This window comes from Lampris incognitus, chromosome 3, assembly GCF_029633865.1.
Source record: "Lampris incognitus isolate fLamInc1 chromosome 3, fLamInc1.hap2, whole genome shotgun sequence".
In the NCBI taxonomy this organism is placed as follows: Eukaryota; Metazoa; Chordata; class Actinopteri; order Lampriformes; family Lampridae; genus Lampris; species Lampris incognitus.
Window position 1 is genome coordinate 55,340,421 of NC_079213.1, and position 72,089 is coordinate 55,412,509.

The window sequence follows — 72,089 nt, forward strand, 5'->3', positions numbered from 1 at the left end:
GGGATAGGCAGTTATTGAGCGGCACTGTAAAAGCTTATATTCATGGAATACACCACCTCTGTGTAAAGTGTGTTTGACTTGTCTGCCCATACACTGTGTTGTCTGTCAAAGTAAAACCACAAGATAATTATTTTTGAGAACTAGGCACAGTGGGGTGGCACACCCAAACCTTGCTTAAGAGTGCTTAATTTAACAGGTTGACTTGGCAAGAAATCATAAATAAGCAGTTTCATTTGGAAGGTGTGTATAAGTTCCTGTGTCAAGTCGACACACCCATAATTAAGTAATTTTTGATGGGGGGGTCAACAAATTATTACATTTCTATTCAGGGACTATTACGCACCAATACGCCCATCACCGTCGAACAGGAAAAGGAGCTTTAAACTGCTCCTGTATAGGATAAGGAAAATTAATCAGCCATGGAAACAACTGTCTTTGACTATTCATTCTGTTAGTTCAGGGTTTCATTTAGAACTGAAAGTGTTTTGTGAGCTTCCTTCATATAGATTGTTAGTGTGCAATATGAGTTTTGTATTGATGAGGCTTGCACACCGGAGTCTTGATTCAGAGTGTTTTTTATTCGTCGCTCTTTCCACATATAAAACTAGGATGGCACGACAACCTTACGCTACTGCCACCTACTGGTGCAGTGGTATAACATCATGAACTGATGCTGCATGTACTTGTCATATCAATACAAGTTTAATTATCTTTTTTTATCACAGCGTAAGGTAGGATGATATATGGCATACCACACTGTTAATATACTACTTATAAACAAGGCATTGTAAGTCAAAATATTGTTAGAAGCAAAGCCCCTCATAAACCTGGCTTGTAACAACTCACCCACAAACTAGCATTTATTAATCTCATGTTTAGCTGTACCATGTGTGTAGATTTGGGAAGGGGAAGGGGTTACTGTTGTGGTTCAACCCCCCGCTCGGCTCTCTGGCTCCACTGTGAGGTCACGAAGCACATCTCCATCAGCTGTCTCTGAAACACCAGGCATGTCTGCGCGTGCTCATAGAGCGTCGCGTAGACACAATGTACAACAGCGCACCTGTCGACAATGTACAACAACGCACCTGTCGACAATGTACAACCACCACACCTGTGACTGATCAGCTCATCAACAGTCTGCACGACCCCAGCCGACCCAGTGTGTCGTCGCATTAACGTGCCTAAGCGACAGTCGAACCCCTCAAGCTCTGCTCTCTCCTACGGACCCTAGCCTCCCACTTGGAACTCCCGGCTTTTGGTTTTTGGACCTCTAAAGCAGTGTTTCTCAACCCAGTCCTCAAGGACCCCCTAACCTGCAGATTGTGGAGTTAGAAAACAACGAGACAGGAGACGTAAGAGTAGACGTAGTCGAGGTAGTTTACTAGCTCCAACTTTGCATGTCATACATTCGACAACGACACTGAACTGTGTACCGGAAGCGGAAGTGCATTATCTGACCACTCGCCTCTTCCCTTAAAGGTACACCGTCCTCTTAGGTGAATGTCTCTAGTTATATAGATGTGGGTCACCACACAGGCCCCCCCAGAATTCACCTACACAAAACAATGCAAAACAGCAAAAGCGCAAGTCATGAACATAAAAATAGACTCTACAACAGAACAGTCAATGACATAGTGCAAAGTCACGGGGAAAACAGGTGACGAGTCGGGGGGCGGACCCTGCGGCCATAATGGCTGCGCTTCACAGGAGGGGAAACAGATGGGGCCGAAACCCGGGCCATAGGCGGGGCCGAAGCAGGAACAGAGGCAGGTGCCGGGGCCGACCTAGGAGGGCGTCCCCGCCGCGGGGGTAGGGCCGATTGCATTGGCTCCCCAATGTCCAAGTGAGCGGGCTTGAGACGGTCTATAGCGACCCGCTCTGGCCTGCCCACCATGTCCACCACAAAGTTCTTATCCCCGCCTCCAGGACGCGGAAGGGCCCGTCGTATGGGGGCTGCAGCGGGGACCGATGGCTGCCGTGCCTAATGAAGACGTACCTCGCCGATGGCAGATCCTTGGGGACGTAGGACCGGGGGAGGCAGTGTTGAGACATCGGAACGGGAGCGAAGGCACCGGCAGCGCTCCGGGATGCACTGAGGTGAGAGGCGGCCAACCAGGGAGCCGTAGCATCCGGAAGAAACTCCCCCGGAACCCGCAGGGGCTGGCCATACACCAGCTCAGCGGAGGAGGTCTGGAGGTCTTCCTTCGGGGCCGAACGCAGGCCGAGCATGACCCACGGGAGCCGGTCCATCCAGTCGCAGCCAGTGAGGCTTGCCCGCAGAGCGGCTTTCATGTCCCGATGGAACCGCTCACAAAGTCCGTTGCTCTGCGGGTTGCACGCCGTAGTGCGGTGGATCTTCACCCCCAGGTGCTCAGCGACCGCCGTCCAGAGCTCCGAGGTAAACTGGGAGCCCCGGTCGCTCGTGATGTCACCCGGCGTGCCGAAACGGGCCACCCAGCAGCCGATGAACGCCCGTGCTACCTCTGCTGCCGTCGTGGAGGACAAGGGAATAGCCTCTGGCCACCTGGTGGCCCTGTCCACAATAGTGAGGAGGAACGTATAACCACGGGAGGGGGGCAGGGGACCCACCAGGTCAACATTGACGTGGTCAAACCGCCTCTCTGGAACCACAAACGGCGCCAAAGGGGCCTTGGTATGGCGGTGCACCTTGGCGCGTTGGCACGCCACACACGAGCCGGCTGAGGCTCTAACATCCTTACGGAGCCCAGGCCAAACGAACTTGACGCTCACCAGCTTGGTCGAGGCCTTCACTCCCGGGTGGGAAAGGCCGTGGACGGTGTCGAAAACTCGGCGCCGCCAGGAAGTAGGCACCAGGGGGCGCGGTTGACCGGCGGAGATGTCACAGAGGAGGGTGGTGTTGGCCGCGTCGAACGTCACGTCCTCCAGCCGTAGCGCCGTAGGGGTCGACCAGTAGTCTTGAACGGTCGCGTCCTTGGCTTGGTCCGCTGCCATAGCGGCGTAGTCGAGTCCCAAGTGAACGGCGTTAACAACCGCCCGTGAAAGGCAGTCGGCGACGAAGTTATCCTTGCCCGACACGTGTTGTATGTCCGTGGTAAACTCGGAATCCGCCGCGAGATGGCGCTGGTGACGCCCAGACCACGGTTCTGAGGTTTTGGCCATACAGAACCTCAGCGGTTTGTTGTCCACGAAAGCGGTGAACTGTCGGCCCTCCAATAGGAACCTAAAGTGTCTGGTTGCGAGGAAGAGACCCAGTAGTTCCCTATCAAAGGTGCTGTATTTGCGCTCGCTCTCACGGAGTTGTTTACTGAAGAATGCCAACGGCTGCCAGCCCCCCCCCCCACCCACTGCTCACACACGGCCCCCACGGCGTAGTCGGAGGCATCCGTTGTAAGGGCTATGGGGGCGGCAGGCGACGGGTGAGCTAGCAGCGCAGCGTTGGCCAGCGCGGTCTTGGCGGCCACAAAAGCCTCGTCCATCCCCGAAGACCAGTCCAGCTCGTCCTTAGACTTCTTACCCTGCAGGGCCTCATACAGGGGACGCATGATGTGGGCGGCACGGGGCAGGAAACGGTTATAAAAGTTCACCATGCCCAGGAATTCCTGCAGCGACTGTACAGTGCGGGGGCGGGGGAACATGGTGACAGCCTCAACCCTGGCAGGGAGGGGAACGGCCCCCTGTGGAGTGATGTGGTGCCCAAGGAAGGTGATGGACGACTCCCCGAACTGCACTTAGCTGGGTTGATGATGAGGCCGTGTTCGCTGAGCCTGACGAACAGCTGTCTGAGGTGCGTCATGTGTTCCTCCGCCGACACGCTGGCCACGAGGATGTCGTCTAAGTACACAAACAAAAATGGCATGTCGCAGAGCACAGAATCCATAAGGCGCTGAAACGTCTGCGCCGCCCCTTTAAGGCCGAAAGGCATACGTAAAAACTCAAAGAGCCCAAGGGGTGTGATGACAGCCGTTTTTGGGACATCCAGTGGGTGGACCGGCACTTGGTGATACCCCCGCACTAAGTCGATTTTGGAATAGATGGCAGCGCCCGCCAGGTGGGTAGAGAAATCTTGTATTTGCGGTATGGGGTACCGGTCGGGGGTCGTGGCATTGTTTAGGCGACGGTAGTCCCCGCACGGGCGCCAACCCCCGTCGGCCTTAGTAACCATGTGAAGAGGGGAAGCCCACGGGCTGTCAGAACGGCGGACAATGCCGAGGCGCTCCATAGTCGAAAACTCCTCCCTGGCTATTGCGAGCTTGGCCGAGTCGAGGCGTCGGGCCCGGGCGTAAACTGGGGGGCCCACTGTGGTGATATGATGTTCCACGCCGTGCTTGGCCACCGCCGAGGAGAAGGTGGGTGTGGTGAGCTCGGGGAAATTGGCGAGCAGGCATTGGTATGGATCCCCGGTGGAGAGTGTGTTAGCGAGGCACAGCGCTCCAGCCCCCCCAAGCGTGCAGGGGTATGACGCAAAAGAGAGGGCATCAATCACGCGACAGTTTTTAACATCCACCAGCAGGTTGAAAGCACAGAGGAAATCCGCACCTAGGAGCGGGATGGATACAGCAGCCATCACAAAGTCCCAGCCGAAACGTCGGCCGCCAAAACACGTCCACATGTCTGATACCGTACGTCCGAATGGACGGCGTCCATCTGGGGGCCGTGACTGTCGGTCATCGTGTCCACAGCTTGTGCTGGTAGTATGCTGCGTTGAGCGCCAGAGTCAACCAGCAGCCGCCGGCCCGACAAGGAGTCTCTGATGAACAACAGCTTGCAGTCACGGCCGGCGCCCATAGCCGTTAACGAGTGCCGGCCTTGGCGTTTCCCTGAACCCTGTAACTGCAGGGTTTGCAACACTGTTTTGCTTTTGCCCCAAACCTGGCATGGTAATAACAGAGCCCGTCGTCAGGTTGGCGGCGGGCTGTCACCGCAGCCGCGGTGTCCATATAGTCGTACACAGGTGGTGGTGGGGCGGTCTGGTGGGGTAACAGGGCATGCACAAACTGTTGCCGGTTGGCCAGGAAAACTCGTGTCTGCTTCAGCAGCCAGAGAACGGTAGTCCTTGGAGGCGGCGAGAGGAGAACTGGCCAGTGCTGTGCGTACAGGTGCGGGGAGCTGCCTCAGAAAAATGTGTGTGAAAAGAAAGGCCGGGTCAGCCGATCCCAGCACAGACAGCATTTTTTCCATTAACTCAGACGGTTTGCCGTCGCCGAGGCCATTCGGGGACAGTAAACGGTCTGCCTTCTCCAGCTCCGACAGTTCAAATAGTTTCAGGAGGAATGTCTTTATAGCATCGTACTTGCCAGCAGCTGGCGGAGCTTCCAACAGTGTCATTGCTCGCGCCGTTGTCGATGCGTCTAACGCCGCCACTACGTGGAAGTACTGCGTTGCATCCTGCGTTATCCCTCTCAGCTGGAACTGGGCTTCCACATGTTGAAACCACGGCCGTGGATTATGCTGCCAAAAGTCGGGTAGCTTCACAGTAGCGGTGTAAATGCTAGCGTTAGCAATAGCCATGTTGTTAGCACCGGCGTCGTCGTTGTCAGACATACTCATATTAGTAGTTCGATCACGTCAGGGTCACCAATGTGGAGTTAGAAAACAACGAGACAGGAGACGTGAGAGTAGACGTAGTCGAGGTAGTTTACTAGCTCCAACTTAGCATGTCATACATTCGACAACGACACTGAACTGTGTACCGGAAGCGGAAGTGCATTATCTGACCCCTCGCCTTTTCCCTTAAAGGTACACCGTCCTCTTAGGTGAATGTCTCTAGTTATATAGATGTGGGTCACCACAAGATTTTCATTGTAACCCTGCATAGGTAGCTCTGCTTGTACTTACTCAACCAATCATCTCACAGCACTTTATTATGCAAGGTGTGCACTCTTGACATTCACTGCTGAATTACTACAAACAGGTACCTATTCAGGGTTGCAAAGAAAATCTGCAGGATAGGGGGTCCTTGAGGACGGGGTTGAGAAACACTGCTCTAAAGGACTCGCTCTTCTCTCTTGGATTACGGACACCTTTGCCTGCACGTACATTTCATACGTTGGACACGCCATTTACATACCGCACCACACGTAGAGTAAATACTTACACATAACCTAGACACACAACCCCCTGGTCACCACACACACACATCCCACAAACAAGACGAACAACGCACCATACACTATACACTTTATTCTCGTGTTTTTCCTTGTTTAATTTTGTTAATTAATCCGCCCTCCCGGCGGCCAAAGATTCCACTGCCTCTGAACTGCCTCTTTTGGTTCCGCTCCGGCCGTTGCATAACAGTTACAACCCCTCCAAAAAAAATTTTGTGGGTGAATCAGAAATATATGCTGTTGGAAACTGTGAGAGATTAAAAACCATTTTTTTACATTGTAATCCTCATTGGTAAGAAAATTAGAAAAATCTATTTTTGTCTGCCCCCCCCCCACCGATATTGTCTCTTCGTTCCCCCTCTTGTTTTATCACTTGGTATTGTCCATGTGGTTTAATGGAGGCAGGATTTCACAGAAACACCATCGACAGAGATGCAAGTAAGACAGCCCATCATCTTTAAAATATTCAAACGAATCAGTCTTTTAATCAAAGTGTTGAAGTGTTTCTGATGTGTAACCTTGCTTTTCTGAGTTGCTGGTTAGCTAAAACATGATTCGGGCGGACTAACTTTGGCTCCGTTGAACAGCTTTAAAAGCACCTATTTCAAAATGTCAATTTTAAGCCTCCATTCATATGATGTAAGTAACATGTAACATAACTAACCATCCATCCATTATCCAAACTGCTTATCCTGCTCTCAGGTTCGCGGGGATGCTGGAGCCTGTCCCAGCAGTCATTGGGCGGCAGGTGGGGAGACACCCTGGACAGGCCGCCGGATGGGCAGTCCATACTTGGCTTACTGCTAGTTAAACATTTAAGACAATAATCCCATACCATTGTGTTCATAACAAAGTCACACAACAGTTGTGCTTTGCATCTATGACGCTATTACTGTCCCAATCGACTCTGTGCATGACTGTAGTCCACTGACTTCCGGTTTCCACTGCAGCGGTCATACCAGTTTCCTGTTTGTTGGCGTGTGCTATTGACAATGGCATGTTTTTCGCGATGCCTGCAAGATTTACCATGGATAAATGTCAACGACATGCACACAACTGTCCACAAACTTTCACTTGCACCTACCAGCACACGGGTGAAAAGTTCCCAGTTGTACATATCAAGTTACGTCCACAATTATGAGGATGAGCGGACGGACGGAATTGTGGACGTAACTTGATCTGTACAGCTTGAGACTTTTCACCCGTTTGCTGGTAGTTGCAGGTGAAAGTTTGTCGACAAGTCTGTGCATGCCGTTGACATCATTGTTGCCGGCATCGCGAAAAATATGCCATTGTCAGTAGCACGCGCCAACAAACAGGAAATGACTGCTGCAGTAGAAACCGGAAGTCAGTGGACTACAGTTATGCACAGAGCCGATTCAGCGGCCGCATCCTTCGAAGGCTTGCGTTTGAAGACCGATTACGTCACAGCAGCGCGCCTGGCTGTGTCATTCCGAAGGGTTGGGACGGGAGCCAAGATGGCGGCGTAGTGTTCGGTCTATTGTAGAACCCGCTCTGTCTTGAAAACTTTTTAAAAGCAACAAAACGAACTTTCAGGATAAAAAATTGAAGCCACATATGATGGCAAAAAATCTGGGCTCAGATAAGAGAAAAATTACGACTCCCAGTTCTTCTCCATCCAAACGTTTTGGCAAGACACAAAACATGGAAACCGACGCCGCAGAAAACATCATTGCTACGCTCAGATGGCTATCAAAGAGCAAGGAGCTAGTAGCATTGGGAAAAGTATCAGGTTACTGTTAACTTTATTTCTGAAAGTTGACGCACACCGAAGCGAGAGTGAGTAAAGCAGAGGAAAAAATCCAAAATGTGGAAAGCAAGGTGCTGGAGCTGTCACGATACAAACGAAGATGGAATCTGCGACTTCACGGGCTAACTGAGGAAGACGGAGAAGACGTTCGCAGAAAGGTAATTGAAATCTGCCAAAACATGGCTCCTGACCACCGAGAGACATTCCCGGAGGTACTCGACTCAGTGCACAGGCTTGGGCAAAGACGTGAGTCTTCAGCGGCACCACTGCCCCGTGTAGTAATCATTCAATTCACTATGAGGCATTTTCGAGACATTATCTGGAAGACGGCGAAACGATCCGATTATTTGACGACCAGGAAGCTGCGCTTTAAGGAAGACCTTTCTCCCGAGGACCTAGAGAAGCGCAACCTATTGTGGCCGCAGGTTGAGAAAGCACGAAAGGAGGGGAAGATTGCATACTTCGTGGGAGCCCGTGCGTTTGTGAACAGAAAGGAGATTCACTGAAGTGCCTTTCATCATGTAAGCTAATATGACTCAGGAGTTATTTTTCCTTATTCGTTTTCTAAATATACAATATGCTGTTGTTGCTAAAAACACTTATTATGTAATGACAGAGTAGTTCTGTTCTCTCTGTAATTTACACACTTTTTCTCAGGGTGAAAAGTTAGTTACACTCAAAATTTCGTCTTTATCTTTTGTTTCTTTTAATGCTCGAGGATTAAGGGACAATACCAAAAGGAAAGCACTGCTATTATATGCTAAAAGCCTGAATACTGATTTTTGTTTGATACAAGAATCTCATTCTGAACATAATGACATTAGATTCTGGAAATCCCAATGGGGAGAGGACTTGTGGATGTCTCATGGCACAAACCACTCAGCAGGAACTCTGACTTTGAAACACAAGTTTAAAGGGAAAGTTATCTCTTCACAGACAGATCCAAACGGTCACTTTATTTTGTTGGTTATTTCATTTAATGACCAGGTATTTTTATTGGGAAACGTTTATGGTTATAACAACAAACAGGAGAATATTACCTTAATGCATTCAGTAAATGCAAAAATTGATTCTATAATAAGTAAATTTGCAGATCTAAAGATCATATTCGGAGGAGACTGGAATCATTCAATTAATGATATGTTAGACAGATGGCCAAATAAAAGTAATACAAATAATAGTTATTTGTTAGATTTTATAAATGAAAGAGATCTGATTGATATTTGGAGGTATAAGAATCCTACCGTTAAAGAATTTACGTGGAAGAACAGGTCAGGGTCATTACAGTCTCGTATTGACTATTGGTTGATTTCTGATCCATTATCTGAACATGTCTCTTCAGTTAAAATGTTACCAACACCCTTGACGGATCATAAAACTATCTTTTTGGAGCTGTATATGTCTACTAGTCATCAAACTAAAAGAGTCAACTCATATTGGAAATTAAATAATTCTCTTTTATTGAATGAATCTTTGGTAAAGGAGATTAAAATAAAAATAGATGAATGCTGGGATAAGGCATGTGCTGAAAATATGTATGGCAAAAATTGGGAGTTCATGAAATTTGAATTAAGGTCCCTTATAATGAAAAGAGGAGCTGAAATAGTTAAAAACAGAAAAAAGAAGAATCAGAAATGATCTCTGAAATTATTGCTTTATCATCACAGCCACTTGAAAATTTATCAGAGGATAACAAGAACAGACTTCAAATTCTACAATTAAAATTAGATAATCTATATATTCACAAGGCAAAAGGAGCCTTTGTGCGCTCAAGGAGGAGATGGCTTGAGGAGGGAGAGCAAAACTCCAGCTATTTCTTCAAATTAGAGAAACAACATAATACACTTTGCAGCATGACCAAACTCTGTTCAGATGGTGTCATCACACAAGACCCTAAAAAGATTTCTGAGACATGTGAACTATTTTATAAAGACTTATATAAGTCTAAACTGTCAACAAATGACATGGAAAGTTTCTTCAACTCTTAAGGTAATATTGAGAGCATCAGCAATGCTAATAAAAATTTGTGTGATGCCCCCATCACAACATTGGATGTTGAGGATGCTATTAAAAAAATGAAACTCAATAAGAGTCCTGGGAATGACGGATTAACCTCAGAGTTATATAAATGTTTCTCCAAGGACTTATCACGCTTTTTACATAGAGTATATATAGAAAGCATTGCTAATGAAAAGCTCCCTCCTTCATTGTCTCAGGGGTTGATCACTTTGATTCCCAAACCGCAAAAAGACTATTTGTTGTTAGATAATTGGAGACCTATTTCACTCTTGAACAATGACTACAAGATAATTGCTATGTGTTTGGCTAAAAAATTGAAAAGTACACTTAATGACATTATTGATGAAACACAGTCTGGTTTCATGACTGGTAGACATATAACAAACAACATAAGACTGGTGATTGATATCTTGGATCATTCAGAATTAATTACAGATAACAGCTTCATTCTTTTTTTAGATTTTTATAAAGCTTTTGATTCCATTGAACACAAATTCATATTTAAAGCACTTGACATTTTGGTTTTGGGAATATGTTTAAAAAATCTGTCAAAACGTTATATGCAGGTGCAAATAGTTCAATCAAACTCCCATATGGCACTACTAAAAGATTTAACTTAAATCGTGGAATCCGTCAAGGTTGTCCGATCTCGGCATATCTCTTCCTTGTTCCTATGCAATTACTCTCCATTCATTTCAAAAACAGTGATGTATTGGGTCTCTCTATTGTTGGCAGAACACTGTCTCAACTTGCAGATGATACAACACTTTTTTTAAAGGATAAATTTCAAGTTAATAAAGCAATCAAAGTCATTAACTCTTTCTCAATGGCCTCCGGCCTTAAACTGAACATTTCAAAATGTGAGCTTCTTCCTGTTAATAGTTGCACAGATACTATTATTTCTGGGATCCCTGTGAAGCATAAGGTTAAATATCTTGGTATTATAATTGAAAAAGACCAAAGCTCCAGACTATCTGAAAATTTTAATCCACTTATAGCTTCAGTCCAACAGAGGTTTAACCTTTGGCTTCAAAGAGATTTGTCTATTACTGGAAGATCCTTGGTAGCTAAAGTTGAAGGCCTCTCCAGACTTATATATGCAGCTATGGCACTAAAATTGACAGAATATTATTTGAATTTATCTGGAAAAAAAGAATACATTATATTAAGAAGAATGTCATGATAAATAAGTTATGTTCTGGTGGGATTAATTCTTTAGACTTCACCTCCTTAAACTCTTCTTTTAAAGTCAAATGGATCAAACTTTTCTTAAAAAATCCCAACTCAATCTGGAATTTTATTACTGCCCATATATTTAATTCACTTGGAGGAATGCATTTTCTCTTAAGGTGCAATTACAATATTTATAAATTACCGATAAAACTGTCCAACTTTCATAGTCAACTTTTGTTATCCTTGTCAATGATGTACTCACACAATTTTTCTCCCCATAAATATTTCATTTGGAACAATCAAGATATTAGGTTTAAGAACAAATCTTTATATATTAAGAGATGGGTTGATAATAAAATTTTACTTGTTAGTCAATTACTGAATGACAATGGTCAGCTTTTCACTTATGAAGAATTTCTTTCTGTATATGGTTTCCCTGTTACACCAAGAGAATATTCTATTGTATTTGATGCAATACCAGATGGAGTTAGAAGGTTATTGTTGTCTGCTCCTAAAAGTAAAAGTTGTACTATTCCAGGTTTAACTCCTGAAGACATATATATATTGGTAACTTGTGTCCTTTATTAAGTGATAAAGCCACTAATCAATGCGTTAGAAATATTATTCAGAGAGACATTGTTTCTAAACCTGCAGCCATTTTCTACTGGAATAATTTTTATAATGACATAGATTGGAGGAACACTTGGATTTTATCACGAAAATATTGTATTACAAATAAGGTACGAGAAGTTACATTTAAACTGCTTCACAGATGTTATCCAGTCAAGTCCCTTCTTGTAAAATACAAGATTAATATTGACACACTCTGTTCCTTTTGTGGCAATGTGGATGAAACCATATGTCATTTATTTTGGGATTGTACCTACTCTCATGTTTTTTGGATTGATCTAAATAATCTCATAAATAACAAAATTGACTCTTCTTGTAAACTGGACATCCAACATGTTTTATTTGGTCTGTCACAAAATGAGGAAATAAGTTCAGAAAAAATTTATATTATCAACCTTCTATTAATATTTGCTAAATTTCATATTCATTGTACCAAATTTGCACACCAGCGTCCAAACATTAGTGTATTCAAAGCACTTGTTTTATCCTATTTAGAATCTTTAAAAGAATGTATGAATCCTAAAGCCAGCATAACCAGAAGACTATGTGAAGAATATAATTTAACTTAAATCCTGTATCTCGAGCTTTTTTATTTTGTCTTTTCTTTTCTTTTTTTATGGATATGTAAATTTTAATTTTGAAATAATTGATATTTTTGTAACTACTTTTTGTCCTATTGTGATGTAATATTTTCTTGTTTATATGTTTTGTTCAATAAAAAAAAATTCCGAAGGGTTGGTGCTAGATCCAACGGAGTGTAGGCACGGAAGTAGCCGTGATTGGCTGTTGCGTCGGCCAATAGACAGCGCGGAACCTCGAAGCGCACGGACTTGAAACAAACAATGCGCACTGAAACATTTAGCTAGCTATCTTACAGCTGACCTTAACATTGCCAGATCGTACTGTGACGATAGCTAACGTTAACGCTTGCTAACAATGGAAATTCAAAAAGAGTTTAAACCCCTAACCCTAACCAACAACCAATCACGGCTGCTTCCGTGCCTACACCCCGTTGGCTCTAGCATCAACCATTTCGAAGGCTCCTTCAAATGCGGCCTTCGTTCGTCAGAATTTTAAGGACACAACGGATTAATCCTTCGTGGCCCAACCTATCCCAAGATTCATTGGGCGCTGGTGATTATTGGATCCCCCCCCCCCACAAGAAAATGGCGTCGCCAACACCAACAGCGGCAGACGATTACACTTTTAAATGTAAGTATTGCTTAAAATAAATAAATGAATAATTATTGAGCACGCTTAAAGACAAAAATAACTAAATAAACTGGCTCCATTTCCACCGCCATTTGTCAACCGTGCTGTCAAAGTCGCTAGGTGACAGGAGCGGCGTTTCGTGACGCAAGGGTAATGCGGTGACGCACAAAGGAAATCCTCCGTAGACCGCAACGCTCGGTTCGGCCTTCGCGGTCGAAGGATGCGGCCGCTGAATAGGGACACGCAACAGTGTGTCCCAGTTAAAACAGAAATATGTCCGTTTTTAAGTTAAACTGACCTTCAGGCAGTTTTGTGTGTATATGGAATATGGCGCTGAGACTTGGTTAAAGGTGAGCCGCTTGCAGAATTGTGGCGAGTGGATTTATGGACTACACAGTATTTGACTTATTAAAACCCAACGACCAAACAAAATAAATATTACTGAAAACTCGGTAGGACACTGCCGGTCTATGTGGGTATACATTTGGTCTGTGCTGTTTAATTGATGCTTCTTTTAACACTGCGTTAGTGTCGGTAGTTGAGAGTCGCCGTTGGGACAGAGAGAGAAAGAGACGGAGAGAGAGAGAGTGTGAGAGAGAGACGCGTAAAGCCCGCAGCCACGCGTCTCCGTCCAGAGCCGAGCGTCTCCGACAGCTGCCGAGCGGAGGGAGACGCGGGTGAACAGAGCGCCGTGCTGCCGGAGAGCCGCCTGGCACTGCGCGCTGGGGACGCGCGCACTCACCGAACAGGCGCTGAACAGGATACTGCGGCTCGAGTTTGCACACTTATCGATGCTGGGTCGGGAAAAACCAGAGCCACCGGCTGCCCATACAGGATTACACCTCCCATCCTCCAAGCAGTGACCGGCGCCTGCAGTTCAACTGCGCGGGAGTCAGAAGGCATCGTGGTGGGGGGGGGGCACTCTTTTCTGTTGAGTATCTGGACAACGCGGCGCTCCTGTCAATGAACCGCCAGGATGAAAACCTTCAAGAAACACTGAAAGATGGTGAGTGTGTTTTCTTCTTCTTCTGTGTTTTGGTCTTTTGTCGTTTCACCACAGCACCTTGCAGACTGGCTCGGCGGTGGCTGGTGTGCACCTATGTGGTGCATGTCTGGTGGAAGATGAAGGGCAGAAGCGGTGCAGTTGCGTAGCTTGGAACAATTCGTTGTTCCGTCCAGCGGGAACTGGTGTTCGTCCGGCCCGTCCCGCTCGTCCTGTGTCGTGGGAGCGCGTAAACCTGACGGCCGAAATGAAGCGGGGCGCACCTGTCCGGCCGCTGCAGCGCGCGCCCGGTAACCCCGTTAGGTGAGCGAACAGGTTATAGAGGGACCCCCCCAGTCACGGAGACGGCTTTGCTGTAGGTCCGAGGAGCGTTTTAGTCAGTTGTATGAGTCTTTATTTCCCCAGACATTTTAAAGGTTTGGCCGGTACGCTGAGAGGGTGTCATCACATTAAAGAAAGTGTCGTTATTTTCTGTCCAAGGGTCACCCTGGCCAAAACACAAAAAGAAAAGAAAAACGAGACTCACAAATGTAGCTCGTTTGCGTCATAAGTACATATTTATTTGTTTATTAATTTATTTATTCACGGCTATTTTCCTTGATTATTAGGCTACTGTGGCGTGTGGTGATGATGATGGTGATGGGGATGATGATGGGGATGGTGATGATGCTCTATATCAGCGGTCGGGAACCTATGGCTCGCGAGCCATATATGGCTCTTCCGGTGACGGCATATGGCTCCCAGACAATTTTGAGTTGAAAATTATTATTTTTTTCAAAAAAATCAGTTTGGAACTGATTTTAAAATACTTGTGATATTTCTTAATAATACTGTGTCATTTTAAAGTAAACAGAAATTAGTTTTGAAGATAAATTTCACGGGTCACGGGTCACCCGTGGGTCGGGTCGGGAACCAATGGCTCGCGAGCATGTCCGGGTCATTGTAAAGGTGAAGAAATCAATTTTATCAGATAGCCAACTAGTTTATCCGCTTCAACCCTTGTAACGGAAAAGATGGCGAAAAGAAAAAAAAGACGATGATTACCGTGCATTCCAGGCTGCGTGGACAGAGGAATTTGCATTTGTGGAGAGAGCAGGATCTGCGGTATGTCTAATATGCAATGATAAAATTGCATCGATGAAACGGTCAAATATAAAGCGGCACTTCGATACGCACCATGCTTCATTTGCATCGAAATATCCAGCGGGAGACAGCAGGAAAAGGGCACGCGAGGAGCTACAGCGGAGAGTGCAGACGAGTCAGCAGCAACTACGTGTGTGGACCAAGCAAGGTGACGGGAATTCCGCTAGCTTTGCGGGGGCTTTGGCAATAGTAAGGAATGGAAAGTCATTCACAGATGGCGAGTATGCCAAAACATTCATGCTTGATGTGGCCAATGAACTGCTTGATGACTTCCCAAATAAAGACAAGATAATCAAACGAATAAAAGACATGCCCCTGTCAGCAAGAACTGTGCACGATCGTAGCATCATGATGGCAAATCAAGTCGAGGAAACACAAATTAAGGACATAAACGCCGGGACATACTTTTCTCTCGCGTTAGATGAGTCAACAGACGTTAGCCATCTATCTCAGTGCAGTATCATTGCCAGGTATGCTGCAGGTGACACACTGCGTGAGGAAAGCTTGGCTGTTTTGCCAATGAAAGGGACAACAAGAGGAGAGGATTTATTCACGTCTTTCATGGAGTTTGCTAAAGAAAAAAAACTACCGATGGATAAACTTATTTCTGTCTGTACTGATGGTGCACCCTGTATGTTGGGGAAGAACAAAGGATTTGTAGCGCTTCTCCGTGAACATGAAAAGAGAGCCATCCTAAGTTTTCATTGCATCCTGCACCAGGAGGCGCTTTGCGCTCAGACGTGTGGCCAGGAGCTTGGTGAGGTGATGTCTCTGGTCATTCGAGTGGTCAACTTTATTGTTGCCCGAGCTTTAAATGATCGCCAGTTTAAAGCTCTGTTAGAAGAAGTTGGGAATCATTATCCCGGTCTGCTTTTACACAGCAACGTGCGTTGGTTGTCAAGGGGGAAGGTGCTCAGCCGTTTTGCAGCTTGCCTGAGTGAAATCCGGACTTTTCTTGAAATGAAAGGCGTCAAGCATCCTGAGCTAGACAACACTGACTGGCTCCTGCAGTTTCACTATCTCGTGGACATAACTGGCCATCTGAACCAGCTCAATGTGAAAATGCAAGGTATTGGAAATACAATCTCATCCCTTCAACAAGCAGTGTTTGCATTTGAAAGCAAGCTGGAAGTCTTTCTCAGGGACATTGAAACAGGTCGTCTTCTGCACTTTGAAAGACTGCAACAATTTAGAGATGCATGCTTAGCAAGTGACTCCACTCAACATCTGGATCTCCAGCAGCTAGCTGGCTTTACGTTCAATCTCCTGCAGTCATTCAAAGCACGTTTTGGAGAATTTCGTGCGCGCACTGGTCTTTTCAAGTTCATCACTCATCCACATGAGTGTGCAGTGGACAAAATCGACCTGACATGCATCCCCGGGGTCTCTATCGGAGACTTTGAGCTGGACGTTGCTGACCTGAAGGCATCAGACATGTGGATGAGTAAGTTCAAGTCACTTAATGGAGAGTTGGAAAGTCTTGCGCGACAGCGAGCAGAGCTGGCGAGGGAACACAAGTGGACAGAAATTAAAAATCTTCAACCTGAAGACCAGCTGATTCTTAAAACTTGGAACGAGCTTCCTGTGACATACCACACAATGCAGCGTGTGAGTATTGCCGTATTGACCATGTTTGGCTCTACATATGCATGTGAACAGTCTTTCTCGCATATGAGGAACATTAAGACCAACCTACGCTCACGTTTAACTGATGGAAGCCTCAACGCCTGCATGAAGCTCAACCTCACCACGTATGAACCAGACTACAAGGCCATCAGCAAAACCATGCAGCACCAGAAGTCGCATTAAAAGTAAGACATATTTAATTTATTATACGTTAAAAATACTATATGGCTCTCAATGAAATATATTTAGAAATATTTGGCTTTTATGGCTCTCCCAGTCAAAAAGGTTCCCGACCCCTGCTCTATATCCATGAGTAGGCGATGGTTCTGATCGTGTGGCGATATACAGGTTACAGGGCTGGAAATAGGAGAGTTGGCTCCCAGTGTTTCCCCCCTGTGTTTCCCCAGAGAGAGGGCAGTGTCGTCAGTATGGGCAGTGGTTCGACGCATTTCTCACCTTCATTAATCCCAGTGTGTGCCCACCGTGTGACCCGGATACATCAGTTAGCCATCAACATGTTAATACCTTGTATGACCGTGCACATGTTGTTGTCATTCGTGTATTGTGTGTAAATGCATGGGCAATGCTGACGATTAGAAACCAAGACAGGTGTGTGGAGGGATATTTAAGAACGTTGGTAGGTCCATTTCCTTTTCACTCACTTGATGTTTTTTCAGTCAAATTAATGCACATGCCAGCTCATATGAGCCAGATGCATCTTTGTTATTATTATTGTATTGCATTTATTTATTTGCTCCGAAGTTTCTCCATGCAGGTTTGGTTGACTCTGAGGTTTCTCCATGCAGCTTTGGTTGGCTCTGAGGTTTCTCCATGCAGGTTTGGCTGGCTCTGAGGTTTCTCCATGCAGCTTTGGTTGGCTCTGAGGTTTCTCCATGCAGGTTTCGTTGGCTCTGAGGTTTCTCCATGCAGGTTTGGTTGGCTTTGAGGTTTCTCCATGCAGCTTTGGTTGGCTCTGAGGTTTCTCCATGCAGCTTCGGTTGGCTCTGAGGTTTCTTCATGCAGCTTCGGTTGGCTCTGAGGTTTCTCCATACAGGTTTGGTTGGCTCTGAGGTTTCTCCATACAGCTTTGGTTGGCTCTGAGGTTTCTCCATACAGGTTTGGTTGGCTCTGAGGTTTCTCCATGCAGGCTTCGTTGGCTCTGAGGTTTCTCCATGCAGCTTCGGTTGGCTCTGAGGTTTCTCCATGCAGCTTTGGTTGGCTCTGAGGTTTCTCCATGCAGGTTTGGTTTGCTCTGAGGTTTCTCCATGCAGGTTTGGTTGGCTCTGAGGTTTCTCCATGCAGGTTTGGTTTAACTTGTTTGGAATCATTAGCAAGTAAATGGGCTGGATCAATTCTTCGATTCTTCTTTACCAAAATCCCAAAATAGGATTTAACTGTCACATCCCTCCTTTTTTTTTGTTCTCTTTCGAAAGCAAAAGATAGAGACCGTAGCAAAAGGAAATGTGTTTTATCTGTATACAAATAGTTTTTTTTTCCAATTTTGCATTAAAGAGAGTTGGAGAGATGCATGGATTCTCTATTAACAGCGATCGCCTCATACCCGAATCCAACAAGTCCAGCTCAGAGAGAGAGCGAGGCGGGGGGGACAGTTAGATAGATATACAGACAGACAGACAGACAGAGAGGGAGTGGAACAGATGGGGGAAGAACAGAGAGAGGGGGAGGAACAGAGAGGGGGGAATGGAACAGATAGAGAGAGAGAGGAGGGGGGACAGAGAGAGAGAACGTGAGAGAGAGGGGGAATGGAAGAGATAGAGAAAGAGAGGGAGAGAGAGAGTGAGGGGGGATGGAAGAGATAGAGAAAGAGAGGGAGAGAGAGAGAGTGAGGGGGGATGGAAGAGATATATAGCGAGGGAGACAGAGACAGAGAGAGCGGGAGGGAGACAGAGAGGGGGAGAGAGGTTGCTGTGCAGGTTGATGGGATGGAGAAACAGAAAAGAGGAGGGAGAAAGGAGGAGTGCAGATGTGGAGTAACGCATGAGGAGGAGCGGTGAGAGAGTCAGAACTCCATTGCTGGAGGAAGTTCTGTGTTTCGGCTTCAGCTAAGTGGTGAAACTGGACGTGGAACAGAAAACACTGGCGTGGGTTTGAAAGCAGGGTAGGCTGTGTCTCCATCTCGCCCTGACGAGGCCCCTCCAGGCTGGATGCCGAGACCCTCTGGTAAATGCTAACAGCTCTGCATGGTTAATAAGACTCGACGGGGCGTCTCAGTACTGGCAGACCATGTTTACCTCCACCGTCAGCTCTTAAGTGTGTACTGGTACTGGCGAAGCTTCCAGAAGAGCAATGCTCTGCTGAGCAGCACGCGTCGGTACTTATGAACGGCTTCATTTGACACATCACCTGTCGCGCGGCCGGTGGTGACGTGTACATACATGATGTTTGTGACGCAGTGTGTCGGGCCCTTCAACTTTCATTTATAGCTACCAAGTCCTGTCTCTGCTCATGCTATATGGTAGCTCGCCACACAGGCTGGTCCCAGGACGCTGGCTACTGTTCTCAGTGTGCGGCTTCTCTCTGGCTGCCTTCCTACCTTGCTGCATTATATGTAGATGCAGGGAGGACCGTGTACCCCCCACAGGGGTGTGAAGCCCGGCGTGTCTTGTCCAACCGACACGTCATCTAATCATGTGCAGCTCGCTGGAGCTTGGAGGTTTGGGAAGATGGCTTAACTAAAGTTTGTTTACACCACCAAAAAGACGGGGAGGGGTCCAGGTAGCATAGTGCTCTATTCTGTTGCCTACCAACACGGGGATCGCCGGTTCGAATCCCCGTGTTACCTACGGCTTGGTCGGGCGTCCCTACAGACACAATCGGCCATGTCTGCGGGTGGGAAGCCGGATGTGGGTATGTGTCCTGGTCACTGCACTAGCGCCTCCTCTGGTCGGTCGGGGCGCCTGTTCGGGGGGGGGGGCGGAGGGGACTGGGGGGAATAACGTAATCCTCCCACGTGTTACGTCCCCCTGGTGCAACTCCTCACTGTCAGGTGAAAAGAAGCGGCTGGTGACTCCACATGTATGGGAGGAGGCATGTGGTAGTCTGCAGCCCTCCCCGGATCAGCAAGAGGGGGTGGAGCAGAGACCGGGACGGCTCGGAGGAGTGGGGTAATTGACCGGATACAATTGGGGAGAAAAAAAAGGGGGTGGGGAAGAAAAATTTGTGCAAGGACAATAAATAATGAGTAATATAAAGGCCCTCTCTTGACAGCAATTGTCAAGGTGCCCATGAGCAAAGCTCTAAATCCAGGACTGTTCTTTCTCTTAATCCAAGACTCCGCTGAGGCCCGTGAAGGACCACCAGGTGTAGAAGCACATCAGTGGTTGTTTGAAAAAGCCGACTGACCACTGTGACATAAACCCAAACACCCTACGGTCATTACCAGATAAATCAATACCCACTCTCCATCTTCAGATGCTTCTTGGTGTCCCACTGGAGCAAGTGTTGTGCTTTCAGGCATACAGTCTGATCCTGAGAGGGGGAAAAGATGCCTGCAGAGCAGGAACAGGGTTTGATAGCAACGGCCCTTTATTGTTTCCCACACATCTCGAGTGTATTACTGGAAGATAATGGTGTTGTTCATCCCGTGCACACACAGCAGGCCAGCTTTTCTCTCCACTGTGCAGCAGAACCACAACGGCCAAGCTGTGCAGTTAGAAACCAGAAGCCCTGCTGTTTTCTGATCAGCTGAACCGCTGTCGGTAAGGTTTTAGTTCTCCGAGCAAGGGCTTGATGTGGTCCAGCTACCGACAATCCCAGGGACCCGTCTGAAATGAAAGGGTCACCAGTGCCGGTATGTCAGGATCTTCCCATAGATGGACAAAAAACATGGCTGAAGCTAAGTTTTATTTAAAGAAGCTGAAGTGTACTTTGATAAAGGTAATCCATCCATCCATTATCCAAGCTGCTTATCCGAATTAGGGTCACGGGGATGCTGGAGCCTAAACCAGCAGTCATTGGACGGCAGGTGAGGAGACACCCTGGACAGGCCGCCAGGCCATCACAGGGCCATTATCATTACTACATTATTGTATTTATGATGTTTTAGGTAAAATATATACTATATTCTAAGACAAACATTTGACTAATTGACACTAGATGTGAACTGTACGTAACTGTTCCGACTTACGTACAAATTCGACTTACGGACAGACTCAAAAACGGAACTCAAAATCAGAAATCAGAAACACTTTGTCATTTAATTTCATGTGCGCAAGTGCATGAAATGAAATGAAACATTGTTGCCCACAGCAGTGCAACACAAAGACAACAACACTTCCAAGAACTACAAGAACGCACATATCCAAACTAACACATGTATCCAAACTAACACAGATATCCAAACTAACACACATATCCAAACTAACACACGTATCTAAACTAAAAAAGAAAAAAAAATCATTCTCCAGGAGAAGGAACGCCAGTCAGGATGACTGTCGGAACTGCCGGTCTGCATGGGCTAGCAGTTAGCTTAGCCTGCCCCACTTCCACATCCTGTCAGACCGCCCTCAGTGTTACCTCTTCGGGTACAGCGCTAGGCAATGTTGTGGTCCCTGGGCCCACAGGATGCAGCAGAACAAGCTCTCCCAGCTGATCCAGTGCCAGCTCTCCCATCCATCAAACAAAGACAAACTTAGACGTGGACAAAGACACTGCATGGACAGTAGTGAGTGAGGCCACCGCAAACATGAATTCTTCGTGCCGCCATCTTCCCACATCTATTGGGTGAGGCCGGTGCAAATGTGAATTTGCACCTCCATCTACTGCCAACTCGTTCATAATCTGGGGACTTCCTGTACAGCACGTGTAGTATGGGATATCACGCCCTCATTTGGTCTGACTGAAGACACTGTTATAAACGCCTGCAAGGCAATTACCTGTTGTGACGTGTATCCAGGTTCAGACGGGTACACGCAACACGTCACCACCAACATCCCTGTCAGAAGTCTTGCACGAGTTTATTCTGCACTACCTGCTTGTTATTCATAACAACTTTGCTTCATCTTCAAACTCACTATTTGCTTTCTCTTGTATGTGGCTGCTATGATAAATATGCAGAACTATTCACAGCATTAAAATGTGGTTTCGAAGGTGCTACACAACCGTAATCATTAAATGTGCAAGTGAAAAATTATTAATGATTTGAATAATCCAGCATTAACTATGTTCTTAAACACACAAGTAGAAGAAAATACCATAAAAGATGAAGAGGGGTCTGGTTAGCATGGCGGTCTATTCCGTTGCCTACCAACACGGGGATCGCCGGTTCGAATCCCCATGTTACTTCCGGCTTGGTCAGGCGTCCGTACAGACACAATTGGCCGTGTCTACGGGTGGGAAGCCGGATGTGGATATGTGTTCTGGTCACTGCACTAGCGCCTCCTCTGGTCGGTCGGGGCGCCTGTTCGGGGGGGAGGGGCAACTGGGGGGGGTAGCGTGATCCTTCCACGCGCTACGTCCCCCTGGTGAAACTCCTCACTGTCAGGTGAAAAGAAGCGGATGGCGACTCCACATGTATCGGAGGAGGCATGTGGTAGTCTGCAGCCCTCGCCGGATCGGCAGACGGGGTGGAGTAGAGACCGGGACGGCTCGGAAGAGTGGGGTAATTGGCCAAGTACACTTGGGGAGAAAAGGGGGGGGGACACTATTTGCATGTGATTCACCTTAGCTGTATGTCTGTCGTGCACATCTGCAGGCCATCCATGGATGTGACGTAAAAGAGATTTCAGCCAGAGCCAGTCACAAAGCAGCCATTTCTGCTTCCATTGAATTGTGGTAAAAAGCTCTTTTATGGATGCGAACTGTTTGCTGAGAATTTGGCAGCATGAAAGCCCAACTCGAGGTTTCTGCTTCATCCCGCTGATTGGGGTTGAGTAATGGCTAATCCCGGCTCAGCTTTTCATATTTAATGAGTTTGCATCTTTCCTGTGATGGATGGCAGGCTCGCTAATATGTATTTCCTGGAAGAGTACATGCAAGTGACAAGAACTCGCGCTGCTACATCTTCCTGCTGTTTTCTACGCGAGCGCACGTAATATCCTCTGAAGAGTCGTCGCTCGGATTTCCATGGCTTCAGCATACTGGGGATGTCTTTTCTTCTCGAGACTCTAGAGAAACCTCTAGAGAAACCTCTAGAGTCTAGAGGTTTCCATTTTGAGAGCAAATTGTAGACAAGCAGAGTAGCTGTTGGGGTGAGGCTGAATTGCTTCGACGCGTCACAGAAGACATGTAGCTGGTCCATTTTCTCCCATCCAGTGAACTTGTCTCACCCCATGTGGCTTCTGCACAAAACTGCCCTTGCATCGGTCTTTAAAGCACTCACACTGTTGGGATGGCCGCTCTTTTCTAGCCACGCTGGATGGAAAGCACCGACATCATCTGGTGGACCTTTATTTTGTCAGTACGGAGATTTAACAGATTAAAAAGAAAAGGAAATGCTGGGGGTTTTTTCCCATGAGCATCCTTTGCGTTTACTTGCCAGTGTTTTCCACTTGGCCATGTGGCAGCACCTCATGTCGTTCCAAACAGGGACGCGGTCCAGAAACAACTGAGCCCAGCAAACAAACAGACCTGCCACTGTACGTGTGTGTGTGTGTGGTGTGGCCCAGGAGGAGCTGGTGAAAAACAAATGTTTCTGACAACCAAACATGGCCCCTGGCAGCTACTAATGACCCCCCCCCAAGAAAAAACAACCTTCCTTCACAAAAACACATGAAGACAGCCACCGCTTAGCATGAATCCTTTACATACAAGTCATCTTCTTCTCCTCACTGTGTATCCATGCCCTTGACATTTAAGTAAAAACAGAAAAGAAAAATAAAACATTATTTTGTATTTTCACATGTTGCATTTGGCACGTGTTCTGTGTACTTTAAGTGTTTGCTTCTAAATATAGGTTAGGTAAATGCTCACTGTGGAAGGAAACACAGTAATCACATTATGACTTTGTTAATAGAATATTACCAGGGATCAGGGACAATTTATCGGTCATTTCATCGCATCTACTTTGTACACAAAGGAAAGGACATCCCGTTTCCCCCAGCCCACAGCACTGCAACACAACCGACAAGAACACATCCAAAAACCTCCAAAACCAACACCACCAAAAACACACAAACAGAGAGAGCAAAACAAACACAAACAACACGGTCCACTCAGCGCAACACAGTCCAAAAACTCCACCGGCCAGAGAACCAAGGCCAGCCAGGATGGCTGTCGGAACCGCCGGAACTAACAGATAGCATGGGCTAGCTGTTAGCTTAGCCTGCCCCGCCTCCACATCCCGCCAGACCGCCCTCGGTGTTTACCCCTTAGGCGCAGCTGCAGGCAGGGCCGTGGTCCCTGGGCCCACAGGACGCACAGACCAGGCTCCCCCAGCCAATCCAGCGCCAGCTCCCGCAGCCAATCCAGCGCCAGGTCCCCCAGCCAATCCAGCGCCAGGTCCCCCAGCCAATCCAGCGCCAGGTCCCCCAGCCAATCCAGCACCAGCTCCCCCAGCCAATCCAGCGCCAGCTCCCCCAGCCAATCCAGCACCAGCTCCCCCAGCCAATCCAGCACCAGCTCCCCAAGCTAATCTAGCGCCAGGTCCCCCAGCCAAGCGGAATCGACGATGTTGGTGTTTACCCCTTAGGCGCAGCTGCAGACAGGGCCGTGGTCCCTGGGCCCACAGGACACACAGACCAGGCTCCCGCAGCCAATCTAACGCCAGGTCCCCCAGCCATTCCAGCGCCAGGTCCATCAGCCAATCCAGCACCAGCTCCCCCAGCCAATCCAGCGCCAGCTCCCCCAGCCAATCCAGCACCAGGTCCCCCAGCCAATCCAGTGCCAGCTCTCCAAACCAATCCAGCGCCAGCTCCCCCAGCCAATCCAGCGCCAGCTCCCCCAGCCAATCCAGCGCTATGTCCCCCAGTCAATCCAGCACCAGCTCCCCCAGCCAATCCAGCGCCAGCTCCCCAAGCCAATCTAGCGCCAGGTCCCCCAGCCAATTTAGCGCCAGGTCCCCCAGCCAAGCGGAATCGACGATCAAAACAAAAACTTCACATTGTGACACAAACTAGAAACAGACGTACGTAGAAAAAGACACTACACAATCGGTACTGGCGAGGCCACTGCAAACCCGAGTCCACGCCGCCATCTTCCCACACCGCCTATGGTGCGGGAAGATGTATGTATTATCAATTATAAAGGTATTATAATTATAATTCTCATAATTATGTTATTGATAGTTATATTATTATTAAGTATATAGTCATAATAGGAATAATAATAATGGTATTATTATTACTTCTATTACTTATTATAGGTGTGTATCATGACTTACACAGTATCTCAAGACACTATTTGGTGTCTAAAATTTCAGCATACTCAGAATCAGAAATACTTTAATCATCGCCGAAGGGAAATTGGATTAAGTGCAATAAATGGCATGTCCTTAAGGTAAAAAACAAAATACACACATGCTTTACAATAACAACAACAACCATAATAATTAATCATTTGCTTTATAATTTCTGATCAGCAATATTTCCAGTAAAGCATTCCCCACAGGGACAGAATTCCTCTGCGAGTTGTCGATCAAGCGGGTGGGTATTTATGACTGTGTTGTTCAGACCCACTGTTAACAAGATGGAGCTGTGAAGGGAAGCAGGTGGAGTGGCCTTTAAAGGGTTTTTTATTGCGCCTCTGTTCGACAGGATGAAGATGGGTGCTGGAGTGTTACCCATAACTGAAGGACAGACAGGACAGAGAGCACTTCATCACAAACATGACTTGTCCAGGAGATTGGGAGTCAAGCGGAGCCTTCTATTTGATACGATATTTGACCATTGTGACCTAGACCGGAAACACTCGTCATTCATGTTGTGAGAACATGTTTCTTTCAAGGAAAAACTACTAAACCCTATTAAGCTTTTTTCTGCTTCCGGTGTGGGAAGATGGCGGCACGAATTCCCGTTTGCGGCGGCCTCACCCAGTACCGTCCATGCAGGGTCTTTGTCCACGTCTGCGTCTTGTGTTTGTCTTCGTCTGATGGCTGGGAGAGCTGGCGCTGGATTGTCTGGGAGAGCTTGGTCTGCTGGTCCTGTGGGCCCAGGGACCACGGCCCTGCCTGCAGCTGTGCCCGAGGAGGAAACACTGAAGGCGGTCTGACAGGCTAAGCTAACTGCTAGCCCATGCAGACCAACAGTTCTGATAACACCGAGGGCGGTCTGGTGGTGGCCTCGCCTGGCTTTGACTGTGTTTTTTGGTATCGTCGTGTGGAGTGTAGGGAGGAGTGTCGAAGGTGACTGGCTGGGAGAGCTGGTGTTGGATCAACTGTGGGAGCCTGGTCTGCTGCATCCTGTGGGCCCAAGGACCACGGTCCTGACCGGAGCTGCGCCCAAAGAGCAAACACCGAGGGCAGTCTGACAGGATGTGGAAGCGGGGCAGGCTAAGCTAACTGCTAGCCCATGCAGACCGGCAGTTCCAACAGTCAACCTGGCTGGCGTTCGTTCTCCTGGACAGTGATTTTTTTAATTATTTTTTTAGTTTAGATATATATGTTAGTTTGGATATGTGTGTTCTTGTAGTTGTTGCGGTTTTTGAAAATGTGTTTTTGTCTTTGTGTGCAAGTGCATGGAATGAAATGGCAAATAAAGTGTTTCTAATTCAGATTTCTAAAAGTGTATCAGAAAATCAACCCAAGTGATCGCATCACTATATTCTGTGAGCAAGTTCTATTGGGAGCTGGGTCAGCTAGTAACACTGATATTACTATAATTGTTTTTTGTTCAATACCAGGGATCGATTGGAGGATTGGGCAAAACTTCATTGTTGTTGCAGTGGTGGGGGACACCAGGGATCAGTCCCTGTTCACCCATCACGTGATATCTCGGACACCACCGGTGTGATTTTGATTAAACTTGGGGGAATGGTGCACGCGCTGCGGCATTTTTGCAAAATAACGATCGCTCGACATGGTGTTCCCTGCAGAACAAAAAGACCTTAAAACAAACACGAATTTCTCATCATGGCCGCTAAAGACATGGAATGTGGTATACAAATGCAGTTCCCCGATCTGAACATTTATGCTTCGTGAAACATTGAGCTATCGTACTTAGTCACAGAAAGGTGAATCAGTTCATCTGGACACCACGTTTACAGAGAGAAATGTTCCATCACTCATCTAAGTGACCTCTCCAGTCTCAACTGACTGCAGGTAGCCCACCCTTATAAACAATACAGTGACTGCAGGTACCCCACCCTTATAAACAATACAGTGACTGCAGGTATCCCCACCCTTATAAACAATACAGTGACTGCAGGTACCCCACCCTTATAAACAATACAGTGACTGTAGGTACCCCCACCCTTATAAACAATACAGTGACTGCAGGTACCCCACCCTTATAAACAATACAGTGACTGTAGGTATCCCCACCCTTATAAACAATTCAGTGACTGTAGGTACCCCCACCCTTATAAACAATACGGTGGCATAACGACCCAAACCAACGACCAGTTTCATATGCATATTGCCGTGACCATTAACTAGAGTTACAGTGGCCATGTGTACTATTCACAGAGGATTGGGGAATAGTTGCAATCACAGCATTGTAAGATGGCGACAGATGTACTCTTAGAACCCCCCCCCCCCTCGGTTCAGGGATTGTCGTTCCCCCTTCACATAGATGGCCTCTTTGACTCCCTGTTCAAACCAGCGTCCCTCCCTATCAAGGATATGCTCATCCTCATCCTTGAGAGAAAGGCCACTGGCCTGTGGGTGGGTGTACTGTGGAGTTCGGCACATGTCAGGGTAGCTCAGCCTTTGTGTATGTGGTGCTCAGGTTTCTGTAGTATGTGGAACATGCAGGTCTCATCCTTTCTCTCTCACGATCCACCTTTCCTACGTTTCTCTACTCCTTTGCTATGTTCAGTGCTCTGAGTTAGACAGACAACTGAGTCCTGCAGGAGAAGCTCAGCTACACTGAGGATATGTTGGGTCTAGTTATTAATGATGGGACCTGGCTGTTGCCCCCAGGGGGCTCCATGGAAGAGAAGGCAGTGTCAGCAGTAAATGGATGTGATATGGCTTCATCCAACACAGATTCGCCGCTACCTGATTTATGACCAGTGATGCAATAAATAGTTATGTTACAAGCAGCGATAGAAGCACTTTCATGACCACAGGTCAAGTTTATTTCAGTAATAAATTGTCAAAGGTACAGAACAAAAGGAACAATTAAATTTATGACGTGTTGTTTGTGACTTACCAGGAGGAAACTGATTTAATGCCCCTGCAGACGAGGTGAATATACGCGTGCGTGTGTGTGTATACTCAGCTAAAACCACCGACAGGTAAGTGAATAACATTGATTATCTCGTTACAATGGCACCTGTCAAGGGGTGGGATATTAGGCCTGCATCACGTGAGCAGTCAGTTCTTGAATTTGTGTCGGAAGCAGGAAAAATGGCCAAGTGTAAGGATCTGAGTGACTTTGACAAGGGTTGGATTGTGATGGCTAGAGGACTGGGTCAGAGCACCTCCAAAACGACAGGACTTGTAAGGGTGTTCCCAGTATGCAGTGGTCAGTACCTACCAAAAAGTGGTCCAACGAAGGACAACCGGTGAACCGGGGACAGGGTCATGGGCGAGCAAGGCTCTCACTGATGCATGTGTGGAGCGAAGTCTACTCCATCTGGTCTGATCCCACAGAAGAATCAGAATCAGAAACACTTTGTCGTTTCATTTCATGCACTTGCACACATGAAATGAAACGAAACGTTGTTCTCCCAGCCCACAGCAGTGCAACACAAAGACAACAACACATATTCAAAAACTACAAGAACACACACATCTAAACTAAAAAATAAATAAATAAATAATCGCTGTCCAGGAGAACGAACTCCAGCCAGGATGACTGTCAGAATTGCCGGTCTGCATGGGCTAGCAGTTAGCCTAGCCTGCCCCCCTTCCATGTCCTGTCAGACTGCCCTCGTTGTTTCTTCTGTGGGTGCAGCTCTAATCAGGGCCGTGGTCCTTGGGCCCACAGGACGCAGCAGACCAAGCTCCCCCAGCCGATCCAACGCCAGCTCTCCCAGTCAGACACCCTTGACACACCTCCCCGCACTCCACACGACGACACCAAAAACAAAGTCAAGGCTAGGCGAGGCCACTGCGAGACTGCCCTCGGTGTTATTGGAACTGCCGGTCTGCATGGGCCAGCAGCCAGCCTAGCCTGCCCCGCCTCCGCATCCACAAGAGCTACTGTAGTTCAAATTGCTGAAAAACTTAATGCTGTCTATGATGGACAGGTGTCAGAATACACAGCGCATCACAGCCTGTTGCATATGGGGCTGCGTAGCCACAAGCACTTACAAGGGCCACGTGAGCATCAAAACTGGATCATGGAGCAATGGAAGAAGGTGGCCTGGTCTGATGAATCACGTTTTCTTTTATATCATGTGGACGGCTGGGTGTGCATCATTTACCTGGGGAAGAGATGGCACCAGGATGCACTATGGGAAAAGGACAAGCCGGTGGAGGCAGTGTAATGCTCTGGGCAATGTTCTGCTGGGAAACCTTTGGGTCCTGGCATTCATATGGATCTTACTTTGACAAGTACCACCAGTGTTGCAGACTAAGTACACCCTTCATGGCAGTGGTATTCCCTGATGGTAGCAGCCTTTTCCAGCAGGATAATGCTCCCTGCCACACTGCAAAAAATGATCAGGAATGGTTTGAGGAACATGACAAAGAATTCAAGGTGTTGCCTTGGCCTCCAAATTCCTCAGATCTCAATCCAATCGAGCGTCTGTAGGGATATGCTGGAAGAACAAGTCCGATCCATGAAGGCCGCACTTCACAACTTAACTGGACTTCAAGGATCTGCTTCTAACATCTTGGTGCCAGATACCAGGGGACACCTTCAGAGGTGTTGCGGAGTCTATGACTCGACGGCTCAATGCTGTTTTGGTAGCACGAAGGTGGACCTACACAATAATAGGCAGGTGATTTTAATGTTTTGGCTTTGGCTGATCGATGTGTGTGTGTGTGTGTAAGACAAAAATGCAACAAAAAAATGACAAATTATGAGTAAAAAAAGTTTCATCTCAAGTCCATATATTAATAATTCTTTGCTTGATTTATTAACTTGAATAGTCAATTTAATCCATTTAAAAAGTATATTTGATTTTGTTTAAGAAGTTATTCAGACTTGTTTGTGCGCAGAAAAACCCCAGAGCACTTGTACCTGGAAGCACCAGAAGATCACTGAACATGATTAGCCTTCATCTGAGCCAGAGAAGACCCGGCCAGGCCGGCAGGATAAAAGAGAGTCGTGGCTGCTGAGCAGGCGGGATGCCCTCTAAGTGGACTGTCAGAGTCGTGGGCAGACTTTCTCGGCCGCTTGCTCGTTAGAGGCCGGAGACCATAATCGGCTCCATGCACCACAGTGTCCCGGATGACAACACCTTTCTGTTCCACTTCCCAGCATCCATTGCAGTCGGTGAGCTCAGCAGAATGAAGTATGTAACCCAGATTACAGAGGGACATATTTTTACTGACGTAAGGCTTTAATATTTTCTTCAGCGTCTTACAGCTTATCCCTTTTTTTTTTATTAAATGGAGGTTGCCATTCTTCTCATTGGACCATGGGCAGTTTGTGCCTTAGGGTGGTGGGGCGAGGCACCACCAAAGGTGAAAGGGAAGAATGAATTTTTCTGTCATATTCTACCACAGTTACGCTAGCTAGCTGTGTCTGGTCTACACAGTTTGCCTCTGATTATTATTGTAGTCCAATCAGCGTCAAGTCTTGTTCCGTGGAGTACCGCTCCTTTTCAGCAATTTCGGTCTGAAAATCGTACAGAAAGCTCTGATAGACTTTCATGTTAAGGCAATATTTTTTGCAGGGCCGACGCATGCGCTGGGCAATTGCCCAGGGCGCCAAGCCACTAGGGGCGCCAAAAGGGTGCCGCGCCACCCCTGACAAATATATATTGCGCTCTCTCCATCTCAAACGTTGGCGTGTGCTACTGCTAGCATACTGTGTCTGTGTGTTCATAAGCTAGCTAACACAGAACGCAAAACCACAAAAAAATGAAACGCTCGTCGAAATTAAGTGGGGCGCAAAATACACGCCGTACACTCGAAAAGACAAAAGCCCTGGAAAGCGCATCCAAAATTAACAGCGTTTTTTACGGGTGGCGCCGGCGGCGAGTCCTCAGCTAACGTTACCGGGGATGGCAAAATGGAACAGGCACCGCCTGCAGCGGCAGTGGGCGGAGAGGGTGCTGCGGCTGAGACCGAGAGCGAAGCACTGCCAGCAGCGGAAGAGACAGCAGAGGGCGACCTTGGCGAAGGGAGTGAGAGTGAGACAGAAAGAAGAGCAGGTGGGTCGGCTGCTGACCCGCCTTTAATAGTAAGCCTGCCTGACGACCCCGCATTATGGTCGAACCGGATCTCTGACACAGTCAGAACAGAGCTTGTTACAAGTGGCCCAAAGCAGCTGATGAGCAATGTTTTCCCGCGAATTGGATTACTCCAAGATAACCGAAGAGTTTGCTGCAGCCAAATCAAGAAGGGTCCACTTATAAGGGGGTGAGTCAGCCTGTTATTCGATCATGCATGGGATAGGCCAAGGCCTGTGTGTCACTGTGTTATGATACACCATTTCAGTGTCGAAATGAATATGAAATGTTGTTGAAAAGATACTACAATCATAATATGAAAATATGGGAGCTGTTGAACAATCAACCTGCGACGCTCTGAAAAGACGCGTTACAGCTGATAGGGTCATCATAACGGTTTTATTTATGTGTGTATTTCATTTCGCAAATAACCACGGTGTTAATTTAAGGCAGGTCTTTAGAACCACAGGGACGCTTAAGCGTTGTGTTTCCATGACGATAAAACGTGTTTTCAGTGATACGCATGACAGCGCCCGCACTGACTTTCAACCAGTGCGCAGCGCGCGCCTGTGAGCCGCACAGCGCATGCTCCTAGTTCATTCTGGAGCCTGTAACCTGCTTATTCGCCATCGTTGTGTGGTCGGTAAGGTTGTTATACCCTACATTTAATGCTACTGTTAACAGCGTACTGGTTTTAAACAGTTGGAAGTAATATGAGGCGTTTTATCGCATATTCGGTGAAGTCCACATGGGGGCGCACTTTTGTTGTTTTGCCCTGAGCGCTTGGTTGCCTCACGCCGGCCCGGAGTGTTTATGAACTGCAGGTACTGCAGTGCAGTCTCTATGGCTTCCGGCTGGGCTTGCACTGACGTGCTTTGATCATACGTAACCGGGCCGCTGCTGTATGTCGCCGCTGTGAGGGCGTCCGGGTAGCGTAGCGGTCTATTGCGTTGCTTACCAACACAGGGATCGCCAGATCGAATCCCCATGTTGCCTCCAGCTTGGTCGGGCGTCTCTACGGACACAATTAGCCGTGTCTGCGGGTGGGAAGCCGGATATGGGCGTGTGTCCCGGTTGCTGCACTAGCGCCTACTCTGGTCGGTCGGGGCGCCTGTTCAGGTGGGAGTGGGAACTGGGGGGAATAGTGTGATTCCCCCCACGTGCTACATCCCCCTGGTGAAACTCCTCACTGTCAGGTGAAAAGAAGCGGCTGTGTCGGAGGAGGCATGTGGTAGTCTGCAGCCCTCCCCGGATCGGCAGAGGGGGCGGAGCAGCAACCGGGATGGCTCGGGGGAGTGGGGTAATTGACCTTTCGCAAAGTACCGCCCCAGAACGGTGCTTGTCCAATCCTACCTTAGCAACGGTTTCTATGTGAGGGAGGTCCGTCAAGCTTTCAAACAGACAGCAAAATGCTGAAACGGTGTGCCTATCTGCAGATCGGATGCTAGATATGTGAAAAGTTTGGAGGGGGTGTAATTTTCTTTCCCTTCCCGAAAACCAGAAGGCAAGAAGCGCAATGTCGGCAATAGATTTGGCAGTATAGCAGACCCCATGACCAGCTTAATCCATCCAAAACCACCAAAATACCTGTCTCCTCCAACCTAAGCTTACTACTAGCTATTATTGATAGCTAATATAGCTACTGTTACTTTTACCCACACAATGATTATTACCATTATCAGCATATCAACAACGTGTTACTGACTAACAAAATAACATTATTAATGTACCTGATGACGTAACCAGCTTAGTCTGTGGCCAGAGATGCCTCATTTAATGATAGCTAATGATAGCTGGCCCGCTAGCATAACAGGTTAGCCAGGCTCCAGCTTTCACTTCAGAGCATCAAGACCTGCGGGGAGGGTCGGCTGGGATGGTCTCTGGCCAGTCTGGCCTCCTCATATCCGGCCTGTTTTAAACGTGTCTCCCCCTCTGGGAGCTCCAGGTGGGGACCACCCGTTCAGAAAAGTCATCCCGCCCGTGGGGGCATCTCGTTTGCCTTATTTTGTTGAAAATACCGGTTCTGGTCCCGAAGGTTAAAAAAAGTCATGGGGCGGTTCCTCCGGCCCCAGGGCATGTCCCTGGCTGCCCTGCGACCCCCAGGAGCCCAAACAGAACCCCCGAAGAAGCCTGGATAAAAGAACGCTATGGGGAACCTTGGCCAAAATCAACACTATAATATGGTGATGTTGACAATGGATTATTAAAATATTCCAATAACAGCTGAAATATTAATTTACCCTGCAGGGCAAGAGCACAACTGGTCCACAATGTGTTTCAGGATTAGTTGATGGGGTTTCTCATTCTTTGATGGCGACCGGTAAGCTTTACCCTCCATTACAGTCGCCCCCGGCAGCCCGGAGTCCAGGCAGGTCAGTTTTACTGTTAATATTGTGAATGTGTCCCACCTGCATACTGTACCCCTCCTGCCTTTCACGGGACAATATTCAGGATGAGTTACTCCAAAATACATCACTTGTTTTCTCTGGGAATGTGCTGTTTCTTCCTTCATGTTTTGGGGTTTTCTGGCTACTTCCTGGATGGTTCTGAAAAGCTTGATGGGCATAGCAACAGTAACTAAGGGGGGCGGGACTTTGCGAAAGGTCAGTTTGGGAAGAAAAACAAAAATGTCGCCGCTATGCGTCTGCGTTGTCGCCATATTGGAACGTTGAAGATCCGCTGCGACGCAGACTTCATTCATTCTGAACCGATTTCCATGATGTTTGGTTTGTTATAAACGTGAGAAATTGAACATTTTAATGGTTACTTATTGGGATGAAATTCAGTTACTCAAGGCAGCTCTGTTTCAAAACATTAACCTTCTGAATAGCCACTACTCCCATCTATGAATAGGTAACATCAATTGTAAATTATTTAGAATTCCTGCGTTTGTGAGTTTCTCCAAAAATGTAGATTTCTATATCTAATATATTGTAGTGACCAGGGGAGGCGGGCACTCCGACTGCCAGCAGCTCCGTGCTGGGGGAGCACAGGGGCTCATGGGACTTTTAATATTAGTTAAAATTGTGTTTTAATTACCTATCAACACGGGTATCGCCAGTTCGAATCCCTGTGTTACCTCTGGCTTGGTCGGGTGTCCCTACAGACACAATTGGCCGTGTGTGCGGGTGGGAAGCCGGATCTGGTTGTGTCCTGGTCGCTGCACTAGCGTCTCCCCTGGTCGGTCGGGGCACCTGTTCGGAGGGGAGGGGGCACTGCGGGGAATAGCGTGATCCTCCCACGCACTTCGTCCCCCTGGTGAAACTCCTTACTGTCAGGTGAAAAGAAGCAGCTGGCGACTCCATGTATAGAAGGAGGCATGTGGTAGGGTGCAGCCCTCCCCGGATCGGCAGAGGCGGTGGAGCAGAGACCGGGACGGTTCGGGAGAGTGGGGTAATTGGCCATGTAGGGGGAAAAATAAGATGCATGTGAACAGCTGCCTGAAACGTCAAGGTTTTGGGAGGGCCATAATTGCCACACAGACGAGAGCTACAGCATAGCTCTGCGTCGTCACAACGATAATGGGAGCAAGAACCGCCACATTCTAGCCCGTGTTATAGACTGTTTGAAACTTTTGTGGCGTGTTCGAGTTAGACTGAATCGGATTATTGTGAGAGTGAAGACCTTACTCAATTTCATTTGATTAATGGTAAAGCAGGTCTCTCTCCTCACATTTAAAGATATTTGTGTGGGCAAAACTGATAAATGACAATTTATCTGTTGATGACCACAGTGGGTTGTTTTTCGTTGTAGAGCCAAAATAACATTATTCAAGACATTTACAATGAACTCCTGGATGTAGCTGTCGACAAATACTGTACTGTAGTCAAGCCTAAGAACAATCCTTGTGTAATGTTTCTATCTAGTGGTTAACGGTGGTATTGCTACATGAGGTGACCATCCATCATTGTCCAAACCGCTTATCCTGCTCTCAGGGTTGCGGGGAAGCTGGTGCCTATCCCAGCAGTCACTGGGCGGCAGTTGGGGAGACACCCTGGACAGGCCGCCAGGCCATCACAGGGCCAACACACACACACACACACACACACATTCACACCTAGGGACAATTTAGTACGGCCGATTCACCTGACCTACATGTCTTTGGACTGTGGGAGGAAACCGGAGCACCCGGAGGAAACCCACACAGACACAGGGAGAACATGCAAACTCCACACAGAGGAGGATCTGGGACGACCCCCAAGGTTGGACTACCCCGGGGCTCGAACCCAGGACCTTCTTGCTGTGAGGTGACTGAGCTAACCACTGCGCCACTGTGCCACCGTGCCACCTCATATGAGGTGACCAGAAAAACAAAATTGTACAATGCAGTGTGACAATGTCAAGTTAGCTAGCTGACTTAGTTTAATTTACGCATTGAATGGGTCACTTTAGCCATCGTCATAACAATTGCCACCCCTGAGAGATTTGGCAGGAGCCACCAGTGCACTGGATAGTATATTTTCCTCCTTGTCCAAAGCAGTTTTTATTCTGGATAAATAGGTTCCAGTCTCAAACCTGTGACCTTTGATATCCACCATTGCTCTTTCTGTATGCTAGCAGTACACCCAAGACCTTCCTTGATCGTTTCTTTTAAACTATCTGCTCCACTTCTCTGCAGTGGAAACCAGGGGGCTGTAGAATTGAGCGAACTGATGTCACTTTAGTTTAATGTTGTTGTGATTTTCTTTGTAATAAAAAATCTTGACAGCCGTGATTCCAGACATTAACAGAGCTGTGATTTTTGGTAACTGTCTTAAGAGGAAGACGAGAGTTCTTGTGAGCCTGACGGATATGACACTAATGATGAGTTCTGACTGCTGTCTCCCCCTCTCCATGTGCTCGCTAAACATATTCCGGTAAAATGACAGCCCCCCCCCCCGAACCTACCCTGCTTCAAATGGAGGGATCCTGTCTGTATTGTGCCACAAAAGACACACAAGTGAGCCCTCTCGTTTGCCTCTCTACCACATTCTCTTACCTCTGCATATGGTATTATCTGTGCAGTTGCCCCGAACTCCCCTACTTTATGTGGATTTTAATATCTGTGCATCATGGATATTCCCTGCAATTCCTTTTGACTATTTCATCATTATGTAAAACATTTTGTTCTTGGACAAAACGTTCCAGCGTTTGTGCAGTTTAAAATGTTGCATTGCAAAGTTGGATGAGATGGCTCATGAACGATATGTTAGGTGTCTCTTTCAACTGAGTCATTAGTACTGTTGGACTGCTAAACTGTCTCCCACAGCTTTTCTTTCAGACAGATTGAGTAGCATTTTCAGTCGAGACACGCTAAATGGCTACAGGTATTTAATTAGGAAACTGTTACTTGTAGCATATCAGGTGGGGTGTGGCAAGTGCACAAAGGAGCATGTGGCTTGTGACAGGGTTGCTGAATTGTCTTCACCGGTTAGGTGGCCAAAGTGGTGCAGCCAGCCGTAGAAAACATTGGGCCTCGTTCAGCAGTCGTTTGTACGTACCAATGTGTTCTTACACACCCAGTGAGTTTTTTAGCCCTGAAGTTTGTCTCAGGTGTAGAACCTGGTAAGCCCTGAATTTAGACCCCATTTGGCTCACTCTGATATCTTTACAAGCCCGGGTGATTGCTCGTTGCAAGAGATAGACGAGATGTTAAGAGGAGGAATTACAAATAACTGTCATGCTTCTGTGCTTACTGTCAGACAGATCGAGCATGGGAATGCATGTAACTGGAAGAGTGTGAGGCGAGGCGGCCTGTGAAAAATACAGCAAGTCTGCTCAGTCAAGGTGAAAGACGTTTCAGCTCAGCAGAACCTTCCTGGTCATTGCCATTGAAATGTGCTCAAAGGGACGTGCTGAATCGCAAAGTTCACATGTTCGATTTGACGGACTCATCCTCCCCTCCCCAAGATATCCTTTTAAGAGCATTCTTATTGCATATTTGTAAAATAAAATGCAGAGGACTAATACTATAAAGATTGGGGGGGAGGGGGATGATATGTATCTGTCATTAGCCATAATATTAAAGGTAAAGGATGCATACCATACATTCCCTCACACCAAGAGCTGTGCTGCGCCCCAGTCTTTCTATATGTAATATTTCCATCTTTATCTCCACCAAAACCTGACCTTGTTACCACTGTTGATATACACGCCAGGTGTACATGTAAGGTTTACACGTCAGGTATAAACATAAGGTATACACAACTTATACATGTCAGGTATACACATAAGGTATACACATCAGATGTACATGTTAGGTATATACGTCAGGTATACACATAAGGTATACACGTTAGGTATACACGTCAGGTATACACGTTAGGTATACACATAAGGTATACATGTTAGGTATACACATCAGGTATACACATAAGGTATACACATCAGGTGTACACGTTAGGTATACACGTCAGGTATACACGTTAGGTATACACATCAGGTATACACATCAGGTATAAACGTAAGATATAAACATTAGGTATACACGTAAAGTATACATGTCAGGTATACACTTCAGTTATACAAGTCAGGTATACACATTAGATATAAACATCAGGTATACATGTCAGGTATACATGTCAGGCATTAACATCAGATATATACATCAGGTATACACATCAGGTATACACGTCAGGTATTAACATCAGATGCATACATCAGGTATACACGTCAGGTATACACGTCAGATATAAACATCAGATACATCAGGTGTACACGTCAGATACATACATCAGGTATATACGTCAGGTATTAACATCAGATACATACATCAGGTGTACATGTTCACTTCTTGTGTCAGTGGCCATGTTAGCTGAGGATTCTGGTGTAGTTTTTCATGTGTGACTGGGAAATGCGTTGCTGGGTGGTCAGAATTTGTACTGTGTGGTAACATTTTAATTGAAGTGCATGACAAAGCTAATATAAATGCTTTATGAGCACACCATAAATACTTGAGCCCAAAAAACTATGTCACTTACAACAACCGACATGTCTGGCATGGTTGTGTCAAAAGAAGGTTAACCTTCAGTTGCCCTGGAAAAAGCTTTTCTTTTGGCACATAATATTACAATGTTGAGAATGAAGTAAACAGGGACATATCTGCCTGGCCCTGGACATGTCCGCCTGGCCCTGGACATATCTGCCTGGCCCTGGACATGTCCGCCTGGTCCTGGACATATCTGCCTGGCCCTGGACATATCTGCCTGGCCCTGGACATGTCCGCCTGGCCCTGGACATATCCGCCTGGCCCTGGACATATCTGCCTGGCCCTGGACATATCTGCCTGGCCCTGGACATATCTGCCTGCATGCTTGCTTTGCCTGCTCTAAGGTGCCTTCTCGTTTGACTCTCCTTTTTTATTCAGGTGCCATTTACTTTGCTGCTATGCATTTGGCACTTGTTTAAATTCCAAGCCACTGAGATGAAGCCTAAACCCTGCATAATGTTACGAAAGCCAGATTTATCAGAGGTGTGGACTCCTATGGGCCATGTCAATCACCTTTCCATCCATCTCATCTCAGCTCATCTTATCTTCAGCCGCTTTTCTGGGGTCGGGTCGCGGTGGCGGCAAACTAAGTAGGGCCCTCCAGATGTCCCTTTCCGCAGCAACGCTCTCCAGCTCCTCCTGGGGGATCCCAAGGCAATCCCAGGCCAGATTGGACATGTAGTCCCTCCAATGAGTTCTGGGTCTACCCCGGGGTCTCCTCCCAGTTGGCCATGCCCGGTAAACCTCCAAAGGAAGGCGCCCAGGAGGCATCCTAATCAGATGCCCGAACCATCTCAACTGGCTCCTTTCGATGCAAAGGAGCAGCGGCTCTACTCCAAGCTCCCTCCGGATGTCCAAGCTCCTCACCCTATCTCTAAGGCTCAGCCCAGACACCCTACGGAGGAAATTCATTTCAGCCGCTTGTATCCGCGATCTCACCCTTTTGGTCACTACTCAAAGCTCATGACCATAGGTGAGGGTTGGAACGAAGATTTACTGGTAAATTGAGAGCTTTGCCTTCCGGCTCAGCTCCCTCTTAACCACAACGGTCCGGTACAACATCCGCATTACTGCTGATGCTGCACCAATCCGTCTGTCAATCTCCCACTCCATCCTACCCTCACTCGTGAACAAGACCCCGAGATATTTGAACTCCTTCACTTGGGGCAGCAACTCATCCCCAACCCGGAGGGAGCAATCCACCGTTTTCCGGTAGAGAACCATGGCCTCAGACTTGGAGGTGCTGACTCTCATCCCGGCCATTTCACACTCAACTGTAAACCACCCCAGTGCGCGCCGGAGGTCGCGTTATGATGAAGCCAACAAAACCACATTATCTGCGAAGAGCAGAGATGCAGTTCTTAGGTTCCCAAAACGGGCACACTCCTCACCTTGACTGCACCTTGAGATCCTGTCCATGAATATCACAAACAGAATCAGAGACAAGGGACAACCTTGGCGGAGTCCGACACCCACCGAAAACGTGTTTGACTTTGTGCCAAGAATACGGACACAGCTCTCACTTTGGTTAATCAAGGACCGGATGGCTTGTAGCAACTGCCCCGGTACCCCATACTCCCGCAGTAGCCCCCACAGAGTGCCCCGGGGTACACGGTCGTAAGCCTTCTCCAAGTCTACAAAACACATGTAGACTGGCTGGTCAAACTCCCATGTCCCCGTCAGCACGCCCGCAAGGGTAAAGAGTTGGTCCGTTTTTCCACGGCCAGGATGAAATCTGCATTGTTCCTCCTGGATCTGAGGTTCGACAATCTGTCTGAGCCACCTTTCGAGCACTCTAGAGTAGACTCCCAGGGAGGCTGAGCAACATGATGCCCCGATAATTGGAGCACACTCTCCAGTCCCCTTTTTTGAATGTGGGAACCACCACCCCAGTCTGCCATTCCACAGGTACTGTCCCCGACTTCCACGCGACACTGACGAGGCGCATCAACCAAGACAGCCCAAAAATGTCCAGAGCCTTCAGCATCACAGAGCGAATCTCATCCACACCTGGCGCCCTGTCACAGAGGAGCTTTTTCACTACCTCAGAGAACTCTGCCAGGGATATGGGTGGGGCTTCCCCTGAGTCTTCAGACTCCTCCTTCTCCATTGAGGACGTGTTAGCTAAGGATGAATTGGATAGCTAAGGATGAATTGGATCCAATTCATCCTTAGCTAAGCTTGTCTCTGGGAGGATCTCTAGACATATTGAAACAATAAGATTTGTTCCAGAGTAAAAACATAAACACTGTCATTTGTATTACTTAACAGCCTCCCAGTTTTTTTCTTTGTCCGTTCTTTGTGAAATTCACCTGAATGAATGTCCCAGTTGTTTCGGTCATAACCTCACAACTTGGTTTTCCAGTCCTGAAGAAGTTGGTTATTCATGCCTGTCCTTTAGTCTTGGATATTGCTTCTTTATAAAAAACATGCATTTTTTAAAGAACTTTTCCATCTAAGAAATGTAGCGGTAGGTTAGTTGGCAGTACTATCTTATTGAGTGCAGTATTAGCAATGTGTTGCTCTCATTTACATACCGTCACACTTAAGTTGTTGGTGGGAATTAAATGGAGCTGTGTGTTAAAGGTAAACACGACAGATTCTTAGCGAGGAGGTGGAGCATTGTCCCTGTTGATGTATTCTGGATTCAGAAACAAAGCAAGACATGGTCCTGGAAGGGTTTGGTTGGACATGTACAGGGAAACATGGAGTTAAATGGGCAGGGTCATGAACCACTACACCATCTCCAGATGTTTACCGTGGGTGATTTCTAATCAAAGGATGGCCAGTTTGACTCCTTTTTAAAACAGTTCAGACTTAGCCTTTGTTTTTCAGTGTGACTATATTTTAATGAAGCTGATGTGTATTCGATGGCGGCTGTTGATAAATGAACAATCCAGCTAATTCCAGTTTACATGGCAATATTGACTTTAAATGACTGTACATATCATTTTAATATTTTATTTGTAAAAAAGTACAGAAGATAATCATTGCCGGATTAACCCACCAGGGGGCCCCAGGGCACGCACGTCCATTAATGCCCCCCCCCCGTCAGATAGGCTACGCAAACAATACTCAACATTGTTAAATGTAAAACTAATGCAAATGCCCAACATGGTAGTCGACGCTATGCCAATCTGCATGGGATTGGCGACTACAAAGTGCAACACAATTTTGAATCACAAAACAAACAGAGATGAGAATAGCATGCAGCTCACAGCATCGCAAACATATTGCGAAGCCTTCTTCCCACTTACAACGGCTTACCAACAGGAATGTCAGTATGGGCATATTTTAGTAAAACTATCTCTTTAATTATTCTTCAGTATGGGCATTCTAGCTAGCACATTTGTTTAACTATACACAATTAAACAGTGAAGTTTGGGGCCCTGCATCAGTAGAGACTGTAGCTTGTGGCCCCCGCATCAATAGAAACTAGCTTGGGCTCTGCATCGCGATGCAAGGTTGGAACAAATGTCCCTTGTAAGGTATGATTGGGGATCCCTACTATGCGCGAACACAATACCCCTGACCTTTTGGGGCCCCTCGTGGTCCAGGGCCCCGGAGCACTCGCCCGGCATGCCTGGTCCGTAATCCAGCCTTGAAGATAATTTAGACAGGGCTCCCCACCTGCCGCCCAATGACTGCTGGGATAGGCTCCAGCATCCCCGCGACCCTGAGGGCAGGATAAGCGGTTTGGATAATGATTGAATGAATTAGTATATTGTAGCGAATTCGGGGGACAACGCAACCACAGGAACTGCCGCGGCCGGGAAGCGAACCCGTATCGCCCGCAGCGCAGGAGGCATCGCTAACCGCTCGAATAAAGGGTCAGACCCGCGAGCCAGCGACCAGCGTGTCTTCTTATCCATGCACGTTACACTACCCCCCTCATTCGGGAAGCGCGTCCCCGCGCTTAAGCATATCAGCTCCTTCACGCCTCAGGGCGCCTACGCTTCCGATGGCCTTACGGTCGCTCCATCCCACTTCTGACACCAATGTAGCGAATTCGGGGGGCAACGCAACCACAGGAACTGCCGCGGCCGGGAAGCGAACCCGTATCGCCCGCACCGCAGGGGGCATCGCTAACCGCTCGACTAAAGAGTCAGACCCGCAAGCCAGCGACCAGCGTGTCTTCTTATCCATGCACGTTACAATATATTCCGTTGTAGTTAAAAGACTACATTTCCCATGATGCCCCGTGAGCAGAAGTAAGAACGGGATTATGGGAAACTATGTTTTGGAGACGTTGATGTAGTTCGGTTAGCTTGTTATTAGCGGCCAAATTGTTTACTCGTCGCTATGAGGCGCTAAAATTTGTTATCCCTTTACATTCACTAAAGGACATCGTCTTATTTTAAATCTAAAGTCTCTTCTCGTCGTTTTTGAAGGTAGTTTGTTGGATCTACTACACATTGTTTAAAATATATTGTAACACCCACGTACACACACACACACACACACACGCGCACGCACACAGGGGCAACCGCTACGGGGTTTCCGAGGGTGGGTTGTTCATTGGGTGGGGGAATGCCAGTCTATTTGTTCTGGCGTTCTGATTGGGGGAGAGACTTCTCTTTAGGGGTGATTGGCTGTTCAGCGTTGGCAGGCTTTTAGGGGAATATTTGACATTTTGGTCACGCTTCAGACCACCGCATGGACTGCTACTCGACTCCGCGTCAGTCCCAGGGGAGCTAGCAGGTTCATTAGCCTTAAGTTCGGGAGCGTCCTCGTCGGGTTAGAACGGGAACAGCCAACAGATGCTGTTTTGTTATGCTGGGAGCGTCTCTCAGCCCGGGAGGTTTTGCTGGCTTCTGTTTAGAAATAAAGCTGTGCAGTTGTTTTGCTGACGAACTGAAGTCCTCGTCTCCGTTTGTGACCGGCGCACAACGCTACCCTAAAGTAGCTGAAACTCCTGAAGAGCAGACGACGCTCCGCCAGGTGGTTTTCAGCTGCCCAGAGCACATCCAAAGCTGACTGCTTCAACTAGAACGACCGGGATTTCACTCCTACCTAAAACGACCCCGAGCGGTCAAAATCACCGCCGGTTTTTTAACTATATTGTGTCAAGATAAATACCCAGTTGAGATAATAATGCACTACATATGTTGGTATGTCTGTTATGAAACTAACTGACACCAAAATTAACATTTTAACAACTTTAATACTATTTTTCAAACAATTTAAAATGGCGGCTGTCCAACGCCTGTAAATACTGCAGCGCCTCGGTGGTAGTCATGGTGCGTCTGTAGCGGCGTCTGTAACCAGACATGTTGGACATCATCACACGTCAAGTTTAGACTATTTCTCTGCACTGGAGGGTAGGGCTGAGCGATATGGCCTAAAAAGAAAATCTCCGATTTTTTCACACCAAACTCGATTTACGATTTTAATCGATTTTTTTTCCTTCTTAAAAACACACAACAAATAACAAAGAAATTATTCAAAACAAGTTTTGCTTTTATTTTGTTTTGATTTTCCCTTTTGGGACTTGAACAAAATGTCCCCTTAGGGTTAACGTGCAACAAAACACAAGTCTTGAAACAAGTGTGTAAACAAGATGGCAGGCCCTGCCGTTGTAAACAACAGCAAAAATGTAACATTTCATCGCCTTTCTACTGGCTTCAAACAATGTCCCAACGTACAGGGACCTAATCTCCCAGTTTTGAAAACATACCTAAGAAAATGTTCACTTCTCTGACAGTGATACAGTGCACCTTCAAACCAATGTAAAAAAAACAACATAAAAGTGCTTCCTCTTCAAAAAAAAAGTTTCTGATAAAACACTTATTGAAAACATAAATTTAACATGTCAGATTACATGCCATTACAAAAATAGATAATTTTCCCCATTGGGATTGATACAGTGCAAACAAAACTTTCATTTAAGTTCACATGTTGTGCATTTAAACAAAGGTGCCTCTTGTATACAAAAATTATTTTGTCCCTATTTTGAATCCTTGAATATGTATACAAAATCAAACATCTGCATGCATTGCATAGTCAACATCAAATTTTAGTAAATGTACAGGACATGAGGTGCTTGCAATGCTGTCTTTAGTTTGTTTTTTTTACAAATTTTTGGCAAGGAATACAGGCCTGTCTACTACCTCTGGCTTGAGGCATGCCCTGTTGCATGTAACAATGCCACCCCCCCACACTAAAAACCCTCTCTGACGGGGCACTTGTAGCAGGGATTGAAAGGTATTTCTTGGCCAGATTACTGAGCCTTGGGAAGTTTGGTTCGTGGCACTTCCACCACTGAAGTGGATCAGTGTCTGGATCTGCCTCAGGGGTCAACAGGTAGGTTGCCCGCTCAGTCTCTATTTTCCCTGCTTCTGACTGGTGGGGAGATGGCAGTGGCACATTCTTCTTGAATAAGGAAGCTAAAGTCATTTTCTTATTCGGTGGAGGCTGTGCTTCTTGACACACCTGCACAGCTAGACCAGGCTGCTGTGGTGTACTTTTTTCAGCAGGCACAGGCAGAGACATCAGCTCAGTGACGGCCCTTTTTTTGACTTGTTCCACCTTGCCTGGGTCAATGTAGGTTGTTCGGAACCTGTGGTCCATCAGTGAAGACATGTCTAAGAGTTCATCCGTCACAGGGTTGCTGTATTTGTCATCAAGGTACCAAAGAATGTTTGTTTTTATAGTTTCAGTGAGCTCGGTCTCTTCCTCCTCTGGCTGTAGGAGACTGGTTTTGAACAAATGGAGCACCCACCGGTTCAATGTAGGAAACGCTAACATAAGCCTACCCGGACAGGGCATCAGTAAAGTCTTGGAGTGGTTTGACAGCTTTATTTATGGACTCTAAAACATCAGTGTCTTGCCAAGTGGGCACAAAATGCCGACTTTTCTTGTCTGAGCCCAGGACACGGGCTATGGCCTTCTCCTCTTCCAGAAATCTCTGTATCATTTTTTGCCGTGAACCCCATCTGGTCGGGGACTCAGTTATTAGCTGATGAGGGGGTAGACCAAGCTCAGTCTGTACTTCACCCATCTCTCTTCTTTTTTTCCAGCTATAGGAAAAGGCAGCAACAGCCTTTTTACAAACCCCAATGGCGCGTCCAGTCCGCGGGTCCTTCACACCATTCTCTGTATAATAAAGAAAGAAAGAGAACACAAACAAAACAATTTTTACTGTGGCATGAACTACATTCACACACTTATTCTTCAGTGTGTCACAACAAGTCTTTTTACACATTTCAACATTTTATTGACGCAACGAAAGACACACAAACACAGGGCATGTGTACCATTATGATGAATCGTGCCTGTACATTTACAGTAAATGTATTAAATTGATTAAAATGGATTAATCATGAATTGTGCATGTGAACATCATGCATTAAGGGGGCTTGTAGAACCCAATGATGTAATAATTTCCTGATAATGTAATAACTGATTGAAAATGTAATAAAACTCAATAATGTAATAAATGGTAAATAGTAAACGCGATAACATGTCCTGGCTGGTGTTGTAATAACATTTTTACTGATAAAGTGATATCTTATTACGTCACTGGGAATTAAATACATTTTCAGGTCGACCATTTTTCCCATATCACTTGAATGCATCATTAGCCTCTTACCTATAGCGTTGTGCAGTCTATGTCCAAAGCCCTGGAGGTTGGGCCACTCGTTGTCTTTGAGAGCTTTGATTATGTCGGTGCCACTGCCTGTTGTCATACAGATGAGTCGGTCTTCAGCAAGGTTCCAGGAGTTCAGAGCCTCTTTTAGCTCCTGGCCAATTATCTCACTTTAGTGATCCTCAGGGAAACACGCTGTTTGGAGACAGACGCTTCGCAGAGTCCAGTTGTTGTTGATAAAATGTACAGTCAAACTCATGTAGGGCTGCATAGTTCGGCTGGACCCTAAAAGTCTGGTGTGGTGGAGTAAAACGACACCTCCTGCAGCTCTCTGGCCATCTTTTCCCGTGTGCAGTTGTACAGGTGAGGCAAGGCAACTCCGGCAAAATACTTGCGGCTTGGTAGTACATGCTTGGGGTGGGAAGTTTTTAACATGTGGGTAAACCCCGGCTTTTCCTCAGTGTACATGGGGACCATGTCTTTAGCCATATGCAGCGCGACTGCATCAGTAAGAGTTTTCCACCGCGTCCCTTTCTTGTCCTAAGGGACACAATGTGAAAAGGAATCAGCTAATGTGGATTGTTTTTTGGCGGGTGTTTGTGGGCTGCGGTCTTGTGAGTCCCACAGAGAGCAACATGTCTCCCACTCCGCTGCAGGCCTCTGCTTTAGCTGCTGAAATACATTCGTCATACTGCTGCTGCTGCTGCTGCTGCCTTTAGTTGCAACAGCTTTAGAGCAAACTCTGCAGTAGGTCATGGTTTGTTCGCTGTCGGACGCCACAAAACCAAACCAGTTCCACACAGTGGCGGATCTAGAGATTTTTTCCTGGGGTGGCAAAGGGGTGGCATGAGGTTCAAGGAGGGGGGCAATAAACATTATTCTAAACGTATTATTATTCAAAACTCGGATTTCATCGAATGTATTTTGTTCTCTACTGTTTGAGATGAGTTTGGCGCGGGTCTCATTGACTTTCACCATGCATGTACATAAAATGTACTTTAAAAAAATATTATCTGATTTATAAATGGGGCGGCAACAGGGGTGGCAAGACTGGGTCCCAGAGGTGGCAGCTGCCACCCCTTGCCACCCCATAGATCCGCGCCTGGTTCCACACCACCGAGGACACTGTGCCTTATTTGGGGACGAGCTCATTCTTGCTTGCTGTCATGTGCATTTGTGGAGAAGCGGGGGGAGGGGGGCAGCGGGGCAGCACACTCTGAACTACGGGAGCTCAAGAGGAGCGCCGGCGGTGGAAGTTCATGAGAAAATCGATTTTCATTCAAATTAAATCGTCCTTAATTACAAATTCGAATTAATCGATAAAATCGATTGATCGCCCAGCCCTACTGGAGGGCGCTAGTGTGTTTCTAGGACAGAGCAACGAACTTCACCAAGGAAATGATGCCACCAACACACGTCATATATACTGACATGACGCACACCATCACGCGCAAATTACGAGCCGGTCATTTTGACCACTCATGGTTGTTTTAGGTAGATCTTATAACTTTTTTGTGCAATTGATCTAAAACTCATTTTAATGCAAATATATGCAATTTTAGAAGAATTCAGGCCGCGGCAGGTCTGTATCTTCCCCCCCCCCCACAAAGTTATTAAACTGAAATCCAAAACGGTCATAATGATGGCCTTGGTCGTTGTAGTGTTTTAATGAAGCCGTTTTCTCACCTTGATTAACGTGAAGAAGGAGGCACAGAGAACCACAAGTAGCAGTCTCTGCAGCATAAACCTGACAGCTCTTTAGCAGAGGTCAGCATTTAAAGTCACACCTCTTGAAGTATTCCTATCACAGGTCAAAAAGCAATGCCACTTCAAGGTGGCGTCGCTTTCCATCCTCCAGTCAACACGGCAATAGTTCATCACGCTTTTTCCCGATAGAGAGCAGAGCGCATTTACCATTCCCGTCAGCCTCCCACCCCCGTCCTTGTAGGACCCACAGGGTGTGTTTTCACATGAGCAGTTCCTTTTTAGGGAGATGAATCATTGCCATATGTCCAGGACATTATGTGCCCATACAGTCAGCTGTGAGCTGACTAAGGCTAGGAGGACTGTCAAGATGCTGGCTGTGTTTCTGAGCGAGCATGACGTCCCTGGTGGCGGGCGGCTTGGCTCCGGGCTGCAGCGGGGTCTGCAGGCCGCGGCTTTGAAGGGATGTGACCCACTGTGCCTGGCAGCGCTCCGGGCCCTGGCAATCTGCTGCTCTCCTGCATACCAGCGTGCAGGCCTGCAGAGGAGAGCATGGGATGGGATGGGATGGGATCAGAGAAATCTGTCTCCAAAAAAAAAACATTTTGAATAGTTCAGATTTCTAATGTATTTAAAAACATACAGACAAATAGGTGACCTGTGATTATGTTGCTCTGCAACGTCTGACTGATTTGAAAGTGTCTCAGTGCAGTTCAGTAAATTTCAGTATTGGAGGATATTTTGTAATTCCTGGTTGTTGATGATTACATCAGAACTTATTGTTGTCTTAAAATCAGTTTACACTGTAGTCTTGAATTTCAGATGTCCCAAATCTACATATTAGAAATGCAGATTTGTGAATTTAACAACACAATCAGTTACAAATGAGCAGGTCTTGTACGTCCTCAATTGGAGCTGCACATATTGGGATTCAAAATGAAGTGCAGGGCTGTTGAGATTTACGTTGGATTGTGTGATATCTTGGATTGACCAGGAATCTGCATTGCCGCGGAGATCTAGAAAGAGATTAAAGTCATAAAGGGATATGTTGACCTGAATTGTTTGATATTGTGGCAACAAACACACTGTCCATCTATCAATGATGCAACCTTAAAATGAAATGAAAATTCACCTTGTTAGGTGGTTTATTCAGTCATAGTGTTACCTAGTCAACAACTTATGCCAAACATAATCACAAACATTCTGCTTTTACTTATTTTACATCAAAATCTAATCACCTTTACTTTCTCTAAAACAGACAATTTTCATGTCATAAATCAATCAATATCATCAATCATATTGTAAAATGTTTTGTACAAGCCAATCAAATTCTTCAGAATCAAATTACATCCCTCCCTACGGTCTGTCCCGCCACGATATCCTGTTTTAACTGGAAATATGTGAACTTACGGAAGCAAGATGCCCTCTGACGCCCTTTCACATTGTCTGCAGCTCTGCTTCTGCAGCAGTGACTGGGTGCCGGGCCTCTGTGAGAACGCTCGCTCTGCAGCATCACACCACATCGTATCCAAAATATCAGTCCCCGCTCCCTTCATGGTCACATAAGCAAACTTGCAGTTGGAAATGTGCCAAGCGGGCTCTGTTTTGCAGCCCCCATGTTGCTTTTTGTGCTTCAGACCGAGACTGACAAGAGCTGGCTGGTATCAAGTGTGGGCTGGTCCCTCTACAATATGAAAGCATGGATCACATGAAACAGCCCCTCATGTGGCTTCAGTCAGAGCTGGTGTTATTCTGGGGTGACACTCTCTGTGTGCCCATTTAAGGACACACTCGCCATCTCTTGATCAGTTTCGGTTCATTAGCGAGACAGTTGGCTCACCATCCAGAGTCCAGGCTAACGATGATTTAATGTGTAGCCTCGCACACTGTTGGCAAGATTAATTTGTTGCAAGTAGGAAATTGTTTTCATATCAAAACGGAGATAAACAGTCATAAATAATGACCCGTCGTCATCCTGGGTTCCCGAGCTTTGATGTCGGTTTAATGAGCTCTGTGGTTTTCTCATCGAAACCTGCTCCTTGCTCCTTATCTCTCATTCCCTCCCCTCCCTTCCCCTCTGTCTGTGTTGGAGTCTTATGTGAGAATCAGCCATGCTCCCACATGTGTCCATTTAGGACCCGGCCAGCAGGCCGGCCAGCTGGACATGGCTGGTGTCTCGTAACATCTCCTGTCTGTTCTGTCTGCAGCTTTTATAAGTGGACGGCTACCGGTTTTGTATGCCAGTGTACGTGCAGGACTCTGTGGTGTCCATCCACCCATCCATTTATCTGTTTTTCTTATCTGCTTACTCCTGTCCAGGGTTGAGAAACTATCTTGGCATACTTTTGGATGGAATGCAAGGACACACACTGGACTGCTCTCCAGTCTATTGCAACCACCAGCAACAACACACTCACAACAACACTCACATGCCAGACATACTTAGAAATGATTTAACATCTTCAGTTAACCTCACCTGCGTGTCTTACGGTTGTGCAAGGGAAGTGGGGTGCAGGTCCAGTGTTGACCACCGAACCCCTCTGCTTCACCCGTACTGCCAACTCTTTATCTGAAAAATGTTGACATTTCTTAATGTGCATGTTCTTAACATGCACACACACACACACACACACACACACACACACACACACACACACACACACACACACACACGTACACGTACAAACATATTCAGGCAGAAGAACTCAGGTGGGCTTGGGCACACAGACACACACTTACAGACTCGAACACACGTGCAGAAACCTGCACAGGAATACTCACCTACAGCTGTTGGACTCGTCACATTAGCATGTCTTTGTGTGTGTGGAGTTATGCGCGTCGGCTGCCACGCTGTGGTGTGGATGTGGGGACAAAATGGATGTGTTGTGTGTGACAGAATGCGGGCAGCTATATAATGTGTTGCCACGCCAGCCTTACTGTGTTGCTCTGCCTCGCTTGGTGTCCACGCAGGCCGGTGTTGATTTTGGGGGAACAAATCCATCGCCTTGCTCTCTTTTTCATTCCAAATCCACATGCTGCATTTTACCTTTGACCCCAGTTAAGACTGGTCTGCCTCGCACACTGGTATGAATGATAAAGGGGTATGGTTGATAAAGGGGTATGAATGATAAAGGGGTATGTATGATATAGGGGTATGGATGATATAGGGGTATTAATGATAGAGGGGTATGGATGATAGAGGGGAATGAATGATATAGGGGTATGAATGATAAAGAGTATGAATGATAGAGGGGTATGGATGATAAAGGGGTATGAATGAAAGAGGGGTATGGATGATAAAGGGGTATAGATGATATAGGGGTATGAATGACAAAGGGGTATGGATGATATAGTGGTATGAATGATAGAGGGGTATGGATGATAAAGGGTATGGATGAAAGAGGGGTATGAATGATATAGGCACATGAAGGAAAGGGGTGTGCATGATAGAGGGGTATGGATGATAAAGAGGTATGGAGGAAAGAGGGGTATGGATGATAGAGAGGTATGGATGAAAGAGGGGTATGGATGATAAAGGGGTGTGGATGCCAGTCCAGTCATGTTGTGGATGAGCATATGATCTCAGTCAGAGTGGGAAAATTGCAAAGTGTCAGTTGAAAGATTTTTATGTAGCTTAACAGCTTTTCATCATGTTACAGAGTGGCAGAGCGCAAATGGAGAAAAGGCAAACTCCCAGAGGACCTTCTCAACTTCCAATCTCTTCTTTCCACTTTCTCCTCCTCCCTTTTTGTTGCTGAGGCTGCCCTCTATCGCTCTAAAATCCTATCCTCTGCCTCCAATCCTAAGAAACTCTTTGAAACCTTCTCTACACTTCTTCAACCCCCACCTCCTCCTCCTACTTCCTCCCTACTCCCTGATGACTTCACTAACTTCTTTGACAAGAAGGTAAATGACATCAGATCCTCCTTTTCTCACCACCCAGTTACTGCTGCTTGCACTATTCCACCCTCTGCACCCTCCCTCACCTCTCCACGTCCCACCCTATCCCACCTCGCTCCCCTCTCCCCCGATGAGGTCCTCAACCTCATCACATCTGGTCGCCCCACCACATGCTCCCTTGACCCGGTCCCCTCCCCTCTTCTTCAGTCAATAGCACCTGAACTCCTTCCCTTTCTAACCCACATTAACACCTCCCTCCAGGCAGGATGCTTTCCATTTGCCTTCAAGACTGCTAGAGTCACCTGCCTTCTCAAGAAACCATCACTTAACCCCTCTGACGTCAAAAACTACAGACCGGTTTCCCTTCTACCCTTTCTATCTAAAACTTTCGAATGTGCTGTCTCTAACCAACTTAATTTGTACCTCCACCAGAACAACCTCCTGGACCCCAACCAGTCTGGGTTCAGGGTGGGTCACTCGACAGAGATGACCCTCCTTGCAGTGACAGAATTGCTGCACTCTGCTAGAGCAAACTCTCTCTCTTCTGCCCTGATACTCCTGGACCTGTCAGCTGCGTTCGACACAGTGAACCACCAGATCCTCCTCTCTACCCTTGAGGGGCTGGGTGTCACAGGCTCTGCGCTCTCAATGTTTGCATCCTACCTGATGGGTCGGTCCTACCAGGTGACAGGGAGGGGATCTGTGTCGGAGCCTCGCAGACTGACTACAGGCGTTCCACAGGGTTCGGTTCTGGGTCCTCTCCTTTTCTCCCTGTACACGACATCCCTGGGTTCTGTTATTTGCTCGCATGACTTCTCTTACCATTGTTGTGCCGATGACACCCAGCTGATCTTGTCCTTTGCTCCCTCTGACACACCAGTAGAGACACGCATTGCTGCGTGCTTGACTGACATCTCGGAGTGGATGGCGACACACCACCTGAAGCTCAATCTGGACAAGACAGAGCTGATGTTCCTCCTGGGGAAAGGTTGCCCGCACCGAGACCTGGCCATCACCATTGACAACACCGTGGTGATGCCAACTCGGACTGTGAGGAATCTGGGTGTGATCCTGGATGACCAACTGTCGTTTGCTGCAAACGTTGCATCAGTTGCTCGCTCCTGCAGATTTCTCCTCTATAACATCAGGAGGATTCGCTCATTCCTCACCGACGAGATGGCACAGGTGCTCATCCAGGCTCTGGTCATCTCCTGGCTGGACTACGGAAACTCCCTCCTTGCTGGCGCTCTGGCGTCAGCCATCAGACCTCTGGAGCTTGTTCAGAAAGCTGCAGCTCGTCTTATGTTCAACCGCCCTAAATTCTCCCACACAACTCCCCTTCTCATGTCCCTACACTGGCTCCCAGTAGCTGCTCGCATCCAGTTTAAGACTCTGGTGCTAGCCTACAGGGCAGTGAAAGGAACAGCTCCTTCCTATCCCCAGGCCATGGTCAAGCCCTACACCCCCGCCCGACCACTTCGCTCTGCTGCCTCGGGACGCCTGGTTGCCCCATCGCTCAGAGGCCCCTGCTGCTGATCGACCCGGTCATGGCTCTTTTCTGTCCTGGCCCCACAGTGGTGGAATGAACTCCCCACTGATGTCAGGACAGCGGAGTCGCTGCCCATCTTTCTGCACAGGTTGAAAACTCACCTCTTCAAGAACTACTACCCTGTTACTTGTTCTTAGCACTTATTGTATTCACTCATTAAAAAAAAATCTTTCTTGCACTTTTACTTTAGCACTGGTTTTGCTCTTAGATGCTTGTTTAGAGAGAAGATGCACTTATGACCTCTGATGACTAGTAGTTCTCCTGACTTCCTACGTTAAATGATGCACTTATTGCAAGTCGCTTTGGATAAAAGCGTCGGCTAAATGACTGTAATGTAATATAATGTAATGTACAATAATGGCTTTCAGTCTGCTCTGTGCGTTGTACACTCACAAATTTGATGGTAATGTCACAACAACAACAACCAGCACGGTGGCCAACTGTGGCGCACCGCATATGATGACTGGCTCTCTGATGGTTTAGTCACTGAATGATGTGAACATCTATTTCCTCACAAGCTCACGTGATCAATGGGTTAGCGATGCTCCAAGGTGTCCCTGTGAATGCACCTGTAGCCTGCTGGTTGTTGTACTGTCAGCTCTCTGTGGGTGGGGCTGTGAGACAGCACCACTATTATTTTAAAGATCTATTTGTATCCACACAAAAAAAAAAAATATATATATTATATATATATAATGTAGGGAATATCCAAGCTGCAGCACGGCGGAGTGAGACAAGCTGTAATGTGTTCAGGGTCAGGGCACATGGGGCCTCGTTCAACAGTTGGTCGTAGGTTCAAATGGGTTCTTGCACACCCATGGGAAGTTTTAGCCCACGAGCTTGTCTCACAGGACGGTGTAGAACCTGGTAACGCTGAATGTGGACACCAGTTGGCTAACACTGATGTCTTTGCAAGCCTGGGTGAGAGGTAGAAGACAGATGTTAGGGGGACGGAATTACAAGTAACCATAATAACCAAAATGATAATAACCTTAATAACCATAATAACCAAATACCCACGACAATTTGCATATGAAACCGGTCATTGGTTTGGGTCATTATGCCGCTGTATTGTTTATAAGGGTGGGGTACCTGCAGTCACTGTATTGTTTATTAGGGTGGGGTACCTGCAGTCACTGTATTATTTATAAGGGTGGGGTACCTGCAGTCACTGTATTATTTATAAGGGTGGGGTACCTGCAGTCACTGTATTGTTTATTAGGGTGGGGTACCTGCAGTCACTGTATTGTTTATAAGGGTGGGGTACCTGCAGTCACTGTATTGATTATAAGGGTGGGGGTACCTGCAGTCACTGTATTGTTTATTAGGGTGGGGTACCTGCAGTCACTGTATTGTTTGTAAGAGTGGGGTACCTGCAATCACTGTATTGTTTATAAGGGTGGGGTACCTGCAGTCACTGTTGTTTATAAGGGTGGGGGTACCTGCCGTCAGGTGAGACTGAAGAGGTCACGTAGATGATGATGACATGTTTCTCTCTATAAATGTGGTGTCCGTATGAACTGACTCACCTTTCCAGGATTGAGCATGCGTCAAGACCTCAACTTGGAGAAGTAACGTCAAAAATCAAGCTGTTGTTAACCTAACATACCAGACCTGCTGATAGCTGCCACTTTGCATTACAATGCATTATGTTGTGTGGATATGTGGAGTAGATATGACTTAGCAGAAATAAGTATACCTGAAAGCTCATGAGTGATTCAAAGCTGAGATAGCATGCCATAGTTTACCTGCCTGCCTCCGACAACTGCTACCCCCTGCAGCAATGGAGGGTCCAGACAAGACCTATCCACTAGGGGGACATTATACATGCATAAGAGAGGCGTGGTTTATGGCTGTTTTCCATGCAACAGGTGTCCCACCACCTGGCTTGGAAACGGGATAGTGTAGGCCTCACCTGTAATACCCTGTAGCAGCACACATCCATCATCTCAGTAGCACACCTCCATCATCTCAGCAGCACACCTCCATCATCTCTGCAGCGCACCTCCATCATCTCAGTAGCACACCTCCATCATCTCTGCAGCACACCTCCATCGTATCAGCAGTACACCTCCATCATCTCTGCAGCGCACCTCCATCATCTCAGTAGCACACCTCCATCATCTCAGCAGCACACCTCCATCATCTCAGCAGCACACCTCCATCATCTCTGCCTCTGCTTTTCCATGTTGCGGTGTGCTTGACTCGGTTGGTGAACAGCGATAGGGAGGAACCACATTACCAGCCCTGCAAGAAAGCTCTCCTCACTTCTCTGATCAGGTTTCGTCTTGTAGTGCTCTCGTGTATCGGTATGGATGGCATAATCAGATCTTCTGAGAGGGATGTTTCTGGGTTTTTTTTTTTTTGTCTAATTGCTGCAGAATATAGCTTATCCTCACATTTGGTGTCTCGAGGAGACAGCCTAATTAAGTCATTTGGCCAAAACATCAGATGAAGCTTTGTGGATTTTACTGGAATCCTCAGAATGGGGTCTGAATCAGATTCGGTTTACCCATCCCAGCTGCTGGCAGCCAGCAGCTGGGATGGGCGCCGCAGTGTGTAGAAAAGTGGACATCTGTCTTGTCGCCCTCACACTCTTCTCTGCCGGCCCAGCACAGGGAAAGTAATCACAGTTTTCTGTGGCTTGGAAACTGAGGGCAGCCCTTGAAAGACAAGACGGAGGGCTGGAGTGTCTTGCTTAATGGCATGTGGACTACAGACCTCTGTACTGACGTGCTTACAGACACACTGCTGCTGCAGCACACCAGAGATGCATCATATAAGCAGTGTGTCCTTCACTGTGGACCTACACCACCTCCCTTTGTCAGTAATGCAGCATTCATGAATATCAATGTCTCTTCCAGTTGTAATAACACGTTTGGAGCTCGAGCTGTCCGTCTGTGAATGCCGAGCGACTGCTGATCACAGACAACTCTCAGCTGTACGTACACAAGGACGCTGCACTGAGTTCCCCAGGTCCCCTCCGTTGCTTTGCAGGGATCAGGCCAGCCCGCTAGGGGTCTTCATGGAAACAGCTTTTAAAAATATACTTATTATTATGTAATGATAATAATGATAATAATAATAATAATAATAATGATAATGATAATTATAATATTTTATATTATGATAATATATTAATTGTGTTATATTCTATATAATATTGTATTAATATTATTAAAATTATTATCCTTTGATATTATTATAATATATTAATTGTATTATATTATATATAATATTAATGTTACCTAATATTACTATTAATATTATTATCAATATTTTTATTATTATTATTATTGGTGTTTGATATTAGGATAATATAGTAATAATTATATATCATATAATATACCTATTATAATATAATATTAATTATTATTATCATTACTTATTAATATTATTATGGTTTTTGAAAATACACTATAATCATTTAGTTTTGAGCTAAACTGTTATCATTATACTGTGTCTTTGTCCTGTTTAAAACTCTTTTTAATTGGTTTCTATATTTGTCCTTTAGTCATTTTTATTTATTGTTCATATTGTCATATTTTTGCCCCACACAGCATTTTGTAATTTGCAGATACAGTTGGACAGTACAGCTGACTTTGCATTTCCCTGACAGCACACAGGGACAATATTCCACCACACACACACACACACACACACACACACACACACACACAGACACACACAGGCCGTGTGATTCATGCTGCTCGTACTGGGTGTACAGCACCGTGAAGGTAGTAACTGGCCCAGTTAGTCCATGGGCCAGACGATATTTCGGTACACTCAAGGTGGCAAAACGTACTTATAATTTTTGAAAGGATCCATGTCTGTAGATGATATTTTGGTATGATAACCATTCCTGAGTGGCAGCTGTATCACAGTTATCAGCTCATGAAGTTAACCACCTGCTAAACTAAATTGCATTTTAGACGCTGGTGCATATCCTGGTTTAGCCTCATGGTCAGGACATTTTTAAATGTTCTATAATATTGTCTTTGGTATCATTTTAAAGGGGACCTTCTTAGCTTTCATTCAAGCCCTGTTGTGGATATTTCTCACAAATATAGAGGTCACTTGAGCTCTTCAACCCGTCAATAACACACATCTTTCTGCAATTTTCGCCTAAACTATATACTTTCTTTTAGCCCTGTGGCATCTAGGAATATCAGGGACACAAAACACAAAAACTGGAATACTCACAGGACTTTAAAGATTCAGGAAATGTATAATATACCCATACTATTTCATTGTGTGAGATGATTGTGAGCCTTAAATGAGAACTAGACCAAAGCCAGTTAGGTCACAAACTGGTCTCTATACATTTGTTTAAATACACAATCAAAATACATGATAAAAAGGAATACCATAGTGAGGTAATGAACTATTTTAATATTTTAAACAACATTGACATTTACATATACTTAGTCAATGATACATGTAATCCCATATCATTAGTGGGTATATGTAATGGTAATGGGTAGGGTAATGGGTATATGTGAATATGGTTACATTATTGTTATCAAGCTCTGGGTAACCAAGTCCAGAATCAACATCCTGTGCATCAATAGACTACTACCACAGTAATACCATCAGAATCATCACACTGTCATTCATCAAACTGCTCGTTTCTCTCATCATCTGACTCCCCAAGTTCAAAGTCCAGTTCTGGACCATCCTGCTGTTTTTGGTTACTGCAGGTCTGTAACCTGCACATGTCTGTGCATGGAAGTCCATTTGACAGGCACATGCAGCTTGGCATTTTGCATGAATGCACACACTTGCATGTTAGCATTTCCAAGACCACATCTGGTGCAGGTGGGGAGCGCATCCAGTAAATGGCCAGCTTGCCTTCATCGTCTGTCCATCCATACTCAGTAGGGCTTGGCACCACAGGGTTAGCCTGCAGACAGCACTTCCATATTGCTGCCTGATAGTTGGCTCGTTGAACATGCATAAAGAGACAGTCTCTACATGGTGGCAGCTGGCTCGACTCAACCTCTCCCCTTTTGGTGCAGAAGAGCTGGTAACGCAGTTTGTTCACCTCAGCAGTGCTGTTATTAGCAACATACATCCGACAGGTGAACTGCTCAATTTTCTGGAACAGCTCATCACTCACATTCCATGTCTGTCCCAGTTGACTAAAAGTCTCTTGGCAGGAAGTGTGCTTTCTCACTATCTTCAGGGCATTCAGCTTCCCTCGACCAGCGAATGCACTGACAGTGTTGCAGCCTGTGAAGGCATGTAAGCCAATTAGGCTGTCACAGATGCTGTCTCCAAGTGAACTTGCCAGTTTGGTGATGTCGACAAACCGTGTGCGGTTCTGAGTCCCACACTTCTGGTAGATGGGACAGGTGATGTCCTTCTGGAAGCCAAGACAAAGCACCATGACATCAGTGTCCTCAGCTGTGATGATAACTGACTTTGAGCCCGCATTTGCTGCATGCAATGCATGCAGGAGCAGACGGGTGTCAACTTCTTCATGTGTGGAGTGCAGTTCTGCTGCTTCCTCACACCCATCTTCTGTCAACTTGTAGCAGGTTTCCTCACAGGTCATGTACAACACCTTGCCATGCAGCATAGCTCTGTATCGTGGGAGTTTCCACTCTTCCACCAGAAACTTGATGAGACTGGTCTTGTTGGAGGAACTGCACAGAAATTTTCTCCACTGCTGGACGTGGTGTCCCCCTGCAAGATTCTTGTACTGGAGAGTGATGTCTCCACCCCGGTTCAGTCGTTCAGCATCTTTGATCGAAGTCTGGTGATAGACATCAAAAACAACATCAATCCTCCCACTCTGTGCTCCCTCATGGAGGACCTGGGTCAAGGCTGACTCTGCCACCTGTGCAAAGGTTTTGTTGTTGCCATTCATTTTTTGGACCAGGCTCATCCCATCAATGATGGAAGTAGATGGGATTGGGATGTCTTCTGCAGGAGATACATTCTTTTCAAGCTCTCTGGCAAGTGCAGCCTTGTTTGTTTTTCGTAAGGACTCATCAGCATTTGCCAGTGCCCATGGTAGTGGGCCCAATGGGTAGGCAAGGACATCCTTCAGATTCACCTTCCTGCTTTCAGCCACCAGGATCATGTGACTGAAAAGGTTTCTATCTGCCTTCAGAACCACATCCTGTGCTTTCTTTCCATGAGCTTGTTTTGTGCTGACATTGGAGAATGTTTTCAGACTTTGCTTGGTCATCTTGTCGTGGAATTTCACAGGTGGTGGGTCTGCATCTAACCTTGTTTGCTGGAATGCTTGGTAGGCCTCTTCTCCTTTCTCAAGAGCTCTCAAGAGCTCTATGGTCACATCAGGTGGAGCCATGTTGCCAGTGGAGAGGCTAACCAAATCAATCTCATCAGGGGACATAGGATTGAGCCAGTTATTCTCCATAAGGTCCATGAGAGACTGGACATCTGCTTCATCTCTCTTGATCCTTGGACTCTGTAGATCTGGATGAGACCATTTGCACCTGCCTTGACCTGTCAGGTCTCTCAGCTGTCTGAGGTACATGCTTCTATACTCAGCTATGAGATAATATTTGGTCACAGCTCCTGGCTTCAAGCTGAATCCCTTTGTCCCTCCAGCTGTTTGGGTGTCTTTGTTCACCGTTTCTTCTATAGCTTGGTCAACAGGGATTCGGCCAAAGGGATTGGTGGAGCCCAGTTGGACTGAGAAGCCTCCTTCCATGAATTCTGTGTACACATCTGGGTATGTGATGGGCAGCTCAGACATCTGGGCGTAGTAGTAGGGGAGGTAGCGTGCATAATTCATCCTGTCATAAGCAAAGCACCATGGGATCATTGCTCGAATGCTAGCCAAGTGTAGCATCCAGTCTCCCTCTCTGGATGCTCGGATGAGCCCCAACAAGATTTCAACCATGTCCAAATAGGACATCCAGAAGTTCGAGAGGCTGCCGTTTCCACCTCTAAGGAACTCACGGTAGACTTCAAATAGATCCACGATGCGTGTACAAGAGCTGTTCTCGAGGACCTCCTTCAAAGCATGTTGTGAGACTTCTTTCCCAAGGCTGTCAATGGTCTTCAGTGTCTCATTCAGGTGAACCATGTCATTCCTGTGAGTTTCTTCCAACCAGGACAGGAAACCATTCAAGGTCAGTCGCATGAGAGCCTCATACAGGAGCTTGTGTAGTCGCACTGCCCTGTTGTACTTGCGGCCATCCATAACACCAGCAATTGAGCCTTCTGCAATCATGCCAGACTCAATGCAGAGGTCTTTGAGTCCAGCATCTTGGAAACGCTTTCCTATTATTGCCAGCAGTGTGCAGATGGTGTGGAATACCCCAAGCCTAACGATGATATCATGGAACTTGTCATGGTGTTTCCATGTGATCTCGACAGCCTTCGCATACAGGGCTTGGTCAAAGACACAGACAATCTTCCTCAGGCCTAAGCACTGCATGATGCTCAGTGACTGGTTAAGCACCTCGTTGACAGTAGACATTTGTGTCGCTGGAGCATTGATGGTAGGCAGATAGCCTATATTGTCGGGGATGACCGTCATCTCTCCTCGAGTCAGGATGTTGAAGCCTGTCCAGCTGCTGACTGACTGTTCTTCTTGTTGTGACATGCGTGCTAGGACCCAAAGAAGGTTTTTCTCTCTGGCAAGCTTAGTATTGGCTGCAGTATCGGCATCTGACTTTTTGCTTTGTGGTGGCCCTACCCGTTGTCCAGCATTGTAAGTTGGTAACATTGGTGGGGGTCCATCAATGCTTCTCTTCTTTGTTTTGGGAACAGTGGGCATGGGTTGGACAGGAAGTGGGTTGACTGGCTTTGCTTGCACAGCAATCCCATTGACTCTGTGAGATGTTCCCTCACCACTGACAGTTTCTTCAAGACGGTCGATATTGTCCCAGGCTAAAGTTGTGAATATGCCAGGATGGATGTTAGCTGGAAGGGCAATGCCACTCCCTGATGATGAGAGTTTCTGGAGACACAGGGCAGTGTTGATCTCTTCCATCTGTGAATAGGACACACTGTGACCAAGTCGGTTGAGGATGTTTATCAACTCTACATTTCCTGTCAACGATTTGACACTGAATGGCAGAACAATGTGCTTGGAAGGCTTGATATTTCCACATGTCACTGCATATACTATGTCATGGCCAAATGACTGCAGAAGGCACTGCACTCTCTGGGATGCATGATCAGGATCATTTGAGCCTGTGAGTAGAGAGTACAGGAAGATAATGAGCGACTCTGGAATGGTAGGACATTCTGCTTCTGGTTTGACTTCAGGCGGCCAGGTTTGAGGAACATCATGACTTTTAATGTCTGCTCTCAATTTGATGGCTGCTTTGGCTATAACATCTTGTGCACTGACACTTTTCAGGGTCTGCAGCTCCCTTTTGAGAGACTGATTTTCTTTGGCAAGTTCCCTCATGGACAAGTTATCGGGATAGAGGAGGAATTTTCCTTTCTCATCAGGGAATATCTGCAAGGCTCCAGCAAACTCACTCTCCAGGTTTCGCCTTATGTGCTTCTTGGTGGATTCCTTGACTTGGGCAATGCCTTGGGAGTTCATTGAAGCTACCAGTCTAGAAGAGAGATCAGTCATTGTCATCACTTGAGGATTGCCAAAAAGCTCCATCCTGATGAAGAGGAACAGCTCATTGTATGCCTTATTCACAGCAGCTTCATACTGGGCTGCAGCATCATCATCTTCATTGCTGGCAATCTCTCCTTGGAAACCTCTTCTTTGGTGTAAAGTCTATAGCATGACCTGTGGTAGTGCCCTTCAGCTGCTACAAGGTCTCTACTCACAATGGCAAGGATTCTGCTGTCCCTTTTTCTTTGTGGCTGCACTCCTGATCTTTGCATCAGCTCGCAGTTCTCGACACTGCACCAGTACTTCTCTCGTATTCTGTCTCTTGGAATATTTGCTGTTTTTCTGACAAAATATGCACTCTGCATCATAAGTCCTAGATGTACTTGGAGCATGTCGAGCTACTCTCTTAGATTGTTTCTCTTCAGCAGAGACACAACTTTTCTTTTCTTTTGCAAGGAGGCCATCAAGAATTTGCTTCATAGTGAAGATACTGCGACACTTTCTGTGGTAGTAGATTGCTGGAATCTGTCCCTCAGGAATGTCTTTTGCCAGTTTCAAAACTGGTGCATGATTTCGTATCTGAGCTGCCCTGAGCAGAGTTCTCCATGAGTCGACACTTTGTAGTGAAACCAGCTTATCTGTATCATCAGAACAGTGGATAATGCACTCCACCCGTGGGCGCTTTGGTATTGGGTAAAAACTTGCTTGTTCACCAGTGGCCATATTCAGTCAGTTTTCACCTGCCACATACAAACAAATACATGTAACTTAGGTGTATGAACACTACTAAAACAAAGTTTACTTTGCTTCACCAGCGTCATATTACCATTATTTATCTTACATAGCCACAAATAGATACATTAACTAGTTGCTATGCAACAGCTGTATTTTGTCCACATGAGGCCGCTAAAATCAACACAAGATGAAAGTTCCTCGTAGCCACTTTAACTAATCATATTAACATATACATTAAAAGAACATGCTAACATTATGGGAAATTAGCTTACAATCTTCTCCAGAGTGAGACAAGAAGATAGATACCAGTTTCCTCTATATGTGTTTAGTAGAAAGCTATCTGGCTGCATGTTAGCCTAGCTTGGCACAATGAATGGAAGTACACAGTACTGGTTATCCTTGGTTGTTGGCCAACTAAGAACTGTCCCAGAGTTTAAGCTAGGCTAATCAGTACCAGGGGTGTTGAAATGCTATATTTGTAAAAATCTGGGCAAATACACAATCGTGAGAGGCACAGAAACAGGTTTCCTGAAAGAAAAATGAAATAGCTGCTCATTTGGAAAGGTTATCGTGTATTATTTTACTTCTGTTAGTGTACCAAATAAAATGGCACCAGTGAAGTTGTGTCACCTTGGGTGATATCGATATCTGGTCTGACCCATGGACTAACTGGCTTTGGTCTAGTTAGTTTCTTAGTAATAATGCCCTTCTAATTTAAGGTTCACAATCACCTCACACAATGAAATAGTATGGGTATATTATACATTTCCTGAATCTTTACAGTCCTGTGAGTATTCCAGTTTTTGTGTTTTGTGTCCCTGATATTCCTAGATGCCACAGGGCTAAAAGAAAGTATATAGTTTAGGCGAAAATTGCAGAAAGATGTGTGTTATTGACGGGTTGAAGAGCTCAAGTGACCTCTATATTTGTGAGAAATATCCACAACAGGGCTTGAATGAAAGCTAAGAAGGTCCCCTTTAAAATGATACCAAAGACAATATTATAGAACATTTAAAAATGTCCTGACCATGAGGCTAAACCAGGATATGCATCAGCGTCTAAAATGCAATTTACTTTAGGGGGTGGTTAACTTCATGAGCTGATAACTGTGATACAGCTGCCACTCAGGAATGGTTATCATACCAAAATATCATCTACAGACATGGATCCTTTCAAAAATTATAAGTAAGTTTTGCCACCTTGAGTGTACCGAAATAGGAAATTTTGGGCTCTGGCCCATGGACTATGTCTTTTCATCAGTGCCACTGTCTCCAAACCATATAGCATAGTTGGTCTCACAACCATCTTCTTCCCCTTAACTCTTGCTGGTACCCTTCTGTCACAAATCTCTCCTGACACTCTTCTCCACCTACTCCACCCTGTCTGCACTCTCTTCTTCACCACTCTTCTGCACTCCCCATTACTTTGAACAGTTGACCCCAAGTATTTAAACTCCTATGCTTTCGTCACCTCTTATCCTTGCATCCTCACTATTTCACTGTCCTCCCACTCATTCATGCATATGTATTCCGTCTTGCTCCTACTGACTTTCATTCCTCTTCTCTCCAGTGCATACCTCCACCTCTCCAAGCTCTCCTCAACCTGCACCCTATTCTTGCTACAGATCACAATATTATCTGCAAACATCGTAGTCCATGGAGACGCCTCCCTGATCTCATCCGTCAACCTGTCGATCACCATTGCAAACAAGAAAGGGCTCAGAGCCGATCGTTGATGTAATCTCACCTCCACCTTGAACCCATCTGTTATTCCAACCGCACACCTCACCACTGTCACACTTCCCTCATACATATCCTGCACCACACCTACATACTTCTCTGCAACTTCCGAATTCCTCATACAATACCTTACCTCCTCTCTCGGCATCCTGTCATATGCTTTCTCTAAATCCACAAAGAAACAAAGCAACTCCTTCTGACCTTCTCTATACTTCTCCATCAACATTCTCAAAGCAAACATCACATCTGTGGTGCTCTTTCGTGGCATGAAACCATACTGCTGCTCGCTGATCATCACCTCTCCTCTTAACCTAGCTTCTATTACTCTTTCCCATATCTTCATGCTGTGGCTGATCAACTTTATACCTCTGTAGCTTCTACAGTTCTGCACATCACCCTTGTTCTTGAAAATCGGTACCAGTATGCTTCTTCTCCACTCCTCAGGCATCCTCTCACTTTCCAAGATTGTGTTAAACAATCTAGTTAAAAACTCCACTGCCATCTCTCCTAAACATCTCCGTGCCTCCACACGTATGTCATCTGGACCAACTGACTTTCCACTCTTCATCCTCTTCATAGCTGCCCTCATTTCCTCCTTGCTAATCCACTGTACTTCCCGATGCACCATCCCCCACATCATCCAACCTTCTGTTGCTCTCATTTTCTTCATTCATCAGCCCCTCAAAGTGTGCATTTTAACTTCTGGAGTAATTCTGAATTAATGGTTCATCTAGAATAGAGTAAGTATCGTCTTTCTTGCTTAACAAGTTGCTATTAGTCTTATTCCACCTGCTTGAGTATTAGTCCTTTTCTCTATACATCTGCTGCTGGTTCCTAGTGGGAACTAGTGGGATCTTATTAAGACATTGTTAAGTTGCTGTTTGCAGCTTTAATAATTTTGTGTGAGGTTTGATAGAGTTTTACATAAGTGACCTGTTTCTGGGCAATAGGCCTATTTTCAGTGTATCTCCTTGGCCAATTGGGTGTTAAGTGGCCAGGGTTTGGCCTGCACTCCTGGCAGACAATTAGCAATCAGTGTTCTTTAAATCACTGCTGCTAGTTGGAAGCGTCAGGCAAACAAGCCGAGGGCAAACAGTTCTAGGTTGGACGAAGGCTAGAGTGAACAAAGGCAAGCGCGACTTTTTCAAGCCAAGACTTCGTCAAGCAAGAACTGCTCTTTTTAGATCCGGTCAGTCATCTGTATTTTGTGTACCTAGTATAGATTATGTGTTTCATTCGCATTCCTGTCCTTCCTCTTCCTGGGGCTGGCATAGACGTTGGGTCACTCCTAGGCGCTGTGCCCCAACCAATCTCATCTTATCCCACTCTCTCCACTCACGTTGAGCAGGTGGTGATGGGAGGGCTCTGAACTTGCCAGTCTGCGGTGCTGAAAGCTGAATTTATCTCAGGCTACGCATCCTTGCTCTCCCTCAATTTTCTTGCTCTAACTGAGAACTGGATCATGCCAGAAAACACTACCACACCTGTGGTAGTGGTATCTGTCTGATGTGTACTCTTTTTCTCAAACTGCCAGAGCTGGGAGTCGAGGTGGTCGTACTGGCCTGCTAATCTCCCTGAAATGGAAATACTCTCTTGTTTCCATTCCACAATTTTCTCCGCCCTCTTTTGAATTTCATGCTGCTACTGTCTCTTATCCAGTCAAGCTCACCATTGTGGTTGTGTACCGCCCACCAGGCCCCCTTGGTGAGTTTCTGGAGGAGCTTGACACACTGATCTCGCACTTCCCTGTTGATGACTCTGCACTTATCCTTCTCGGTGACTTCCAACATCCACACTGATAAGCTAGATCCTCTTCTCTCTTTCCTCTCCTCCTTTGACCTTCACCTCTCACCCTCTCTTCCTACCCACAAGGCCGGCAAACAGCTGGACCTTATCTTTACTAGACCCTGTCCTATTTCCAATCTCTCTGTTACTCCCCTCCAGCTCTCTGACCACTATTTCATGTCCTACTCTCTCGCCCTCTCTTCACCCCCCTCAGCCCCTCCCCCTACCCACATGGTTTCCACCCGTAGACACCTCCGCTCTCTCGCCGCCTCTGATCTTTCTTCCTCTGTTACCTCTATCCTCCCTACCCCTGAATCGTCCTCTCTCCTATCCCTTGACACTGCTACTGATCTTCTTCTCTCTACCCTCTCCTCTTCTCTGGACAATCTCTGTCCCCTCACCTCCAGGCCTGCACACTCAACTCCACCTGTCCCTTGGCTGTCCTACTCAGTATGTACTGACAGACGGAGTCTAAGAGTGTCAGAGCGCAAATGGAGAAAAGACAAGCTCCCAGAGGACCTTCTCAACCTCCAATCTCTTCTTTCCACTTTCTCCTCCTCCCTTTCTGCTGCTAAGGCTGCCCTCTATCGCTCTAAAATCCTATCCTCTGCCTCTAATCCTAAGAAACTCTTTGAAACCTTCTCTACACTTCTTCAACCCCCACCTCCTCCTCCCACTTCCTCCCTTCTCCCTGATGACTTCACTAACTTGTTTGACAAGAAGGTAAACGACATCAGATCCTCCTTTTCTCACCACCTGGTTAGTGCTGCTTGTACTATCCCACCCTCTGCACCCTCTCTCACCTCTCCACGCCCCACCCTATCCCACCTTGCTCCCCTCTCCCCCGATGAGGTTCGAAACCTCATCACATCTAGTCGCCCCACCACATGCTCCCTTGACCCGGTCACCCCCCTCTTCTTCAGTCTATAGCACCTGAACTCCTTCCCTTTCTAACCCACCTCATCAACAGCTCCCTCCAGACAGGATGCTTTCCATTTGCCTTCAAGACTGCTAGAGTCACCCCCCTTCTCAAGAAGCCATCACTTAACCCCTCTGACGTCAAAAACTACAGACCGGTTTCCCTTCTACCCTTTCTATCCAAAACTTTCGAACGTGCTGTCTTTAACCAACGTTCTTTGTACCTCCACCAGAAAAACCTCCTGGACCCTAACCAGTCTGGTTTCAAGATGGGTCACTCGACAGAGACGGCCCTCCTTGCAGTAAAAGAATCGCTGCACTCTGTGTGAGCAAACTCTCTCTCCTCTGTCCTGATAGTCCTGGGCCTATCAGCTGTGTTCGACACAGTGAACCACCAGATCCTCCTCTCTACCCTCGAGGGGCTGGGTGTCACAGGCTCTGCACTCTCAATGTTTGCATCCTATCTGACAGGTCGCTCCTACCAGGTGAGGGGATCTGTGTCGGAGCCTCGCAGACTGACTACAGGCATTCCACAGGGTTCGGTATTGGGTCCTCTCCTTTTCTCCCTATACACGACATCCCTGGGTTCTGTTATTCACTCGCATGACTTCTCTTACCATTGTTATGCCGATGACACCCAGCTGATCTTGTCCTTTCCTCCTTCTGACACACAAGTAGAGACATGCATTGCAGCATGCTTGACTGACATCTCGGAGTTGATGGCGACACACCACCTGAAGCTCAATCTGGGCAAGACAAAACTGAGGTTCCTCCCGGGGGAAAGTTGCCCGCACCGAGACCTGGCCATCACCATTGACAACACCGTGGTGATGCCAACTCGGACTGTGAGGAATCTGGGTGTCTTCCTGGATGACCAACTGTTGTTTGCTGGAAACATTGCATCGGTCGCTCGCTCCTGCAGATTTCTCCTCTATAACATCAGGAGGATTCGCCCATTCCTCACTGATGAGACGGCACAGATGCTCATCCAGGCTCTAGTCATCTCCCGGCAGGACTATGGCAACTTCCCCCTTGCTGGCGCCCCGGCCTCGTCCATCAGACCTCTGGAACTTATTCAGAAAGCTGCAGCTCGTCTGCTGTTCAACCGCCCTAAGTTCTCCCAAACAACTCCCCGTCTCATGTCCCTACACTGGTTCCCAGTAGCTGTTGGCATCCAGTTTAAGACTCTGGTGCTAGCCTACAGGGCAGTGAAAGGAACACCGCCTTCCTATCTCCAGGCCATTGTCAAGCCTACACCCCCACCCGACCACTTCGCTCTGCTGCCTTGGGACGCCTAGTTGCCCCGTTGCTCAGAGGCCCCTGCTGCCGATCGACTCTTTTCTGTCCTGGCCCCAAAGGTGGGGAATGAACTCCCCACTGATGTCAGGACAGCGGAGTTGCTGCCCATTTTCTGCGCAGGTTGATAACTCACCTCTTCAAGAACTACTACCCTGTTACTTGTTCTTAGCACTTATTGTATTCACTCATTTAAAAAAAATCTCTTTCTTACGCTTTTACTTTAGCAACTGGTTTTGCTCTTAGATGCTTGTTTAGAGAGAGAATTTACTTATGACCTCTGATGACTAGTAGTTCTCCCGAATTCCTACGTTAAATGCACTTATTGTAAGTCACTTTGGATAAAAGCGTCAGCTAAATGACTGTAATGTAATGAACTCCTTCCACCTTCTCAACACACTCTCCTCGCTCGTCAGCACATTCCCATCTCTATCATTGATCACCCTAACTTGCTGCACATCCTACCCAGCTCCGTCCCTCTGTCTAGCCAATCGGTACAAGTCCTTTTCTCCTTCCTTAGTGTCTAACCTCTCATAGAACTCACCATACGCCTTTTCCTTTTCCTTTGCCACCTCTCTCTTCGTGCTGCATCTCCTTGTACTCCTGTCTGCTTTCTTCATCTCTCTGACTATCCCACCTCTTCTTAGCCAACCTCTTCCACAATCCAGTACTACATAGTTCCCAAACTTGTCACTTTTTCAGCAATTAATTTCCAGCATCTATAATGTGTTTACAAACAAATCTCTGAATTTCATTTACAGAGTCTTTAAAATTCCATGTTATAACTTGCCACAATAGCAACACCCTAGTCATAATTACCAACTGCAGGTCTATACTGCAGTCGCTCTTGTTATTACATCAGACATGAAACAAGCCTGCACAATGGATTTACACAAACTACCAAAATGGTAGTAGCATTTTTTTTAGAATGTGTGTTCTTTATAAGCTACATTAACAAAAGATGGCATTTTAAATTACCAGACAAATTAGAATTAGCATCTACCAGGCCTCTTGCATCTTCTAAGGGTATCATGCATCACTTCCAGTGCAGCACTAACATTTCCCACCAGTGTACTTAGCAGTCTCATCTCATCTCATCTCATCTCATCATCAGCCGCTTCTCCGGGGTTGGGTGGCGGTGGCAGCAAGCTAAGTAGGGCACTCCAGACGCCCCTCTCCCCAGCAACCCCTTCCAGCTCTTCCTGGGGGATCTCAAGGCATTCCCAGGCCAGATTGAACATGTAGTCCCTCCAGCAACTTCTGGGTCTACCCCGGGGTCTCCTCCCAGTTGGATGTGCCTGGAAAACCTCCAATGGAAGGCGCCCAGAAGGCATCCTGATCAGACGCCCGAACCACCTCAACTGACTCCTTTCAACAGGAAGGAGCTGCGGCTCTACTCTGAGCTCCCTCCGGATGTCCGAGCTCCTCACCCTATCTCTAAGGTTGAGCCCAGACACCCTACGGAGGAAATTCATTTCAGCCGCTTGTATCCGCGATCTCACCCATTCGGTCACTACCCAAAGCTCATGACCATAGGTGAGGGTTGGAACGAAGATTGATGGGTAAATTGAGAGCTTTGCCTTCTGGTTCAGCTCCCTCCTCACCACAATGGTCCGGTACAACGTCCACATGACTGCTGATGCTGCACCAATCCGCCTGTCAATCTCCCACTCCATCCTACCCTCACTCGTGAACAAGACCCTGAGATATTTCAACTCCGTCACTTGATGCAAAAACTCATCCCCATGGTTGGTGTATTTAGCAGTACACCAGCCATTAAGACTAAGCAATAGCCAAGGGCCTCAACTAAAGGTTAATGTCTCGTTGCATCTCAAACAGCCCGATTGCAACATTAATAGCAATTAAGAATGTATATTTTTACCTCAAAAAGCTGTCAAATGAAGCTTTGAATCTCTAGATACAATGTCTCCATTCTCCTATGATGTCTCAGCACATTAGTTTTTAGCTTCCCTTCCTAACCTCTTCTAGTAGTCAATCTAAAATGGAAGGTTTTTACGTCACAAAAAGGAAGGTGGACTGGGTTATGTTTGCCTTTTTTACCACTTAGCTTGGTAATTCTCACTTATTCTCCAAGTTATTGGAAATTGTACGCTTTGCCATCCTCTGCATGTCTTTTCGATTTTTTCAGCTAACAAATCATTGTAACGTTTCCTGAATACTCAGTTTAGAAAGGAATAACACAAAAGGTAATTCAACAAATACCTTTTGTGTATTTACGTGTGTGTAGGAGGGGACTGAGATGAATGAATATAATTCTTAGGCTGGGTTTCAGAGACAAAAAGCACATCCAAATGCCTCACATTCCTCATGTGAGTACAGACGTCACTTGGCAAAATCTGCATCGGCAATTGTGGCTTTGGACACGGGGAGAACATGCAAACTCCACACAGAAAGGACCTGGGACGGCCTGGGGTTCGAACCAGGGCCTTCTTGCTGTGAGGCAACAGTGCGAACCACTGGGCCACTTTCCACCTTTATTTATCTATTTATTTAGTTTATGGGAGACCTTATGTAAGACAACATAATGAAGACTATTTCATTAACACTTGGTTGGTGTCATTAACTCAACATGGAAGAGTTCTGATGCAATTAAGGAACCAATTAGATTGATTTTGAATCATTCATTAATTTACGAAAAGAACAAAAATAATTAAGTTTTTATATCATTTCATTCTTATGTAGCGCCTCCAGTGCAAACTAGGGGTTGCAGTAAAGGCGCTAACATCCAACCAGGTTCGGTGAGGGCTTTGCATTGACTAACTCACGAGAGGAGTTGATGTGTAGTTGAACAGTTGACAATTTTATTGCCTCACAATAGCAAAATATACACTACACTGACTTTTACATAAAGGAATTGAAATAAAACAAAATAGAGCTCTTTAAAGTAAATAAAATAATAAACCAAAGAAAACCTCGTTCAAATCACAACCCTCAATGAGTGTTAGCAGTCTGAGATGAAAGAAAAGTTCGGTTCCTGGTCCTCAGTGTACTGAATATACTTCAACCATGACTATTTCTACCCTGGTAGAGGAAATAGGCTAGTGTGAATGGGTCTTATCTGGTGTCTGGATGATGATTCAGGCTTGTCAGACGTTTCCTGGGACAGATCCTACGATAGGCCACCGCTTCTATGATGGTCCACAGTCTCACTGGGCTGGGCTCGCCCTCACAATCTTCCAAATTCTATGTGGTAGTTAAAAAAACCAACCGCAGTTCCAAGTACTTACAACTCGACACACCTTCGTCTCGTAAGCTCACAGATGAGGTTCTGATTACACATAACACTTTTCACAATCAAAACATGTCAATACTCTTAACTTTCTGAGGCTATGTATAATGACATTCAGTCGTCGGTTCAAGAGCACAATTTCCCGGATGTTCACAAGAAGAAAAGAGGAAAAAAATGACGACTGCGTGTAGCAGTCTCTACTCTAGCGAGTTGCATAGTGCGCCCCTTATGGAGCGGCATGTCACTACACCCCTAAATCAATGACCATTAGTAGCCCTATATGTCATATGGGTTACACTTACATGTGTATATTCAACTCACATTGTTTTTGTCCCGCCCTCTGACCTGCATGAACATGGTGATTGGCTGAATCAGAATGAACTTGCTTTCAGTCATCAGTTGGGCAAGCCGGAGGACCAGTTGGAACTGGTTTTCTCACCTTCCATCTTAGATTATGACAGAAGGGATGTTTCATCAGACCGAGGACACAGCTCATGAGGGTTTATTTGGGACATGCTAACTTTGTTAGCAAGGTTTAAGGATAGAGTTGTGTTGACTTCAAGGCAATAACGGCTGGTCAGATAATGGCTCTCACTGGAATGTTAGCTAATAATGCCGCACACATTTGTGCAAAATCTCCGCCTACACATTAAAAAAAATCCTAATTTTACAGTATGATTCTAATTTTTTACAGTACTTTTCCTGTACTTTAAAAACAGTGCACAAAACTGTAACATTATCTGTAAATCAACAATCCGCCTGTTATTTTAAGTATTATGACAGTAATGACAAACTACTGTAACCGGTTATTTTCTTGCCCGGTGCGGGATTCGATGCGGGGCGTACTGCACCACAAGGCGACATCACTAACCGCTCGGCTAAAGGGTCAGACCCGTTAGCTAGGGACTAATGTGTCTTATTACTAGTAGTTTACAGTCGTCACCCTCGCCGGAGGCGCGCCCTCGCGCTTTGTTATTCCCGCGCTTCGAAGAGACTTCTGAGGATCTGCGCACTTCCTGATCCCACCGC